Source organism: Pogonomyrmex barbatus, unplaced genomic scaffold (assembly GCF_055798465.1).
Source record: "Pogonomyrmex barbatus isolate J1 unplaced genomic scaffold, ASM5579846v1 scaffold3, whole genome shotgun sequence".
NCBI lineage: Eukaryota > Metazoa > Arthropoda > Insecta > Hymenoptera > Formicidae > Pogonomyrmex > Pogonomyrmex barbatus.
The window spans coordinates 8,996,578-9,068,666 of NW_028297127.1; the positions used below are offsets into that span (position 1 = coordinate 8,996,578).

General features: G+C 34.0%; 4 protein-coding genes, 4 long non-coding RNA genes and 2 pseudogenes across 12 annotated transcripts; 4 read left to right on the forward strand and 6 right to left on the reverse strand.

Moving 5' to 3' along the window:
- The first annotated feature begins 16,507 nt into the window (after positions 1-16,507).
- Positions 16,508-17,197, forward strand: LOC148935998 (uncharacterized). 2 transcript variants are annotated; one of them, XR_016139827.1, is made up of 2 exons: positions 16,508-16,731; positions 16,968-17,197. It is a non-coding gene; the product is annotated as an uncharacterized LOC148935998 (long non-coding RNA). The 2 variants fall into 2 exon arrangements; XR_016139828.1 differs by having other exon boundaries at positions 16,995-17,197.
- A 3,918-nt stretch (positions 17,198-21,115) lies between these two features.
- On the reverse strand, positions 21,116-22,729 carry LOC105426425 (ATP synthase subunit d, mitochondrial). The gene is made up of 3 exons (XM_011637648.3): positions 22,516-22,729; positions 21,594-21,762; positions 21,116-21,494 (listed from the first exon to the last, which is right to left on the reverse strand). Exons 1-3 carry the CDS (start codon positions 22,629-22,631, stop codon positions 21,270-21,272), a joined length of 510 nt encoding a protein of 169 aa, XP_011635950.2. The 5' UTR covers positions 22,632-22,729; the 3' UTR covers positions 21,116-21,269.
- Positions 22,730-22,921: 192 nt separating this feature from the next.
- Positions 22,922-24,285, reverse strand: LOC148935999 (uncharacterized). Its single transcript, XR_016139824.1, has 2 exons — positions 24,142-24,285; positions 22,922-23,558 (listed from the first exon to the last, which is right to left on the reverse strand). It is a non-coding gene; the product is annotated as an uncharacterized LOC148935999 (long non-coding RNA).
- A 99-nt stretch (positions 24,286-24,384) lies between these two features.
- LOC105426426 (uncharacterized) lies at positions 24,385-25,768 on the forward strand. Its single transcript, XR_967757.3, has 2 exons — positions 24,385-25,442; positions 25,546-25,768. It is a non-coding gene; the product is annotated as an uncharacterized LOC105426426 (long non-coding RNA).
- A 5,607-nt stretch (positions 25,769-31,375) lies between these two features.
- LOC148936000 (uncharacterized) lies at positions 31,376-31,895 on the reverse strand (annotated as a pseudogene).
- A 98-nt stretch (positions 31,896-31,993) lies between these two features.
- LOC112552555 (uncharacterized) lies at positions 31,994-33,206 on the reverse strand (annotated as a pseudogene).
- A 1,413-nt stretch (positions 33,207-34,619) lies between these two features.
- On the reverse strand, positions 34,620-35,172 carry LOC148936001 (uncharacterized). Its single transcript, XM_089079416.1, has one exon. It carries the CDS (start codon positions 35,141-35,143, stop codon positions 34,625-34,627), a length of 519 nt encoding a protein of 172 aa, XP_088935542.1. The 5' UTR covers positions 35,144-35,172; the 3' UTR covers positions 34,620-34,624.
- Positions 35,173-35,314: 142 nt separating this feature from the next.
- LOC148936002 (uncharacterized) lies at positions 35,315-39,117 on the forward strand. Its single transcript, XM_089079413.1, is given in 2 exon segments — positions 35,315-37,073; positions 37,076-39,117. Coding segments are annotated over 2 exon segments (1,107 nt in total). The 5' UTR covers positions 35,315-36,323; the 3' UTR covers positions 37,433-39,117.
- A 13,894-nt stretch (positions 39,118-53,011) lies between these two features.
- On the forward strand, positions 53,012-54,564 carry LOC148936003 (uncharacterized). The gene is made up of 4 exons (XR_016139823.1): positions 53,012-53,314; positions 53,667-53,791; positions 54,052-54,130; positions 54,230-54,564. It is a non-coding gene; the product is annotated as an uncharacterized LOC148936003 (long non-coding RNA).
- A 10,251-nt stretch (positions 54,565-64,815) lies between these two features.
- LOC105426424 (uncharacterized) lies at positions 64,816-68,210 on the reverse strand. 4 transcript variants are annotated; one of them, XM_089079421.1, is made up of 6 exons: positions 67,469-68,210; positions 67,098-67,289; positions 66,813-66,941; positions 66,493-66,679; positions 65,025-65,121; positions 64,816-64,945 (listed from the first exon to the last, which is right to left on the reverse strand). In XM_089079421.1, the coding sequence occupies exons 1-3, from the start codon at positions 67,524-67,526 to the stop codon at positions 66,814-66,816; spliced, it is 378 nt and encodes a 125-aa protein (XP_088935547.1). In that variant the 5' UTR covers positions 67,527-68,210; the 3' UTR covers positions 64,816-64,945; positions 65,025-65,121; positions 66,493-66,679; position 66,813. The 4 variants fall into 4 exon arrangements, with proteins under 4 accessions (XP_088935547.1, XP_088935546.1, XP_088935545.1 ...); XM_089079420.1 differs by having other exon boundaries at positions 66,803-66,941; XM_089079419.1 differs by lacking the exon at positions 66,813-66,941.
- Positions 68,211-72,089: the final 3,879 nt, after the last annotated feature.

Sequence of the window (72,089 nt, forward strand, 5' to 3'; positions counted from 1 at the left end):
TGTAGGATATTATCGACGTTTCATAAAAAATTTTAGTGCAATTACCCAATCTTTTACAGCATTTTTTAGAAAAAATATACCATTCAAATGGGAAATGCAACAACAAATAAATTTCGAAAAAATCAAAGAATTACTGTTGAACGAACCTATATTACAATACCCGGATTTTAATAAGGAATTCATATTAACTACAGACGCGAGCGACGAAGGAATTGGCGCGGTTCTATCACAGGGTAAAGTTGGATACGATCTTCCTATTGCTTATGCTTCCCGGATACTAAACAAAGCAGAACGTAATTACGATACCACAGAAAAAGAACTTTTAGCCATCGTGTGGGCTACAACACTTTCGACCATATTTGTACGGCAAAAAGTTTAAAATAATAACCGATCATAAACCATTGATTTGGCTTTTTAACGTTAAAGATTCATCGTCGCGTTTAATGCGGTGGAGATTAAAATTAGAAGAATATGACTACGAAATTTTATACAAAGAAAGAAAACAAAACTAATGCAGACGCTCTTTCTCGAATACCGCAAATATCAGCCTTACAAAGTAAAGCTTCGAGTAGCAATCACGTAAATCCTAGTTATAGTTTATTTCTACAATATGCATTAAATGATTCATTATGGAAGACAAATAATATAATTCCTCAGACTTCAGGCAACATAAAAGGATTATTAGTAAAAGAAGCGATCCCTTCCCCAAAAATTAAAATTACACTATCAAAAATTGACGGAAACAAAGCGAAAAATATAACACTAACACCAGGAGATATTAACGTAATAAAAAAGAAACTCTCAACCGAGATACATCTTATTACACGAGAAAATGAACAGGCACTTGTAATTCTAGAAACTATATTCGAGTGTTTAATTAAATTAAAAGAATATGCTATCTCGAATAATCAAACGATAATATCAATAGCTCCGATAGGAGATATTACAAATAAAGCAAGAATCACTCAAATGATTAAATATATATTTAAAGACACATCAATTAAAGCATTTTTATTAGAATCCGTACCTAAAGAAATTACTAATCCGAATACAAAACAAGATATACTCAAAGAATTACACAATTAAAAAATCGGTGGTCATAAAGGCGTCACGAAAACATTAAAACGAATTCAACAATATTACTCATGGGATGGTATGAAACAAGACGTGAAAAAATATATAAAAGCTTGTCACGATTGCCAAAAACGAAAATTAGTCCGCGAAAAGACGAAAGCTCCTATGTTAATTACAGACACGCCAAGCGAGGCATTTCAAAAAGTTGCGATAGATATTGTAGGAAACAGAAACTGGGAATAAATATATATTAACGACGCAGGATCAGTTGACAAAGTTTTGCACAGCCTATCCATTATCAGATACTAATAGTACAACGATAACTAATATAATAATTAATAAATTTATTTATACTTTTGGTTCACCTGCAGAATTGTTGTCCGATCAAGGTAGTAACATATCCGGAGAAATAATGAAAGAAGTTAGCAGAATTTTTAAAATAAAACAAATCAAAACTAGCGTTTATCATCCACAATCAAATGGATCATTGGAACGTTCTCATCATGTATTAGCCGAATACTTAAAACCTTATATTAATGAGCATCAGAATAATTGGGATTCGTTTCTAGACGCCGCAATGTTCTCATATAATACTTCGTATCATGAAAGTATAAAGATATCTCCTTATGAATTAATATTTGGTCGCAAACCACGGTTACCTTCGACTCTTGTTGAGCCACGACAAGGAATAACACATAGAGAATTTCTCGTAGATTTAGTTGAGAGACTAACTTATCTGAAAAAACACGCAGCGGAAAATCTCCAAAAAGCTAAAGAATCGGCTAAACAATATTATGACAAACGCATAAAACCTTTAATACTAGATCCTGGAGACTATGTACTCCACGAGACAGTTAGAACAGGCAGTAAAAAATTAACGGATCAGTACGATGGTCCATTCGAAGTTTTGCATCGAATAAACGATGTTAATTATGAAATTAAAAGAGGTAGACGTAATCAAATCTTACATGTCAATAAATTGAAACGCATATTTCTCTTTGCAGGATAATAAGGATGGTTAATTCGGAAACAAACCTCTTCGTTAATCAATTGCTAGAGAAATTAGCAGGGATTTATTTCGAAAATTTAGGAGAACTACATATTTTTAGAGACCATTGGAAATTTGTAAATTATGTAAACCTTGCGCCGTTAGAAGAAAAAGAAGAAATATTAAAATTTTATACTAATAAGATAGATCTTTTGTGTTACATTACATATAACTTCGGGCGTGGTACAACATGCTCGGGAGCGCAAGAATTACAGCGCTTAAAACGTAAGATAGCAAGTTTAAAAATTGATAGAGAAACCATTAACGATTTAATAGGACGAGCCGATGACGTAAACGAATTCAAGCGCAGATCCAAACGAGGAGTTTTTGATTTTGTTGGTCAAATAGCGAAAATTCTTTTTGGTACATTAGATTCATCCGATGCAGATTATTATAATGAACAAATAGATCTCGTATATAATAATAACTCACGACAACTAACAAATCTATATAAAAAACAAATAAGTATTATTCAGTCTACTATTGGTAATTTTTCAAATGCTTTTACAGCAAGCAAACAAAAATTTAAAGAAGTAGATTTTAACTTAAATATTCTTAATAAAGAAATTTTAAAGAACACGAAAACGTTATCTGATGTACAGATAAATACCAAAATTAATTCATATCTTATGGAGTGTTCGGAAATGATGCTTGAATACGAATTAGGAGTATTAACAGACGCCATATTACTAGCACGTCGAGGCTTGATTCATCCAAAAATACTCACACCAAAAGAATTGTTCAATAATTTAAAAGCGACCCGATATGCGTTAGATGATAAGCGATTGCCTGTAGCCTTGGAACCTAACGAATTTACTAATCTAATAGATGTTAGCGATGTAAACGTTTTTTATAAAAATTTTATAAAAATCATCGATTAATTTATGTAATAGAAATGCCGTTAATCGAACAAAAAGATTTCATTTTATATCACACAATCCCACTACCAATCAAGCAGGGCGAAAGGAGTATTTATGCGTTCATAAATCCAATTTATACTTACCTAGGTATTAGATCCGATAAACAACTGTATACTCATCTAACGGAGCATGATGTATCTAAATGTAAGAAAATTAATAACGTGATGATTTGCAAACAAACGGATTTATTATATCAAATTTCGGCGATTCATAACTGTGAATCTGAATTATTAAGATCAGCTAGATTAGAAAGCATACTAAAAGAATGCGATATCCGAGTAATGAGAATTCACAACACAGTTTGGTATCAATTAAAAACTACAAACTCATAGCTATACACTGCTCCTCGTAATGAAACTCTTCATATTTTGTGCGAAGATAACAAACCACGACAAACCCAATTATTCTCTACCGGACTTATTAAATTATCGGCGAATTGCGATGTCATTTCAGATAATGCTCTGTTACGGAGTCGAAAAACGGGAATTATTAATACCATTGAAAAAGACTTCATACCTAATGTTAAACTTAATACGAGCAAATTATGCGAAGACCTTAAGAAACATAATGTAAACATTTCAGATCTCCCTTTATTAAATATTGGTAAAACTCCTAATTTAGACGTCCATTTATTAAAGACAGCGAGCACTGCTTTAGACGAAATTTATAGAGAAGCGGAGGAATTAGGTAAACATCATCGAACAGAAACGTTTTATCGAAAGGTAACTAGTTGGTTTTATTATATATTATATACCATTGTCGGTCTAGTTATTTTGTATATAATAGGGAAATATTCATTAATAAGCAAAATCATTCACATTATTAAAGTCTGTTGCGTATCAAAAGAAGGTTGTACTCAATATTTCTACAAATGTTTCAATAATAATGTTAACACCCGCCATCCGCAAGATAATAATCGACAAGTAGTTACATTTACTGCGATTCCTACTGAATATAATGAACCCTCCCAAGATAATTTAATTTTTAAACCCAAAAGAAATACAGAGACACGCCGATCTCGTTCTCGAAATGATCGACTTTCAAATCTAACTTAACGCTAATTGTAAGTCACGTATATATATATAAGTAATATCTGCGTATAATTATACTAAACTATTAAGTAATTAACTTAGTGTGTGTGTCGATATGTTATAATTGTAATTTTAAACCACCATATTGTCACGTTCAGATTATTATTATTAAGCTACGCAAATTGATTATAATTATATCTACGAAACCCGAATGTATTTTGCGGTATATCAAGAAGGATCTTCAATTTAAGGGGGGAAGTGTTACGTGCCGAAACTCGGGATTTGAAAACTATTATTTTTTTGTTACCCTTTGTCGAACAAATTTTAAGTATCGCGTTATTTAAGTCAAGGACATTAATTCAGGACATCCCTTCCTTTTTTCCTCTTCCGACACACTTTCACTTTAATCCTGTCCAAACAACTCATAACACATCATCACGTTTTCCAAAATTCTCACGTAGTTTTCCCCTTTTAGAAAACCGTCCCAACCGTTATATTCTTGCATCAAAACGCGTCGCGTTATTGGTTATTACGTCAGCAAAATACCGCCTACCTCGTCTTGGACGAAGATCCTTCCTGAACACGAAAATAGTTCTCGTCAAAAACTCGAAGGAAAAACATTGCAATCTCGTCAAGTGTATCGTGTGCGAGAAATAAAATTCAACCTTACAACAATCCTATGAATTCTCTGAATTCTTAATTCCTCTACACATTACGTCGCGACTCGCACGTAACACACAGCAAAAGTAAGTCCATCCTTATCGTTCTTTTCCGCAGTTGACTGGCTGTTTGGTTCGCGATTTTGACTTAATTGTTTCTTTAAATCACTTCAACATTCCAAATTGGCAAGCCGCCGATTGACTCGGTGAAGCTGCCCAACTACGATTCCTCAATTCTTTCACCTCTCTCAACTCACTCACTCTCTCTCTCTCTCTCACCAACTCTTAAATTTATCATAGTGAACCAAACGAAAGCCATCCCGAACAAGCAAACGAAGCGGGCATTGCGACACCGTCGGGAGAAACTAAACAAACGGATTCGTCGCGAAACCGAATATGCCGAGGAACTCGCGGAGCTAATCGAGATAGAACTGAGACTCGCTAACATCTCTTTGCAAGAATACGCCACTGCCCTCCGCTCCGCGGCTGAATTTGAACAGCGATGTACTCCAGAGAACTTCGATGTGGAGAAATTCTATCATCTCGTCCGCCAATTCCTTCGCTCTCCCACTCATCCATCACCGGGAACCTTTTACATAAAGAGAAAATTTAAGCCCGACAACCAGTTTTGAGAGCAAATTTCAAAACATCAACTCCACGATACTATCCCCATGTACATTTTCCGCGATCCTCTTCCCTATCTCGTCCCCACGAAAGCTTTCCGCAACTCTCATTCTCCGCCACACCTTCAACCCGATCCCATCGACATGCTCGCAATAAGCAACTTTTTGCCCCAATTAGAGCAATTGGAAATTTAGAGACCGGATTTTTAATTATATAAGTTTTGTAAACAAAAGTTTAAGCCGGATTTTCAATTATATAAATTTTTTGTAAATAAAAGGTTGTACCGGATTTTCAATATACAAAGTTTTGTGTATGAACTTTTTGTAAACAATAATTATCCATATTCAAATGTAGAGAGCGGATTTTCAATTATATAAAGTTTTGTATATGAACCTTTTGCAAACAATAATTTTCCATATTCAAATGTAAAGAGCGGATGTTCAATTATATAAAGTTTGTGTATGAAAATTTGTAAATAATAATTATCCAAATGTAATAATTATTCAAATGTAGAGAGCGGATTTTCAATTATACAAAGTTTTGTGTAAGAAAGTTTGTAAACAATAATTTTCCATATTCAATTACACTCTAACATTTGTGTTACTTCGAGTGAGTTAAGATGTTGTATTTCCTTTTTTTTTTATTATTAAATCGTAGTTAACCCGAATTGCGTTTTTATTTATTTACATAAAGAAAAATCTTGACCCCAAACCATTCACGGCTCCCTGAAGATCGCACGAGGTCCATCCCTAGTTAAAGAGATTCGGTTCTCTGACCTAAAACGGATCACCGACCGCGCTAGCGCAGGTAAGGGTTATAGCGTCACCGACGTTGACTCGTTGCTCCTGTGCTCTTAGGGTGCGTTCGACTCGCGGATTGACCCCGCGACGTCGATCTGGGAGAACAACAACAGTGCGTCCACCCGAGTTCCCCTCTCCTGACCAACCTCTCCTCTCGAACCTCGGACGTAACAGTCTTATTAGTACATTATTGTATACCTATGAATAGATTTGGGTGTACCAGCGATCGTAGAACTAGCACCATCCTTTGTTGTCAAAAATAAGCTGCTAGTTGATATTCTGTTAGCATCGTTCTGTTTAATTTCTATTTGATCTTGTTATCTTCTACTGATTGTAATTGGTGCAAATTCTTCAATATAATACCAAGCCACGGTACATAAATTGATGCTATTCTACTCAGTTGACTCTCAAATAATTAAAATTTAAAACACTAAACACTTAGATAGATTATAGTCGTACAAATTATGAAAAGAAAAAATCTCCAATATTTTTTTCAATAATACATTTTCTTAGAAATTGTACTATAAATGAATATAGTAATTACGAACAAGACGGAAATTGCACTTTATTCTGATACTTATCATCTACTCGTGTTTTGCCATTAAAGCACCAATGGCAGTCTTACAAATTTGCACGATCTCAATGAGGGAGAAACCTAACTTCTTGCATCAGAAGACCAGCCAGGAAATGGTGTTTACAAAATGCTTCCGTGAGACAATATTCATTCGTTAAATCTGTTGTCAAATAAACATTTCATATTATATCTATTTCTTATCTTATACCCTAATAGCACATGATATCATTCGAATATTCTACACTCGTACTGAAAGTACGAGTACTGTGGTCACGTACTATTGTCTAATATACTAGAGAAGTCATATGACATCTTGATATATCATTTCTTAGTATATATTCTTAAGTTCATCTTCAGAATATATCGAATATACCCTATCAACACATGATCTCATATGAATATTCTGTATTTATACTGAATATACTCTGATCATATCAAAGATACTAAAATTATAAAATCTGTGTAGAATATCATTTGTCGTATCCCAAGTAGCAAGATGACATCATTATGATGATGATTTAAGATTATTTTTCGTCATTCGACGTCAGAGTACTAAATAATGACGTAAAATAAACGTAACATTCGTGACAAAATATTACCGTTATAAATATATCGTCATTTAATCGTCATTTTTAAAGAATAAAGAATGAAATAACATTATTAATTATTATCTTTCTTAATTAACTGTATAAATAAGAAAAATATTTCTATATATTTAATAAAATTATTGACAAATTCGTAAACAAATAAACAAAATATATTCAACAATTTATAAACAATTGTCACAATAAAAATAATTCTTAAACACAATATAGGTTCACGCATCTATATACTCAGACAGCACACATGTTTAAAAGATGTCTAAAAGACGTCTTATAACAGACGTCTAATAACATGACGTCTTTAAGACTTTACCAAAAGAAGTCATAAATACGTTTTTTGGATATGTCTTAAAGATGTCTTGAGAAAAACATCTTAAAGATGTCTTTTTAAAGACGTTTTTAAGACTGTATCAGAAAGACATCTTTCGTTATCAGAAAGATATCTTTTCTAAGACATATGTTCCATAACCTCAATCTGTCATCAATATAACCTCTAAAAGTTCTAAATAACAGTTCCAAATATAGTTATTTACATTATCAACTGTGACATTTATCGAGAAGCGACTACACATTTATTGATTGGAATAAATGACATGACCAATTTCAATATAATGTAAAACCTATAAAAATATTGGCAGTCAGTTTATATAGTACTCCAATATTTTATATTACTATAATATACAAAAACGCAATTAAGATGAAACTATTCGGAAACGTATTAACAAGAGGAAAAATACGAGACAGAAGCTGGAATTATTTGATAAGTCGGTATATCAATGATTTAATATCTACACAACATTTCTAATGATAAAATTGATTTCTGATTATAATAAATAAATAATAATAAATAAAGCAAAGTTGTGTAACTATTATATCAACGATGTACTAATTTATTTAGTAATTCCAAATTCTGCACCGTATTCTTCTTCTTGTCAATACTTTCCGTATAAATAATTTTTATGCCTTTATAGAATGTCCAAAAAATTCCAAATAAGATGTCTGAAAGATGTCTAAAAATGTCATTTATTGAAAAATAAGACGTCTTTAAGACATCCCAAAGATGTCATAACTCTGGTCATAAGACATCTTAAAGACATCCTAAAGATCTCATCTTTTTTCTAATTTAATGAGACGTCTCATAATATTTAAGACGTCTTTTATACGTCTTTTAGACGTCTTTAAGATGTCATAATGTTCTATGTAATTAAATTATCCACAAGAATTACATATGCAATATCGAAATTTTAAAATTAAGACTATTTATATGACAATATAGTAACATTCATTATCCGGATCTATCATATTTTATGTCAAAATTCCGTGTTCACTTATATCATCATTTCAGTTTCATCCCATTATAGAAGTTAAGCAACATCGAGCAGGATCCCAAGTTGGATGGGTGGTCGTTTTAGAAACATGCGATGGTGTACCCAGATAAAAGATGTTTCATCACTTTCTCTTTTTTTATTTTTTTCACTTATTTTCCGTAAGAGATGTCACGTATATTATAGATTTTCACGATCTATGCTGTCTATGGCTGTCTGGGATATCCTTATGCATGCCCTACATGATATACTGTTTTTAAACCATTTTCAGCCTATGCCCATACTGTGGGATATTCTCTAATACATACTAGGGATTAGATTAGCGATAGTAAATGAGCGGTAGTAACGAACTAACAAGAGGAAAGCGCGGACTTGGGAACATCGATTTTGAAAAGACTTATATATGTTAAAGTACTCTACTAGAAAAGTACTTTAGTAAAAGGATAAAACGCAATATTCATTTGTTTTCAAGAAAAATCGGTTTAAAGTTTATAGCGTTTCTTATATACCGGCCGCGTTAAGCTCATTGTCGCTCATTCTCGAGATCGGGTAGCTCGGGAACTCGGCCCTGTACTACCGGGCCGGTATCTGTCGACCCGGGTTCGATTCCTGCCTATTATAATTTTTTTTTTATTCAAAAAATATTTATTTATTATGTTAATATAATATGTATTATATTATTATATAAAATAAAATTAATTTAATTAAGAATTGTTTATATTAAAAACTTTTTATTTCTTTTTTTTATTTCTAACTTCAATTAATAATTTACTTGAACCTAATTTTTATTCAATTAACAATCTTATACTTGAATTGAGCAAAGATTTTAAAAAGTGATTTTTTGAAGTGTATTTGCGAAATTTATTGTGATAAAAAATGGAAAAAATGAAAAAAATGCCATTTGAAAACTTAATTAAAATTATTATTAAAAAGTTATTAATTATAAAATATACTATTAAAATGTATTAAATATATTATATTAAACTAAGCTACTGTTAAAAGTAGCATTTTATTAGTTTTATATCGGATAGAACATGTAAAATAATAAAATTGTTAATTGAATAAAAATTAAGTTCAAGTAAATTATTAATTGAAGTTAAAAGTAAAAATTTTTAATATAAACAATTGTTAATTAAATTAATTTTATCTTATATAATAATATAATACATATTTGACATAATAATATAATAAATAAATATTTTCTAGAAAAAAAAGCATAATAAGCAAGAATCGAACCCGGATCGACAGATTGTTAGTACAATGTCGAGCGCCCGAACTACCCGATCTCGATGATACCCGATGGCAATGAGCTTAACGCGGCTGGTATATAAGGAACGCTATAAGCTTTAAACCTGTTTTTCTCGAAAACTGAACATTGCATCCTATCCTTTTACTCAAGTACTTTTTAATAGAGTACTTTAATATATATAAGTCTTTTCAAAATCGGTGTTTCCAAGTCCTTCCCTTGTAAGTACATTCCACAGTATATCACAGTATTTCGAATGTTCGGAGAATATTTCGAATATACTTGTATGGTATCCCGTGGAACGTTCTCAGAATAGACGAGTGCTATTAGAGTATTTAACATACACTAATTACAAAATGTAATTAAAATAATACATAACGTTATAAATACAAAACAAATGTATACAAAACAAATAGAAAAATGAATATTGCATTTGCAGTGAATAATTCTAATGTGAATTATGTTATAACATAATAGTGTATTTGTCGATTAAAGGTGCAAAAGAAAAAAATAACAAATCATTATTTATGAAGTAACGATAACCATTTCAAGTTACTTATATAAAGATAAACAAGCAGAATAAGAATAAGATGAACAAGGATGAACTTCTAATTTTTACAGTGACAGTATATCGCTAACGTCAATGCAAGTTCTTAGCTGAGTACTCAAGCACTTTAAAAGTATTCCACGACATTTTATAAAGAACTTATAAAAAACATAATTTAAAATATTTAAATCATTTCACATATTTTCATCATATTATGAAAATAATGGATGAAGATGCCAGAAAGAAAAGAAACAAAATATGAGTAAAAATAAAAATAATCAACGGGCAATGAGAAACGCGCGGCAAGAAGTGCGCAATTAATTTTAATATCATATAATATTTTAATATCATATATATCATTAAAAACAAAATATATAAAATAAAAAATGAAAGTATATTGTTACCTTGATGAGTATTATCCAAAATTAAATAGCAAATATTTTTTTATATAGATATAAAAAGAACATGAAATTGTAATATTAATTTGTAGTATTAATATTAATATTGTAATATTAATTGTAATATTAATTTTATGAAAGGATTTATCTTTAAAGAAGACAGAAAAGGACAGAGCAGGCAGCAGAGAAGAAAATCACAATTGTTCTTTTGAATCTGTAAAAGCAGATTGAAAATTAAATAGCAAATATTTTTTACATAGATATAAAAAGAATATGAAATTGTAATATTAATTTATGACGTTCATCCAAGAGTAATAAAAAAAAATAATATTGCTTTATTAATTTTACAATTTTTACAACGTAATCTCAAATTTTGAGACACTAATTTTTGGAGAAATTAACAAATCCGAAAAAGTATTTTTAAAATATATTTTTAGTAACATCTTCTAAATTTATTTTATAGTTTCTATTAATAATATCAAGAAAAAAAGGCGAGAATTACCTTGAATTATATCGCTGGTCACATCAAGTCATGTTTTGCTAATATCGAGCGTTGCGTTGTTACATAACCTAATGTGGACGCCGAATAGAAATCGAATAAACTCAGAAAAAATTATACTAGCGCTTAATGGTGCATTCCACGTAACGCTCGCAATATTGACTTGGCGTCAAATTAAATATCAAATTAGAATTTTTATAATTTAATAATGCATCTGTATAATTAAAAATGAACATAAATTTGACAATATTATTCGACTAAAAGTCTAACATAAAAAGTCGACTTTAATATCCTCGGAAATAATTGACTTTTTAAGTCGACTTATTGTAAGATATGTAAAGTCGACAGAAATCATTACAGAAACAGTCAGCTAAACGTCGACTTTACAAGTCGACTTCAAGTCGATTAAAAAAAGTCGACAATTAGTCAGCAAACAGTCATTTGTGCTGTATGGGGACGTACATGTAGAAAATACGCCTCTCCCCCCCAATCCACAGAATACTCCAGTCTTCAAAAGTTTGTGAAAAATCTTTACATATAATTAAAAGCGTGTATTCACAAATCAGTAATGATTTCTTTCTTTTAGAAACTTTGGCTCAAACGATAAAGAACAAATTAACTTATCTTCTGTGGCTACTTCGATTGAATCTTCAATAAATATAAATAACAATGTATTGTCGCACTTCCACGGCGGTCACTCGCACAACTCGCACTCGCGCGTCACGCGGAAATAAACAGAGGCTGTTTACAAAACAACGAACTTTAATAAGCACAATTAAATATACAGGTTGTGATACAATCTCGCGCTCGTAATTCGCTCGCGCGTTTTCTTTCCCCTCACAATTCTCTCCGACGAATCTCTCTAATCATCAATCGATAAACATAAATAACGGTGCGTTAGCAAGGTACGATCTTTTTAATATTACTCGGGGGTCAAAAGCGAGCGGACCATCGTTCGGCTACAACAATATATTTAAGACAGTGTGCATTTAAAGCTTAGATTCGAATCTAGAAACAATGGAGAAGTAGTGTCACAAACTATATCATCTTCACAGTTATCACGTTTTAAAAACCCTTTGTTCCTATCTTCAGTATTTGATGAGCATTCAGAGTTTTTATAATTGAAAAATAAGCTCCCAGAGTTTGGCGGAGCTTGTATTTCCACATGCTTCCTTCGTCAAATGACTCAATGCAATGAGGGAAATTCCAGTTTTTCCAGACAACCAGCGCAAATATCTTTCCATTCTTCTTCTGTTGGTAAACAGAGATAAATCGGCTGCGATACTTGCACTATTATTGGGTAAGTCTGTAACAGTGCACTTTTTCCGACGTCCTAGATCAACTCGTCGGTGCCAGGATTTGGGAGAAGGGGGAGATCCGAGCTTACGAACAACACAGTAATTTAACCAAAATATAAGATTTATTGAGAGACTAATCACGTACAGAGGATAAGTGTGTGTGTGTGTGTGTGTGTGTGTGTGTGTGTGCGCGCGCGCGCGCGCACGTGTGGGTGTATGCGAGTGTGTATTCAGGCGCAGTATAATGTTCCGCACGATAGTATTTACAACGATAGGCAGAAATACAAAGCTCACGAAGCGGAGTAGCGATATCTACAGAGATTGCAGAAGGAATAGCAATAGTGGGGGATACAGAGCTCGCAGGAACGGAGTGACAGTATTTTACAGAAACAGAGTAGCGGTAGCGATAGATACGGAGTTAATAGAAGCGGAGTAGCGGTATCTACAAAGATCGCAGAAACGGAGTAGCGGTAGCGAGAGACTTACAAGATAACTATGTACATGGCGCAAGAGAGAGAACACAGGAGACTTACAAGCTAACTATGTACAATATGTACAAACCCAAGCGAAGGCAGTCACGCGCGCGCGTGCGAGCACGCTACCGACATCAGGAGTCCCTGGCTTCGGAGAGATAGCACCTTTCTCCGCGATAGCGTCAGGAAGTCGGGAAGACCAACGCCGGTAACACTCTGGCTTCGAAGAGGTAACACCCTTCTCCGTGGTCTAAGTAAAAAGTCAGGAAGACCAACGCCGGTAACATCTTTTCCTGTGGTCTAGGCAGCAAGTCAGGAAGGCAAGGAAATCTCGATCGAGGCTCGGGAACACCTCCAGTGTCTCGCTCGAGACGGGAACTGGTGCCGACTCGTCCGGCGAGCCGGCTTATATATTGCTCCGGCTGCCCCTATCTTTTTGATTTTTCTCCGTGGGGGGAGTTCCCCACGGTGAGGATTACACGGGTAGTGGCGCTCAAAGAGCACCGGGCTGATGGTCGGCCCTATAACTAGTGACGGCATGCGTGCCGTTACAAATCTCATGAATAATTTTCCGAACAGTAGACTCCCACATCTGAAAGCCAGCACGATGGATAATATTTGATCACCAGTTGCTATCTGTGAAAAATAATCTTTATGGATAGAAACAAATACTACTATAAAAGAATATTTGTTAAAATAATACCGTTTTACACATATTTCGTTCCTTAATGTAATAATACATAAAACAAGTAAATACTTTAGAGCAGCGCTCGGAATTAGTTGCACATTTCGGGCCGATTTCGAAAACGACGCCTACAGTTCCTTCACCACTGAGTCTCAACGCCGAACGATTGTGCCTCAGGAGCCGTATGGGAAACATGCCATTCGTACGTCTTTTGTCCCAAACTGCCCTAAATTGTCATTTAGATATTTGTTTGCTAAATTACTTTTATTTTTATAAATAAATAAAACGTTGGTGGTCAATCAAGACAGTGGTCAATCGGGACTGTAGTCAATCGGGACAGTGGTCAATCGGGACGGTGGTCAAATGGGATTATGACCAAACGGGATTGTGGTCAATCGGGACGATGGTCAATTGCAACATGGTCAATATCGTGGCCAATCAATTGGGACGGTGGTCAAACGGCTCCTCGTAATTAATCACGTAAGTATTCATTAAATTCAGTATTTTTTTATTGTCATATGCAATTGCGCAGTAATTAAAATAATAGAATGCTCAGTTCACACATATTATTTACATTTATTTTTATTTCCATATTATTTACATTTATTTTTATTTCCAGATTGAAAGATATTTATTAGACTCGGAAAAATAAACGGAGACCGATTAGATTTGGAACTCGGGATCCCTCGCTTATTACCAAGACACTTAATCTGCACGAGCGCGATAGTTCCTCTCTGTTAGCTGATTATATTCTAAATCTCTTTCATGACCACTTACGGTTGTATATTTCTTACAAGATAATGTTACAAAATGTTACAAAATCAGATAATTTTTTTATTGAATTGTTACGTAAAGGATGAAAACAATATTTATTTTGTTAACTTTTATCATATTTTAAACAATATAGTACATAAAGTCGTCAAAAATTAGGTACCCGGCCACGCCGGCTTGAAGAACGCGCGCCGGCCCTGATCACTATGTACATACGCGTGTCATTCATCACTTTTAATCTGATTCACTGTAAAAACTATTCGTCGCACGCAATTTTGCTAAAGGAAAAAGTTGTTTCTTTTAGCATAGAGAATCACGTAATGTACTCCAAATGCGGGAGTTTTGGGACACCCTGTATCCCTGTATATATATATATATATATATATATATATATATACGGCTACTGATTCTCTATGCTAAAAGAAACAACTTTTTCTTTTAGCAAAATTGCGTATATATATATATGTGTGTGTATCATGTATGTTTCATTATGTATTATATATATAACGAATCACCTCCTCCTTCGTAAACAAATTGTAAATCGGCGTTAATTACATCTGTAATTAAAGTCCTCAACCGAGGGATACCGACACGGTGATCTCTCCCCTGCGATCCCACTATCGGGTAATTCACGTCGACCACCAGACGCCGACCAACAGACGTCGACCAACACAAAAAAATCCAAACAGCACGGATTCGTAAATAGCACGTGAAAACACGATAGACCGCGCGCTGGGCCCCGCCGCTGGCCTCGCTACCGCGCCACTAAACATCTTCACGGAATCGCCGAGCGCATTCGACGAACTTCGCGGATCTTCCGGCGAGATCATCCCCGGAGTCGATCCCAGAATCCGAGCGCGGATTCCGAGCGCGAGCCGACGTATACCCGATTACAGCTCGGATATATTAACCGGCTCTGGCGGATGATCTTCGCCTTTTACCGGTGAGACAGCAACCCATTCCAGTGCGAGTCTTGATATTTCTCTCCTGATCCGAAAAGCGATTCTAGAGCACTTCTGGTGAAAGTCGCTCCTACCTCCAGAGCACACAAGCCTTTCACAAGCTAAAGAGCTTCTTAGCTTGGGCTTCGAAAAGCAAGCCCTTGCATGCAAAATCCACCACTATCGGTTTGGAACAGGGAACTTCCGAGTCACAGTAAAATCTAAATCCGAATTCCAGACCAAGATCCGCCCAGAAACTAACGACTGACAGACGAACAGCTGATTCGGCCACGCGAATAAACACCGCGCGTTCCGACACGCCACGTATCCTCGCGTCCCGTGCACCTATCTTCGTGGCACGCCGAATTGAAAGAAGCCATTCTCGGAATATACTCGCGTTTACGTAGAATTCACGGGCACTTGCTAGGAAAACCGATTCTAGAAATCAGAACGTTGTAAATATTGTATATAACCGAAAACCGAACCAATTAGTAGTCTGAATTAAAATCTGTAAATTGTGCATAGTAAATATAGTAAATTTAGAATAAATAAGCGTATATAATCAAATCCACGCGTTCGTTATTTTATTAACATTCGTCCTCTCACCCGGACAAACCCGACTGCAGCTATCCCGCGGACCGCGAGAGCGAGGAGGAACCGTTTTATATATATGTTTTATATATATGTTTTATATATATATATATATATATATATATATATATATATATATATATATGTTTATACAGGATGTCCCGTAGCACTATCTTCATCGCTCGTGAGAAAGTAGACGGAAAAGAGATAAATCAAAATGTCTTATATCAATTTGCGATATTCGTAATAATTTTTGAGTTATTAAATATTAAAATTGCACAAATAAGAGCGCGCGGAAAGAAAACGCTCGCCCGCCTGACCTGTAGATCGAATGCGAAGAGTGTGCGGCAGCTATCCCCTCGCCGCGTGCGCTCCGCCCATCGCCGAGCGCCGGGCGAGGCCATAACCATTGTTGTCACGCTGAGTCGTCCTACGGGTCAGGTAGACGAGCATTTTCTCCCCGCGCGCTCTTATTTGTGCAACTTTAATATTTAATAACTCGAAAATTATTGCGAATATCGAATAAATTGATATAAGATATTTTAATTTATCTCGCTCCCGTCTATCTTCTCATGAGCGATGATGACAGTGCTACGGGACATCCTGCATATTTATTACTATACATGTAATTAAGTTACAATATTTACATTTTATTTCTAAATATCTTAATTAAAAAAATAGTAATTTTCACATTTTTCTCTTTAGAAGTTATAATTAAAAGTTATGATTAAACTAAGTTATGATAACTAAGTTATGATAACTAAGTTATGATTAAAATTTTGTAATAGATCTATAGACACACCTTTAGAATTACAATTATGTATACAATTATGTATAAATACAATTATGTATAAATTACAGAATTTACAATGAACATTTCCTTAATAGCACTCATCTATTCTGAGAATGTTCCACGGGATACATATAAATACATTCGAGATATTCTCTGAACATTCGAAATACGTACTGCGATATACTATGGAATGTACTGAGATCTACCGCTCACTAACCTAATCCCTAGTATGTACTGGAGAATATCCCGCAGTATGGCCATAGGATGAAAATGGTTTAAAAACAGTATATCATGTAGGGCATGCATAAAGGTATATAGAGATAGCTATATAGATCGTGAAAATCTATAATATATAGATATATAATATATATATATCTATAATATACGTGACATATATGTATATCTATAATATACGTATAATATACGTGATACCTCTTACGGAAAATAAGTGAAAAAAATGAAAAAAAATGAAAGAAAATAATAAAACATTTTTTATCTTGTATCATTGGCATGTTTCTAAAACGGTCATCCATCCTTTTTGGGATCCTGCTCGATGCTGCTTAACTTCTATAATGGGATGAAACCTGCAACTGAAATGATGGTATAAGTGAACACGGAAAGTTGACATAAAATATAATAGATCCAGTTAATGAATGTTACTATATTGTCATATAAATGGTCTTAATAATAATGGTCGTAATTTTAAAATTTCGATTGCATATGTAATTCTTAAGTAGATAATTTAATTACATTTAGAGCCGTGACCGTATATTATGTTTAATGAGAATTTTTCTTACGAAAATTGTTTACAAATTGTTGTATATATTTTGTTTACTTTTTTATAAATTTGTTAATAATTGCATTAAATATGGGACATATTTTTCTTATTTATATATTATAGTTAATTAAAAAAGATAGTAATTAATAATATTATTTTATTATTTATTTATTTAAAATGATTTAAAAATTACGACGATTAAATGACGATATATTTATGACGATAATATTTCGCGACAAAGGTTATGTTTATTTTACGTCATTATTTAGTACACTAACGTCAAATGATGAAAAATGACTTCGAATCATAACATTCAGTATAAATACAAAATATTCGTATGATATCATATGCCGTTAAAGTATATTCGCTATATTCTGAAAATAAGCTTAAGAATATATGAGAAATGATATACCATTAGATGTCATATGAATGTTCTCTGGTATATTAGGCAATAGTACGTATGACTATAGTACTTTCAGTTACGAGTGTAGAATATTCGAATGATATTATGTGCTCTTAGGGTTCATCAATTTTTTAAACAATTTAAGAAATAGACTTCGACTGCATGCAATTCCAACACTAAATTTTTCAGTAAATGTAAAATCAAAAGGTAAAAATTATCTTCAGCTTTATTTAATTCTGTGCATTAATGAAATAAATTTTTATAATAATATTTCTATCTAACTATAGTACATATGTAAATCTTTATATTGTAATATATATTATATCTTATATTATATGTAAAATATAAAATATATATAATTTACTGAAATGTTACATTTTCTGAAATGTTTTATTATTTTTATTATTATATTTCATAAATAGTAAAATATAATAAAGAATGAATCACTGAAATATTTGTTATTTTATTATAATATTTATTTAATTTTAAAATATTAATATTTTACTTTTAATATGTCTAATTTTACGATGTTTATTTTTTGAAATTTAAACGCTTTTTCCAAGACTATGGCGACAGGTCACGTATTTCACAAACCTCAAAGTACGTATGCCGACGCTTACTGTCGTAATTGATTAAACTGTGTACTTTACTTTGTAATTGATTCGGCGTGATTCGGCATCAACATCATTTGAAACATCATCGATTTTTAGGTTAAAATATAAGGCTTCACGCACAAGCTTGTGTGTTGGCATTCGTTATATTATGCGCTATACCTTATGTGTTATGCGTCATGCAAAAGTCTGTGCTTCGACCTTTAACGATTAGGACCGCAGCACACACTTCTGTATAAGGCATAATGCATAAAAAGATTAACCAATCAGAATCTTTTATTTGCATTATGTACGGTAGAAATGGAGGATTGGTTCATTTTCTTATGCGTTATGCCTTATGCAAAAGTGTGTGCTGCGGCTCTTAGACGACAATTTCCCAAAAAATGGAGGGGATAATGTTGGTACGAAATCAACGAAATCCTTTAAACGAAATAATTTTAATTTCTATGGATTAGTAGCACTGTTCAAGTAGTAATCTGTTGGTTTGCACATCCTTTTTGACATGCATGTACATAATGCATGTACATAATAAGTATTATATATCAGAATGTAAATATAAAATACATTACAGAATTTTATTAAAATAAAATTAAATACAAAAATAAGTGAGAACATAAAATGAATAAGGTGAAAAACAATGATAAATATATACATTAATGTTATATAATAATAGTATATTATTATATACTGTAATACTATATAATAATGATTATATACTATTATATTATATATAATGTATTATATACTAATAATAGTATATTATTATATAACGTTAATGTATATAATATTTATCATTGTTTTTCATCTTATTCACTTTATGTTTTCACTTATTTGTCTTTATTTAATTTTATTTTAATAAAATACTATAATGTATTTTATATTTACATTCTAATATATAATACTTATTACGTACATGCCCGTGCATATATGTCAAAAAGGATATGCAAACCAACAGATTACTACTTGAACGTGTTACTAATCTATAGAAATTAAAATTATTTCGTTTAGAGGATTTCGTTGGTACCAGCATTATCCCCTCCATTTTTCGGAAAATTGTCGCCTAACCTCTTTAGCCATCGGAGATCACGAAACCACTAGATTTAGTTGTTTCTGATAGCTGAGCATTATTGACCATTATTTCAAGAATTTTTTACATTTTTACGATTTATGGACATATGATTTATTGGACAGATATCTTACTTTCTGGTATTTTTTACAAGTTTTAAGAATACGAAAATATCATGTTTTTAAGGAAAAAATACAAAATAAAGCTGTACGACGCAAGAAATTTTTTACATGTCACTTCTCGCCTCTGACGCCTCTGACACACAACCCATGTCGCACCACGAAAGAATCGAGCCTTAAATATCAAATTTTGAAAATAAGAATTTAAAATAAAAATTAAACGTAAGGGCAGGAGCACACACTTCTGCATAATGCATTACACATAAGAAAATGAACCAATCAGAATCTTTCATTTCCATTATAAGAGAGAGAAATGGAAGATTGTGATTGGTTCATTTTCTTATGCGTTATGCATTATGCAGAAATGTGTGTTCCTGCCCTAATGCATAAATAAATATAAAATATATGGTTAATTTTTATTCCGAGTTTCGCGCAGTGTAATTGCGAGTCCTACTTGCTGTATTTAGAACTGTTTATAAAAAAAATATCGTGTCTTGCTATTATATATAGGATGTTCGGTGACAATCATCGTCTCGTCATACTTCTCGTGGACAAGTAGAGCAGGTTATATTATAAATATAAGAAAATATAAGAAAATATAAGAAAATATAAGAAAATATAAGAAAATTTTATACTATTTTTGCAATATTCACAATAATTAAAACGTTATTAACTTATATAAATTCGTGAATGAGTGTGAGCATTCGTGTAAAGAGGATAGTTCAGTAAAGTTATTGTGCTCCAAATACAGCTTATAACGTCTGATCATTATTACAATGTCTGTTAATATTGGTCATATAGATCTATCTGAAGTCTTTTATCGATAAGGATGCCTCTAAAAACAGCTTATAGACAATCAAGAGATTTATAACTCACTTTTGAAGGAATTTTCAATAAAAGAAAGTTCAGACAAATGTCTAAAGTTTTCAAAGTCTAATGGATTGCGCTAGAGTCACCACCTTCATTCAACCCCTTCTCCCAAATAAATCTCAAATTTGTATCAAGTTAAATTCTCGATAGTTGGTACATCTAAGCCCATAAGCAAAATAAATAATTTGTAAGTAGAATTTTATGTTAATTTTGTTAGATTATTTGTATCTAATTATTTATATCTAATTCCCTCGATTATTGTTTTACTTTAATGACTTTATCAAGCCTTTTAAGGATGTATCTTTATCAAAATACATTTCCATCTTTTTGATAAACGTGCGCAAGCTGTGACACAAAAAGATCTACATCTGAAAGCAAGAAAATTTACTTTGAATATATGATAGTAACAGAAATACAAGAGAATGTTTCTTCTCAACTTGATACGCGCGCGTAGTTCAATCATCAAATATTAGAAGTAAATTATGACTACACTTCACTGTTTCGAACACAACATTACAGATTATTAATGATGCATAGGTCGTCCTTTTTCGTTTTCTGGCTGTACTTCATATGTATGCGGCCAAGCTGTTGGTTTATCAGGATTTATGGCTTGATCCGGATAGGCGTCTCGAAAATCTTCCATTGTCATTTCTGAGAATGGCAGTAAATTCCTTATTCTCTCAATTTCCTTAGTGGCAGTGGCAATGCGTTGGTTCGACTCGACAATAAATTGCCCAATTTTGGAATTCTGTATATAAATAAATATATGTGTATATATACATGTTTAGTTTAAAAATAAAATTAAATGCTAAAAGTATATTTGATATTTGGAATATAAACATATTACCACTTCTTTTTCTTGAGCCTCAACTTCTGAAGTATATTTATCTATAGGATATGGTACTTTGAAAGATTCATATTCCTTCTGAAATTTGTCAACTAATCCAGGCACTGAAATATTTTTCTTGTAGAATGCCCAATCAATTTTTGGAGGTGTTTCTGGATTTGAGTTCATTCTATAAAGTAGAAATATAAAAACATTTCAAATTTTTATTTTCAATAACATATAAAACATGATATATATTATAAACATGAAATATATTTTATAGCATAAATTCAATTATCTACCAGATTATTATACATTAAAAGTTATTATAGATATTGAATATCTAAATGCAATGACAAGATATTTCCTTCATGATGAAATAATTAATGCATATTCTACTAATATACAAAAAACTCATCGTTAACTATGTATAGTCATTTAAAATATTTATATACTTTTATATTTTAATAATTTTGTAGCAGCACTTTTGGTACACACTAGTCTAGTGTAATACAAGAGAGCAAATTTGTTATTGTATGTTTTATATTCCACAGAGTATTACCCTAATAATTCCACACACATCTTACAAAAAGTTAACGTACAATATATTTGAATGATATTCTAACAGATATGAAATCAAGATTATTCTGACAAGAATTACGTGTATATTTTTTACAGAAAAAATTTTATGTTTAATATTTCTTTTATAAAACTAGTATGCAATTATTACAAAAATTAAAATTCCATCGACACAATAAAAGGCGAGATTTTTAATTAATAAATCGCATTATGCACAAATACAACTTTGCTCTAAAAGCAGCATTTGCACATTATGCGATTAATCAATCGTTGAAGTAAAAAACTCGTCTAAAATTAATCGACAATATTATATAATAGCATACATGTATGTGCGTGCGATTAGCGAAAGGATATATTTATTTACCGTCGCAGATGTTGATCAGATTTGGCTTTAAAGGCGGCGAATGCAGTTTTTTCTGTCTCTGGAATTTTTTCGGCTAATGCCGACCAATTAATCACTTTAATTGCTCTGCGTGACATCTTCTCCACACTCTTTTACGTCTCTATTATAAACTGCCGTATTTTCTCGACAGAAGATAACTATAGCTATATATCTATGACTATATAACTATGGCTATATAACTATAGCAAGCGCAGGGGGATACCAAAATAAAAATATATCGATCTCGCACAACAAATTACTAGTGCTTTCCAACAGGTGACACTAGTCTAATTTCCACCGAAATTTTCAATTCGATTCTACATTCGCATACACTTGACCGGAAAAAAGATCCGGTTGAAGAATTTGAAAGATATCTATTAGATTCGGAAAAAATTAACGGAGACCGACTGGATTTGAACTCGGGATCCCTCGTCTACCAATCCGACACTTAGTCTGCACGACCACGACGGCTCCTCTCTGTTAGCTGTTTATATTCCGAATCTCTTTCATGACCGCTTACGGTCGTCTAATTCTTACAAATTACTGTGTTAAATCGTTTGTATTTCGTTTGAAGAATTTTGAAGTGCAATTGAAAAGATTTATGAGTTATTTAGTCAATTGTAATTAATTATTTTTTTTTTTCACTATGGATTTAGCCGGATTAATTAGTCGGAGGTGAATGGATGACACCCGTTTGACCACGTCCCGATTGACCACTAGCCACTCACAACGATTGAATAGTGGAAAAATTTTAGACGCTGGCCCCCTGAGAGCGTCAATCAGGAGCAGATGCGCACATTTTCAATCGGACACACCACTCACATCAGCCGATGCCTAGGAATTTTCTAATGAACCACCTATCAAAGTTTTTTATTTAATTGACCAATCGGCAATGTGTCCGATTGGACTTCACCCTCGTTTACTCTGTCTGTGAAAGTGACTGTAGTTCATCATTCGTTTACGCAAGGATGTATCTCATCTGCGCAGCTTTCGAAAGTCCTACTTTGGATGCTCTGCTTGCAGTACTGCGTAAACAAACACGAAAATGAATTTCATTAGAATAAAAAACAAAAAGGATCAGAAACAAATAATTAATTCAAGTAAAATTGCGTGCGGGCGTGCGAGCGGGCGGGCGTGCGTGGTGTGCGTGCGTGCGTGCGTGCGTGTGTGTGCGTGTGCGTGTGCGTGTGCGTGTGCGTGCGTGCGTGTGCGTGCGTGCGTGCGTGCGTGTGCGTGCGTGCGTGCGTGCGTGCGTGCGTGTGCGTGCGTGCGTGCGTGCGTGCGTGCGTGCGTGTGCGTGCGTGCGTGCGTGCGTGTGCGTGCGTGCGTGCGTGTGCGTGCGTGCGTGCGTGCACGCGCTAAGTAAGGCTGATGGCAGAGAACGAGACGTAAACGTTTACGTTTACCGTAAGCGTAGATGTAGGTTAAGGCAGAGAAAAACGTATTATTATCCATTTTATTATTTTTTATAAATATATTTGGTGATCTTAGTTTTATAAAAAGAGGATAAGAAGGGAAGGCGTGTGCTACGATGGAATCCGACCACGAACCAGTCGTAAAAATCCGCAACTATTTTGCGAAAAATATCATCTCAACCAGGAATCGAACCTGGATCTCCTGTTTACCGGGTAGGCATCTTATCCTTTCGAGGCATACTTGATGCAATTTCTCCTGTCGTGCTCCAGGATGATTATTTGTATATTTGCCAATGGCGTTGGAGGGTGTCGCCGCTGCAGTCCGACCTGCATCCATCGAGAGAATAGGACCATCATCTCTCTGGAGATGACCCTACCGGTGGTGGGGATTTGAGAGAATCATGTATATATATATATATATATATATATATTGTAATATACGTATATATATGTATCATTGAATTGTGACGTGTTATTCTAAACATGTTAGTTGCGATAAATATCATCACATGCTTTGGTAGTCGAAGGGATAAGATGCCTGCCCGGTAAGCAGGAGATCCAGTTTCGATTCCTGGCTGAGGTGGTATTTTTTCGCAAAAGAATTACGAGTTTTCATGACTGGTTCATGGTCGGGCTCCGCCGTGACGCACTCTCCCTTCTTATTTGACCGTGTGATGACATTTATTATAAATAACGTGTTTAGAATAACACGTCACGATTCAATGATACTCACACATATATACATACACTATATATACATATATACATATATATATATATATATATATGTATATATGTATATATATATATATATATATATATATATATATATATATAATAACGAGCTTAGTTTTATACAATCTGAGACATCTCTGCGAGATAGTTTACTACTGGTTTAATTGTCCTCTCGAGCTTTTTAAGTTTGAAATAAAGACGTTTCTCAGGTCATTGCGAATACAATATTTTTTTATGATCTTCTATTTTAAATAGAACACATAGATAAAAAATATTTTTAAAGAAATATATTTAAAATTATGATGACACGAAGTATAAAGCATGTTATAAACTAAATGATTTATTTACATTTAATGAAACAAAAATAATAAATCTTATATGATTACATCTTATGTTATTTTTTTAATGTACCTTTATACATAACTTGCAATATTTTAATGAAAATGAAAAATGAAGATGAATTTTTAATTTTGATAATATACTGGATAAATTTATACGTTCGATCTGCTAATATATAAAAGAAAACAAACTAGGTAATTAAATAGACAATGGCTTGTGAGGCCTATTAATAGAGATGAGAGATCAAAATGGGGATTATAATAATTTATTTCGAGAAATAAAAAATGATTCTAAATTATTTTATCGTTATACCAGAATGACTTTGATATATTTTCAGCAACTAGTACAAATAACAAAACCCTATTTAACAAAAAAAAGTTCTCGTGCTTTAAACCCAAAACTACTTTTAATAACTTTAAGGTATTGATATAATTATAACATATTTCATATTTAGATGCCTAGTAACTAATTCATACTATATAGTTAATATAAATATATTATAATTATTGTAATATTTTTTCAGATATCTTGCTACAGGTGACCGACCATTTAGTATAGCTTTGGCGTTTAGAGTTAGTGAAGCCACAGCAAGAGAAGTGATAAAAGAAGAAGTTTGTCTTGTTTTAATTAAAGTTTTAAACTCAATATATCTTTCTATACCTACAGAAGAAGATTGGAAAAAATGTACATATGGATATTGAAAGAAGTTGAACATTTCAAATTATCTGGGTTCTGTTGATGGCAAACATGTTATATGATTTAATTTCCTTAATAATTTCCTTATTTAATAGTTTTTTTATTTAATAGTTTCCTATTTTATTAAAAAGAATCAAATATATGACTTGATGACAAGGAATGAAAAATAAGAGCGTGACCGGTATAACTTTTTTTGTCTAGATGTTAGATGGAAAATTAATTTTATTTTCTACGTTGTATGCATGATTTTAGTTGAAATGATATATCAATAGAAATTTTGGAAGAACTAGTTTGCATCAGCAGAAATAGTAATGTAGTATCATTCAAAGAATATTTTTTTCTTTTCTTGTGCATCATTATTCTCGTTGATGCAAACTAATTCTTTTAAAATTTTTATTATTATATATCATCTCTAATAGAATCGTGTAAACGATTCGACGAACGATTCAAAAAATCAAATTAATATTTTTATAATTGTTCTTTCTTTTGTTTTTCTTATTTTTTATATATCATATTTTACAATATAGAATTTTATTTTTCTGCTAAGCCATATATTTGATTTCTTATTTTTTAATAGAATAGGTCTACTGGAAAAATCACTAAAAAAAAACGCATACATCAACAATAGTACCTTATGGGTAATACGGAAACCTATTGTTAAAACTTTAATTATTCTAAGTATTATGTAATAATTCTATTATAAACGTATTTATTATCATTAAATATTATAAAACACATAAAATATGTTAAAAAAATTTAATGTTTGTAAAAATAAAAATAATTTAATAAAGAAATTGATTTAATAATAGTTTGGAGGAAATGGTGCATTTTTAATATAAGACGTTTCTGAAGCATAAGGCTACGGCGGCTCGGGCGGTAGTGGGGAAACTGTAGACGTTATCTTTGAAATTGGGCAATTAATTCCGAGCATTGGTTTACTCTGTTAAGGCGTGTCAAAGAAAAAAAATAGAAGTTCAGTATTGAATGAATATTGAATATTGATTAGTGAATAGTTCAGTGTTCAATGAATAGTGATCAGTGAGGAAATAAAGTGAACTGAGAAAGAAGAATTATATAATAATCTTCTCTTTGGAGAATAGTTTGGAGAATAGTTAATCTGTATAAAGATTTATACAGATTTTTTATTGTTACATTTTTAATTATAAATTTAGAATATTGAAAATTTTAAAAAATGTTATTTCCTTTGAAAATTATTATTTGTTGTTATTCTAAAAATAAATAACCATTATATTTAACATAATTGTAATTGCATATATGTATAAATATATTTATAATACTTTTAAAATAAATTGTTTTATCTCTATACAAAAATATTTTTTTACTATTGTATATTTGCATTCCTATGTATTCGTTAAATTTTGTATTATTTCTAAATTTTATAAATATAATTAATATTTATATTAATATTTTTTAAATTTTATAAATTTAAGAAATATATATTTACATTTATCTTTTTATTTTAAAGTAATAATATTATTTAAATACGTTTATTTACGTACGTTTATATACTATTTTCTTTTGTTAAATATTTTTCTCATATTTTATGCAATATTTTTACCAAAATTAATAATATAATATAGTTTTTCTTTTTATTAATCAATATTTATATATTTTTACATGTATTTTTTAAATTATTTTTTTACTTTTATATTTCAAATTTGATATTTATATTTTATATTGTCTATAGAGTATTTTTTATTATTAGCTACGTATTTATATCATATTTATATTATTTTTATTTAATTTATCTCTTAAATATGATGCTAGCATATAAATAAGTTAGAAAAAGAGAGGAAGTAGTGTATATACATTCGATGTACTTGAAACTAATAAATAGATATATATTTAAAGTTTGGTGAAAGCGAGATAGAGAGTATAGAGAGTAGAGAAAGCATTTTAGTGCAGTCTAATACAGCATCGAAGAGCAGATCTATGATTAGTTACCTACTTAGCTCGCGCATGTGCAGTTCAATTTCGTACACGCTAACATCAAAGGTGCTGACAGGAAGTTTCGTTACTGTCTATTACTGAGGCGTCATTCACGCTCGGTATTACTCTCGTATCAGTCGAATCAAATCGGAGCGAACGGATCGGATAGTCGGACGGGACTGGATCTTTATCGAAATTCGCTGAGTTTATATACCCATTTTTGCGCTACGTCAACGCGTGATTTGTTAAAAATTATTTAGCAAAACAGTCGATCTGTCATGCCGTCGACGCGTAATAGATTAGCGTGTATCGCTTAATTGTGTTCGGGGATGTTCGGGCGACTCCGAATGGTGTAAGCCGCATAGCACGCGTTTAGTAACGAGCGTCAAAAACGCTCCGTTACAATTTTTTTATTTTAAAGTAATAATATTATTTAAATACATACATTTATTTTATATACTATTTTCTTATTAAATAAATATTTTTTTCATACTTTATGCAATTTTTTTTTATCAAAGATAATAATATAATATAGTTTTTTTTTATTAATCAATATATTATATTTTCATAAGTAGCTATATAAGGCCGGTTCTAACTCGGGAGCTCCGAGGGGGGTAGAGGGGCAGAAGGGTTCCGCGACGCGGGGCACTCCATAAGCGATGGATGCGGGATCCGCGGGGCAAGGGAGGGAGGAAGTGCGTCACTAGGCGCGGGGTCCGCAGGGCGAGGAGGTGGAATATGGTGCGGGATCCGCGAAGCGAGGGGTCAGCGGGGTCCGCCGCCGCCACCGCTGTCATCATGTTCTCTCTCTTACCATTTTTTCTTCTCTCTTCCTTCCTCTTTTCTTAAGTTCTCTCTTTTTCCACCAAGGTATCTCGTTTTGTCTTGATATCTTTTGTAATTTTAATTTTTTAAATTAATTATTTTATTTAAAATTAATTATTTTTTTAAAGGAGATTTTTTTAAATATTACTTAGTAATTTATTATTATTATTATGAGTGATATTATTATTCGCGACAAGATGCGTTGGCACGCGACTCGTTATCGCAGCGCAACCTGAAACAGCTGAATTGAAAGGAAGAATGGAGAATAAACCGAGTAATATTTATCATAATATATATTTATTGGTCATGTAATGCATAGTGTGCAATATTATCTATTGCGTACGCTAATAATTCACAATCTATAATTGAAGTTTTGTTCTTAATTTTGTGATTGATATTATTTATTTTTTTATCTACTTTATATATCATTTGATACACTCCGAAATTAGATATCACATGCGAAAATATTCCACATAGGTCGACGGTATGAAATATATATCTTTAAAACGGTAAGATCATTTTATCGGACACGTTAAAAAGAAGAAGGGAGGGTATGCGTCACGGCGGGGCCCGACCACGAACCAGTCGTGAAAACTCGTAATTATTTTTGCGAAAAAATACCACCTCAGCCAGGAATCGAACCTGGATCTCCTGCTTACCGGGCAGGCATCTTATCCTTTCGACTACCGAGGCATGTGATGATATGATTTATCGCAAATAACGTATTTAGAATAACACGTCAACAATACAATGATACATATATATATATATATATATTACAATATACATATATACATGTATTCTTTCGAATCCCCACGACCGGTACTCCAGAGAGATGATGGTCCTATTCTCTCGAATGCACTTCACTCCTTCGTGTCGAGACTGACTTTTCTTATGTGCACCATCTCGCAAGTAGGAGCGGTAGAATCTACTTCACTACTCCACTAAGAGCTACTTGGTACTCTAGAGAGATGATGGTCCTATTCTCTCGATGTTAAAAATTACAAACTTGCAATTTTACGTAGGTCAATGAAATATATTTTATTAAACATAAATAAGGAAATATAAAAAAACATTAATTTAAGAATGTAATATAGAATACAACATATACGATATGTTAGAAAATAAATTCTAAAATACTGAAATTTTAAAATATAACATATAAAATATAAAATGTAAAAAATATTGTAAAATATTATTTAGTAACTTAAATTTAATTTTCTTCGTCTTGTAATATATCTACCTCATCTAACCAATAATATTTTTCATTATTAATTATAAACTCTTTAATACACTCGCGACAATCTAAAGCTATATTATATTCCATTAAAAGTTTATGACAAATAAAACATTTTCTTTTTAATTCATAATTTTCTGGCACTACTTTACTGTGTAATGTGTGCCAGTTTGTTATTGCTACTCGAACACGATTAAAGTTTTGCACTTCTGCAAGCAGTCTTCATATATCTTTCGAAAAGGAGCGTCATCTTCTCTGTAGGTGATACTGGCAGAGTTTATAGCTTTTACGCATGTTCCCAGCAGAAGCGGCTTGTAAGTTTTCGGATACTCCTCCGGAATAACTCCGTCTACTGCTTTCACGCTTTCTTGGCTCGTTGGCGGTTTCATCTTTTGATTTTATTTCACAATTAATATTATATTTTATTTAACTCACTTAAATTTTTTTCTTTTATAATATTTACCTTATAAGTTACTCGCACGCACTTAGTATTCAGTCAGTAGAACTTGCACTTAATACTTGATGAATCGAGTCTGAATGTCTACTGACGGTTAAGGACTCCTTCGTCTTGCCGCTGATACATGATACGCTTTGCATCTTTCTTATTTTTTAGAAATACGGGTTGACATCGCGAGATTTATGTTAATGTCTTCTTTTTTCACTGACTATAACAAATAAAAACAAAGAAGTTATTTAAAATTTAAAAAATTATTGTAAATTTAAAATAAATATTCATACGTACCTTTATAATTTATATGTAGTATTTATGTGCTCTATAGTTTTAATATACACATATAGAACACATATCACACAACATTATTTGATATAGCGGAGTTCTACACTCGGTACAAAATAGTCCTTCCATTGTGCCAAAAGAGTCAATTTCGTGTATACGAAGAACATTAATATGCGAATACAAGTCTCTAATTCTCACAAAACATTCTGTACAAAATCTCGAACTAGAATTTCCTACTGAATAGTAAAATGTAACGCGGCACATTCTTCTTAGTTCATTTACTGCATTAATTTCACGTTGATTCAAGAGTTTATGTTTGAAACTCATATTAAAGTCAGTATCATCATTGTCATAATCAGAGTCTTCGAGCACTTCTTCATCAATATTCATTGCATCATCGTCGTCATCACTATCATCATCATCAATGTCATCAACAACATTATCATCATCACCGTTATTTTCATCTTCAATAACTTCATCTTCAACATTATCTTCATCTACCAAATCAATCACTTCAATTTCTTCTTGATTTGCTACTATCACTTCTTCATTCACTAAATCTATCACTTCGATTTCGTTTTGATTATTTGCCATTACTTCTTCATCGTTAATTAATATAACATTATTATCAGCCATAATATCTTTAATTTCTAACAATAGATTCAGAAGTCTCGTTCTCTCTTCCGTTTATATATCTCAATTACTGACAAAAGTCTCGGTCTCTTTCGTTTATATATCTCAATTTCATATGTTATATATCTCAATTTCATATGTTATATATGTGTATGTACTATCATTTGTGTCAAGCTAGCAGTTTTTGCATATACTTATATTTAGCATCTAAACTACAATATATACATGGATAGAGTAAAAGAATACAACACATTAATGTTTAAATATTTTTTATTTTTAAAATTTTTCTTTCTGGCGTTGTAACCACCAGTTAAATATTTTAAATACATTTTGTATCGCGCAATGTTTCGAATGTTTTACACATCGAAAAGTATTGTTAACATCTAGATTATTCAATGATTCTAAATCTTTATAATCAATATCCAAGGTTTCGATGATGACATCATTCCTCGCATCGCTATCGAGCATATTTGTCAACCATTCTTTCTTCTGATATCCTTTAATGTATATGAGAGCTTCATCTTCTGTGTCAATCACAGCTGTTGTAATCAAACGTTCCGCCATGCTATATGGAATCATTCCGTCTTCCTATCGCAAGCCATGATGATTTGCAATCAACCAGAAAGCGCAAGATTTGTCGGATTTTGTAAGGAGATGCCATGGTATAGAACTTGCAAAAATATAATGAGAGAATTGTCCCATTTCTCAACACAGCCACTTCCTTCACGACAAATCTCCTTCCGACGACGAATCCTTGCAGATCCGCAAACGTTGAAACGATCATCATGACGATCATGACGAAAAAACAATTCCTTTGAGACTACGCTCCATCGACAAATACATCGGATTTTTATTCCTTTCTTATATTAAAAAAGAAGGGATATTTGCAAACGTTGCAGTTTACATAATCTTGCGCACTACATTGGATAATGGGCAATACTCAATAACGCGATCGTGCAAGATGAGACAATAAGCGGTAGTATTCGGCGGTACATTTTCTTTACAATCAAATTCTATTCGTACATCTACAGTAGCGCTCTCGATGGATTCGTTTTGTTGCGAGCAGTCAATGACTATAATAGGTATTTTTGTCAAAAATGTTCCTACGGTGAAAAGCGTTTCGTAACAATCGTATTCGTAATATGATTTACGAAAACGTGCATACATGTCAAAGAGGATGGCGTATCTATTTTTGTTAAAAATCTAGATTTAAGTCGTCGTACGGATAAAATTCGGAATTTAAATAAAGTTTCACATTGGTCAATTTACAGTCATCGAATATCGTAACATCTTCAGACATGTTATTCTTTCGGCTCGCCTGCAGAGCAAAGATAACATACCGCGGTTTCTCTAGCTGAGTCGACGTTTTTACAGCCCACGAATGTTTAGTTGTACTTTGTAATAAAGGATACTCGTATAAATCCCACGAGCGAAAACTCATGCTCAGATATCGCCCACTTTCCAAAGCTCGCAACAAAGATAGTTTATTGATTTCATTCAACATTACATGAGGCATTCGCCACTGTACTTTGAATAATTCTATTTCCGGTTCCATCGTCGAAACTCCCACCATACAGTTGTTGTCGCTGCGCGCTCGTATCAGTATCAATTCGTGACGAGCGTTAACAACCACACGTTTGTAATCTTCGCAAAAGCCAAACAACAGATTGAGTGGCACGCAAAAATTAAAGTATCCTTCCGGTATGATCGATGAAATGTCCCATCCTGCGTTTCGCAAAATAGCGCCTTGTCATACGTCAGCGATACATAATTCTTGATTGTACTGGTTATTCCGACGTTTCTGTTGCGATCAATCTCCACATCATTGAGTTCGTATCGAATTTCATCAATTTCAAACATAAATGCTACACAATTGTTTCCAAGAATTGTCACTGATTCATTATTTTTCTTCTTTATCGTCAATTTTCCTTCGACATAGAGAAAGCTTTCGCATGGCAAGATGTATAAATCTTGCTGTTGTATAGGTATTCTTATTTCATCGTATTGTCCAAAGGTCGTGTTTGCGTACGGATTGTACGTGTGAGTCTCAATCTTGACGCGATCGTCAAAGACCGGCTCACTTCCAATATTTAAGATATCAATCATTTCGAACGATGAATCCTAATGATCTTAAAAATTTAACGTTGGATATGTTGAGTTTCTTTTTACCGTATGATTTAGTATTCTTAGTCGTCGCTTCAAAAATTGTGTCCTTTATTTGTTTCACCTGCTCGTTCAACACTAGCATTTCATTCAACACCCTTGTTATCGCTGTCGTCTGCGTATATGCAATCTAACGGTGATTTCCTCTCCGCGAAAATCGAGCAATTGGCCGTCTTGATCCACAATACGTATCGTTAAATCAGTAATGCTCCGTGCGATGATCGGAAGGTAAATGATTTGCATCGGCGTTTCCGATATTTTATATCCTGGTGGCACGCTCGGTGAAAACTCATGTATCGTATGTACGCACTTGTCGTTGCTGTACGCACCAGCGGTCATATTGCATTCTATGCGAATAATATTTACGTTGACGATATTTATCGGTACGTCTGATTCGTGCCATTGTTGCGACTCCAGCATACGATTCGACGAAAATCCAAGCAGCAGTCCAATGTTATCAGGTTTGACGAAATTTATTCGATAAGCGCTTGATCTCGCTCTTCATCGTATTGTTATTAGCTCGAATAATCAATGGATACTCGTTCCCTTCATCTTCTTTTTCGAGCATCTTCTTTTTTACAACATCGTTGAGACGAGGATATTGTTGTAATATTGCACGTTTTAAATATCTGCTTATGTCATGCAGTTCGTGCGATCCTTCGGGAATGACAATTTTTTTGTCGTCTTGGTCAAAGTAAAATTTGTTATTAGACAATGTTACATTCGGTATCGCGTGGTACGTTTCAAAATCTGCCAGACCGAGTTCGTAATCACCATCGCTCAAATCTATGGCTGGAAAATAGCTTACCGATAGCAGACTACTCTTACCGGTCAACGTAAACGTTAATGACATGTTTGATCGAATACTGACTTTATACAACGCAATGTCGGTTCTTAAATTGATTGTCAACTCCCTTCAGAAACTGGCATAGTTGTCCACAATTGCTTTGATCATACCGTTGATATGCTGTGCGATTATATTCGATGTATGTCTTTTCTAGATATCGTACCAATTCCTTCGGTGGTCGAAGATTGCCAAAACTATCAAAATAAATAGCTCGATCCTCCCTCTTTGCATACGCTACCCAATGAGTATCCCTCAGCATTATCTAAATTCAAGATACCGCTCTCGTTTCGATGTATTCCTGTAGATAAGGTAGTACGCATAAAAACACCTCTAAAATACGGAATGCGCATACGCGTTGCCAATTGTTGTAGTTGTACATTGGTAGTTATACCTTTAGGAATTTTTAACGTCTCTTTGACGTTTTTTTTTTCTTGAAGAGGCACCTCGTCCACGCTTGTACGGAGCGAGATAAAGTCCATGACCTTCCATAGCACGATTATGACGTTTCAATTCTTCTAGTTGATGTTGTGCATGTTGCGTTTGTTATCGTTCACTGCCTTGGCCGCTCCACCAACCAATGAACCGAGAACTCCCAACAATGGCAGGATAGGTAGGATACCACCGCGTTTCGCTACTGGAAGTATTCTTTTATTCATTGCTTTCTTCATCGGCTTTTTCTTCAATTTCTTCTTCATTTTCAAATCTATGCCGATTTTTGTCTTAGCCTTCATGGCCGCCCAGACAGCTGCGGCGGTAGCTCTTTCCAGAGTCGAATCTCTCGCGGTGATGCGTTTTCGCGCTTTTGCGGCGAATATATTGTCGGCTACGTGTCGTTTAGCGAGATCGTTGCTTTGTGAGTAAGCTATATCGTGTTCGCGACATGCAGCATCCAATATATTAATTCCTCGATCGCCTCTAGCCAACCGCTTTTCTAAATGCGTTCTAGGACTGCAAAATTGATATCCGGGGATATGCAATTCGAAAGGAAGCGCATTTATCGCTCGATTTAACAGACCTCTGCTTCTCGCTGACATTCGTCACAATTCTTTATCAACATCGGATCGTCGATGTGTGTGCGTTGCCACGGTTGGTTATAATGTTCGACGCAGCGACGATAGGTTCGAACCTCCAAATCCGTCTTTATATGCTCGGGCAGCTTGTCCCACAAGAGATCTATGCAGTTTTGAAATTCTCGTAGTAAAACAACTTTCGATATATATTGTAACTGTTCGGATGTTATATTGTAAATATCGCAGCTATCTGACACGATAAGAAACATTTTGATTACTGAGCGGTTTCGCTCCGTACTCCTCTATAAATAGATCCGCTTTTTCTACACTGTTTTCAGTTATTGTCGTTGTAGGGAGACAAAATGCAATTCGTGCAACAATCACAGACGATCAGAGTGATTAATTTAGACGACAAAGTACAACTTGAAAGGAAAACACGCAAACGTGGAAACATGCTTCCTATTTCTATACGTGGTATCATATGTGGACCGTCAAATTGTGGCAAAACAAACGTGTTGATAAGTTTGCTGGAGAGTCCACACGGTGTGCGCTTTAAAAACGTGTACATATATTCTAAATCGCTGCAGCAATCGAAATATCGATACTTGGAAAATTTATTAACATCGATAGAAGAAATTAGTTTTTTACATTCTCCAATAATAGCGACGTCATTCCACCGAGCGAAGCGCTTCCGAATTCCATCTTTATCTTTGATGACGTAGCGTGCGACAAGCAAGATAGTAAGAGAGTACTTTGCAATGGGCCGTCACGCTGATGTCGATTGCTTCTATCTCTGTCAGACGTATGCAAAGATACCCAACCATCTTATACGCGACAACGCAAATCTGTTGATTCTATTTAAACAAGATGATACCAATCTAAAACATGTATATAATGATCACGTAAACACTGACATGTCCTACGAGGATTTCTGTGAATTGTGTCGCAGTTGTTGGCAACAAAAATATGGTTTCGTAGTGATAGACAAAGACAGCACGCTTGCTAATGGACGATACAGAAAAGAATTTAACGATTTTGCGATACTATAATGTTGTTAGTTGTTATTGATACGTCGACTAGACAACGTTTACGAACATGGATAATAACGAGGAGATTAGAGATTGCGAGAAGATAGTAAAGCAGATTGCGAAAACGAGCGATTCAATTTGCAAGAAATATCGCGCCTTAAAAACGTAAGGGTAAGATGGAAGAGAATATTGCTTTGGAAAGACAGTTCAAACCGATTGTCGAACCTTTGATTCAAATTGTTGAAAATACCGGCGCTGAAGAACCTAACTATAAAATGGAGTCTAACGTGACAAGGGAGACAAAACGAAAACGGTCGCAAAATTTAGATAATTCACTGATAACTTCTACTCCACAAAAACGATCAAACGCTTTATTGGACGTATCAGTGATGACCTCTATTCCGAAGCCTAACGTGACAAGGGAGACAAAACGAAAACGATCGCAAAATTTAGATGATTCACTGATAACTTCTACTCCACGAAAACGATCAAACACTTTATCGGACGTATCAGTGATGACCTCTGTTCCGATTAATGTCACACATCATGCAACACCATATGAACAGCCTTCGAACAATATTTTACCTGTCGAAGATGTTTTCGAAATTACCAACGAGTCACTGGTGATGTCTGTTCGACTTCAGTTACAAACCTCGAAAGGTCCTCGAAACGCTGCAAAATCATTTCGGTCTACTAGGAAACAAAAATACATGGAAGCTGTTTTAACCGGAAACAAGGATATAGATAACGTTTATAGTGTTTATTTCACCAACGATGGATTGATGCTTGGTGATAAGCGTTTCAATGTAAGCAAAGATGACAATATATTTATAAACGGAATAAGATATTTGGGAACGGAAGGTCTTTACGAGTTAATTTTTAAAAAAGTACCTGACAATGAATTGTACACTGAAAAAGAAGAAAAAAGAAATAGAAATACAAAGATATTTTGCTACTGACAAACGCGCATAGACGTAATCATAATATGCTTAATCCAATTATTGGTAATAAAGGATATAAATACAAGTATGTAATCGCACCCCTTCTACCCCAAAAAGTCGGAAGACGTATACCACGTGTCATGACACTAAACGATAATGCCATCGATTACGTGCATTGGGATGATCCAAATGAACTTGTAGATCGTCTCCGATTACTCGAGGCTTCGCGCCAAGTTGGACACAACGCTCACGACAACGAGATACAGTCAATTATCGAGGAACTTGTTGAAGCTCATTATAAATTGAACTCTCATTATAAATTGAACCGCGTGTCAAGGAAATGAGTCATTTAACAAGTGTCGAAATGCCAATCAACAAGTTTGGGACATCACTTGGAAGAAGCGGAGCGGAACCATACTACCAATGGAGTGGATTAGTCAGAAATTACGTGCGCGATAATGCTCTTTGCGTGGTCGCAACCGACTTTGATGCAAAGTCACGCAAAATTCGACGTGTAGCGTTACCGGTAGATGATGGCGACGTAAACAAACAGTACGTGGAACATAGTGTACAAATTTTGAAGGATCGACAGAACGAAATCGAGAAGAAATTGATTACGTTCCAAAAGGACGTACAGATTATTTTAAACGAGCTTCGACAAATGATTACTCATCGCACCGAGAGTAATCATTAGTAGATAAGAATATACACTAAATTTTGTATTATTTGCGTGTCGTGATATTCGAGAAGAAGAAAAATTCTGAGAAGCAGTGGCTAGTGGAGAAACTGTACGCTCCGGCGAGAAGAAATTTTCCACGAAGACGTGTCATAGTACGCGGGTACGATGACCTATGGCAGGCAGATGTAGTCGAAATGCGACTTATACGCGATTCAACAAAGGTTACCACTATATCCTCACTATTATCGATGTGCTGAGCAAGCACGCATGGGCCGTACCACTCAAGACCAAGAGTGGAGACGAAGTTGCAAGAGCGATCGAAAAGATAATTCGAGACGATGGAAGATGTCCGAAAAATTTGCAGATCGACAAAGAAAAGGAATTTTATAATGCAAATGTACAAAAAGTCATAAAGAGACACGATATTAATCACTATTCGACATATCGTCGAACGGTTCAATCACACGTTGAAAAATGACATATGGAAGATGTTTACTCATAATGGCAATTATAGATGGCTCGACTTGTTATCACGTCTCGTCTTGGCGTATAATACGCATCGAACTATCGGTATGCGACCCATAAATGTTACCCCCGCAATCGCAGACAAACTCTTGACCACAGTGTATAATCACATAAAAATTGCTGCACCCGCACGATTCAAAGTAGGCGATTCGGTACGTGTGAGTAAATTCAAGACAATATTTGAAAAAGGTTATACACCAAATTGGACCACGGAGGTGTTTAAGATCATCAAAGTTTAGAAAATTAATCCCGTGACGTATTTATTGCAAGATTCATGTGGAAAATCAATCGCTGGAGGATTCTACGAATACGAATTGCATCGCGTTGTAAACCCCAACGTATATCTCGTTGAAAAAGTATTAGGCAAAAGGGGGAATGAGGTTTATGTTAAATGGTTGGGATTTGATAATTCGCACAATTCATGGATACACAAAAGTAATGTGTTATAAAATAAATTTAATACAAGTTTCTTTATATAATACATGTATTACAATTATTATTATAGAAGTAAATGAATTTTTATTTACAATATATAAATATATATTATACAAAATAAATGAGTTTTTATTTATAAGATATGTATTATAACGATATTTTATAATGTCCCCATGGCAGTGTGTCGGTAGAGTCGGGTACAATGTATCGCTTATCATCGTACGGACTTAGAGCAATTTTTATTTCGGATATCGTATATACTTTATGCATTTTTGATCTTATACAAGACTGCTGTCGTGTTATTTCAGTCTCATATCGCAAACACTGTGTGTAATCATCAAATGTTATCGATTTTGTTACTACGTTACTCTTGATGCCTTTCACTTTTTTCGTATCATTTTTTCCATCAACACGCAAGGCGTACATTTTTGCTCTAAGCCCTATGAATTCAGTCATAATTGCACCATTGTTTTCGTCCTTCATCAAATTTGGTATCTTTTTATTAGCAAGTGGAATACCGTATACATTATCAACCGCATAATCATTCGTATCGAATCTTTCAATATTACGTTTCATGATATCGTAGACGTCGTCGCACTCGATGTGAATCGATGTAAATTAAACTATCGGTATCCGTGTACATTACTTTACATTTCTCGCCATATAATGGTGACATGTAATCATAATGAAATTCATACAAACATGTCTTTGATATCAAGGATGCACATACCTACATAGATTGGTTTGTTGAACTTCACCTCGAGTTTACGCAATTCGATTGCGATCAAGTTCTCTGAAAAAACGCTTCGGCTGTGGAAATTTGGTTTCGCGATCATTGCCTCCGCGCCATATCTTCCCTCCCATTTTGTTAAAAGTTTAACGTCGACGTGATTGCGCACATTCTTCCATGGTTTTGCCAAAGATCTCGTTGTTCATCAATTTATATAAATTTTTCTCGAAATCATTTTTAGCGAGTGTTCTAAATTTCGTATTGAGTTCGATATACTCCCGGAGCCATGAAGATTGCGAAAATTGCAATACGCGATGTATTTTTGTAACGCGAAGACCGTGACGAATACATTGCTGTAGGTTGTGATAATGTATGACATAACGTTTCTTATCGTACAAGGTTGCGAGGAGTTTGTCCTGTCGCTTACCGGGTGATTTATTGCGCGTTGGACAAAACGATAGGTTAATGTGCGCGTCGTGAAGATGTTCCGGGTATTCTAAATCTACCTTGAGAATGTAACCGATAGGCGAATCCAGTGGTGTTGCGTTTAAAATTGAACACGTCGACGATCCATCGAAAATTTGCGTAAGGCAATGGTTGACACATTGCCCAACCGTACAAGTTGTTAACGTCAAAGTACATAAGATACGACGATGGTTTCAATGAATCGTATGACTGCGTGTACTTGTTGTTGGCTCGCGCGTATCGGTTGGAACATTGAGTTAGACCACCGCGTATACCGCGTTCGATGAACATGATCATGTCGATGTCGGTGAGCAGTTCGAAATTGACGCGAATATGTTTCAACATTGCGTCCCGTAAAACTCGGTATAATAGTACGCAGGATCGAGTCCATAACTCGCGATGCAACTATCACGAAAATTTTCAAAGATATCAGCCAACAACAAGACCTCAGTCTTGAGATATAAATCACTGTATTCGCCGAGCGTTCGGATAGAGAACCGCTGCCATACATTGCCGGCGTGCGCGTAATCGCTCTCAGACACAGTGTCACCTGTCAATGAACTGTAAAATGATTCGCGTGATGATAAACATAACTCCTCCAACTTTTCGACGCAGTCAATATACTCGTACGGAAAGATACCTTTTCGCGTCAGTAAATTAAAATCTTGTGTCGATAAATTTTGAAACTCGCATTGCAATACTCGTAGCTTATCTTTACTCAAGAAGGATACCAGTTTGTCGAGACTGGTATTGAGAAATTTGAATGAATCAATAAATCGTAATTTAACACAATTTTTTTGATCATTTTTGTCTTCCGTATCTTTGACATTTTTTGTAAACGAAATATATTTTTCTTTTATTATCGGAAATAATTCTATTCGTCCTTCATATGCCGTAGCTATTTCCGTAATGATAAAATGCACGTCATAGCCGGATAAATTGTGAAAAACTATGGGAATGCAATGCGAGTCTTTGTAATTTAAATTACAATTTAAATGCGCGGGACCTCTAAATCGACCAGTTAGATGGCAATGATCGCGTACCCGCATGTCATCTGGAGCGAACGGTTTTTCGCACACGTGACAGTACGTAGCGTTATTAAATTTTTCCCAATCTTCTCGCATAAAATTTTCCATAGGGACATTAGCGGACAAAATAGTTTTTATGCGATGCGCTAAACTTCTGAGTTCCTCGGCAAACCACACGACGCAATCCTTATCGCGACGAAACCGATATGTGGATAGTGAGTTATCGCTATAAGAAATGAACGAATCATAGTCGAAGAATAAAAGAATAATCGACTATGATTGGTCAATTTCTTATGGTTTAAGGCTTAAATCACCTATTGTAAACCTAACCTAACCTACGTCTGTTACGATAAACGTAAGCGCTTATATATTCTGAAAAATACGTTCTGAAAAAATAAAATATAAAAAATTATAACACAAGATTCGTCGATTAAAATAAATTTATAAATTTATAAATTTGATTACTCTTTGCTCGTATTTGCAGACACACGTTCTGTTCAATAATCTAATATTACTGGATCAGCGAAATAATCTAAAATAAAATTTATATTAATATAGCTTTTCTTCTTTTAAACTCTGTTTAAAATTATTAATTTCTTTTATTTCGACGATTATAAAGAATAAAAAATGCAAATTTACGTTGAAGCTATATTCCCACAAAGATTTGAAAATTTGAATACAAATTAATAGTAATATTAATATATAATAAATATAATAAATTAGATCAGCTTGTTGTACCTCTTATTTCTTAAATTAATTAATTATTGTGTTATTACCGGTTGACCAACTATTTAATTTTACATAAAATACTTATAAAAGTTGCTGGAACAATCGGAACTTCTGCAGTGGAAATCATGTTAGTGTCATAACGTTTTCTAATTGGTTACGTCATCACAACTTTCAAGTGTCCCCGTTTTTCTAGTGTTGCAGGAAATCATGATACTAGTTCCACTTAGTACGTTTATACGGGCTTTTAACTTCGATTTATACATCGATGTTATAACTCCTACCTAAGTGAATCGTTTACACGTTCAGGCTTATCTTACTCCCATCAAGCTGAAATGACTTAACAATTTTCGAATGAAATGAGTCAAGGATTTCCATTAATATCAACATAAAATAACAAAAAATTAGATACTTGCTTATGGTATGATTATAGTCTAAAAGAACGTGACTTCAACAAAGCGAACTTTTAGGTAACATTATGAATGTGGAAATTATTAAATATTTATTTGTTAAGTAAGAAATGTAATATATAACTAAAAGTGAAATTAAAATTTTAGATTATTATAAGTTTTAGAATTGTATAATCAGAGAACATGGAAAGCGTTTCCTCATTTATTGCTATATATTTGACAAATGTTGAAACCCAGATCATGCAATCTACATTATTATTATTAATATTCGGAATATTTTGATTAAACGGCGACAACGTCTGAAAGAAAGAATATTGCTACACTCGTTAAACTGAATAACCAAATCTGAAAACAATGAAGAGTTAAGGCATTTAATTTTTATGGTTGGCATTATTGCCATCCTTACACTGCAGCCGTTTACACGTCCTTTTTACAACGATGTAGTAACTCTAAGCCTCTTCACCAAACAACTTTGAGTTGCTACATCGATGTAGTAACTTCGTCATAAAATAACGTTTACACGACATCTAACGTCAGTAGTTATAACATCGATGCTAACTTCGGCGTAAATCGAACCGTGTAAACGCAGTAATTCCCGTGCAGTACAGTATTAAGCTGCTTCTCGCCCTAATGAAGTGAACTGCAATATTCACGAAATGTTGGTATTTAACAATATATATAATGACACGGATAATAAATAAATATATTAACTTTTTTGAAAATTGCTTTTGAAAAATGTAAATCAATCAAGGATTTGTATCTTTATATTCCCGTTGAAATCATCTTATTCTAAAATCCAAGTGATAGGAGTTATAATTCTTTTTCAAAATTATGATGTCATAAAATTGCGTTTAACCTAATTTAACTCAAATGATATCTAACACAAGTGGTAGTAACTGTCTTGTATCTTAATATATGTATATATATTTCGACATCCCAGATAGCAAAATGCTTCAAATTTGCTGTCATATAGCCGAAAGTCGTTGCAACAACTAATTTAAACAAACTCGGGATAAGATGAAACAGCATTATGTCTGTCGCATTGAACTCAATAGGATGATAATTTTAATAATGACAAATCGATGACAATATGTCAGCATCAATCTACTATTCACAATTTAACGACAACTCCTGTTGTCAATTTGTCATCCGCAATTACCAATATGTTGATAGCAAATTGGCGACAACTTGAAAACAATTCGTCATCATCGGTATGCTATCCACACAACAGCATGTTAACAACGACATGACGGCAACAAATAACGAATGCTGCATATGTTGATAATATGCCATAACTAAATGTTCTGTGCCAGTTTCCCTGGTAAAAATGACAGATAGAATCGGACAGAAACAGACAAGATTTCTATCGGTTTCTGTTAGCTGTTTGTATACAAACAAAATCAACAATTTACAGTTTAGGCGATAGAAATCATATCCATTTCTATCGGCTCCGATTTTGTCCATAATTTTTATCAGAATTGTGCATTGTAAATATTTTGAAACAACACCGACAATGTTCAAGAAGTAATAGAGAATATATAAACTTATTATTTTTGAAACAACAACGTGTGTCCAGAAATCGCATTTTTTAACAAAATGACAATAAAATTATATCAGAAGAAATTTTTAAACAGATTTCAAAACAAACTGTTTCAAAAACGCTTCTAATATAATTATATTACCATTTAATCAAAATTGTATTAATTAATCAGGGAATGTTGTTAATTTTTATTCATATTTCTATTTTATTTTATTTTACTTATTTTATTTTACTATATTATGTGCAATATAATTAATATAAAGTTGCAATGTACATACATCAGTTGCTTAGGATAATATATGAATATTTGTAAATGTAATTAGAAATGAATATTTACAACTTATATATAAATCTCGAAAACTATATGTCTTTTTGCTAAAAAGTTGCCGTAAACGTGTGACATTTCATATTATCAACACTTTATTAGCATTGAACTACTAATCTAAAAAAATCTTCATGTTTGAAGACATATATGTGACAACGGATGGAAATCATTATATATGTTTTGTTGCTGTCATGTTTCATGATGCTCAAGATAAAACGATTAATCATTTGTTAGTGACATGTTGTTGATATATTGCTGATAATATAACATACTACTATTGCTGACTGTTTACTCTTAAAATTTCGTCAACTAATTGCATCCATAAGCAGATATATTGTTGTATTCGTTACGTGTCCTATTTGGGTGACACCCGTTTGATCACGTCCCGACCACTAGCCACTTACAGGGGCCAGCGTCTAGAATTTTTCCACTGTTCAAGCGCTGTGAGGGACGTGGTCAAACGGGTATCACCCGTCCTATTTCGATGTCAGCAAATATATGACAAATATATAGCAACATACAATGCATTAATTCAATATGCTTTATCATACTTGGCTATCTGAGATGGGAACGTTCCAGATGCGCACATTTTTAATCGAACTAATATTACTCATCAGCCGATACCTAGAAATTTTCTAGTGAGCCACTTATCAACAATTTTTTTATTTAATCGACCAATCAGCAATGTGTCCGACCTCACCCTCTGGGATCCTTCTGTAAAGAATTTTTAAATACATGTATATTTAAAATCGAATGAAAGATTTAATTACAAATAATTAAAGAGCTAATAGTACATAATGAAAAAAAATTAATATGAATAAAAAAATTTTTATATAAAAAAACTTGCACTGCTGGATCACATAAAGAAAATAAAACAATTTAAAGTAATAATATATTTAATCTAAATAACATTCTGAATTACATTAAATGAAAACAATTTCTATTATCTCTTTAATTTTTTGTAATTAAATCTTTCATTCGATTCAAATATATATGTATTTAAAAATTCTTTACAGAAGGATACGTCGGAATATTATATATATATTGAAATAGAATGAAAGCTACTACCACTTGTGTTAGATACATATCATTTGAGTTAAATTAGATAAACGCAATTTTATGACATCATAATTTTGAAAAAGAATTAAAGCTACCCTAACAGCACATGATATCATACAAATATTCTGTATTTATACTTGTTACGTCCAGCCCGAGGTAATTATTTTTTTTTTGAAAATGGATAGGCTAGGAAGGACGCTCTAAATACCCTCTTGCAGGTGAACGCGCTGAGGCGTTCTTACGAGTCGGACGCACTGTGCAGATCCACGAGTGCGAATCAACATCTTGAAAAAGATGCTATGACTTCGACTGCGTGACGTGCGTCCGTTGGTCCGTAATTTAGGCAAGAGAATTTAATCTCTTTTGCCAGGGACAGGACCATGTGCGAATCTTGGGATAACGCGGAATGAAAGAGGGAGGAAATAACTAAAACGATAAATAATTTGAATTTTACATATAATTAATAATTTTAAAAACGATTACAAGTAACTAACTACAAGATCCGCGTCATTATTTCTTGTGTTGAAGTACATTTGCTTAAGGTATATTTATATTTGATAAAATAAAAAAAGGTGTTACATACGGAAATTCATATAATATAAATGTTCTAGAAAATTTACGGATGTATTATTTAATTTTCGTGTACAAATTCGATTATATTTGTATGTTTATCTATATTCTAATTATTCTTATCTTACATTGTTTAATATATTTAATCTATATTTTGATATTCTTATCCTACGTTGTTTAATATATTTAAATCTATATTTATTCGTGTGTGGTTGTTTCGGAGAGGAGGTCGGATTTCTGATAGTGAGGTCTAGGGGAGGAGGGGAAGAAGTCCGGAGTTCGCAGAACTCATCCAAGGATTCCTACGGAAATCTGGATATTGGAAATTTGTGTCATGGTGCTCTAGGAAGAGCGCTGAAATCTGGGTGACCCAGATTCGAACGGTCTAATTGGGGAATAGGACGGAGGAGACATGCACAATGAATAGAGTCTTGTGCTAGAACAATTCGTGGTTTCTTCAGCACGTGTAAAAATACTCGGATATCCTAGACGAGAGGTAGTTGGCTGATCGACGAGCTCGCTTATTGCGATGATAACGGAGCCTCTTCAGGGCTCGCCTCCGTCTCTGAGCATCGGAAAGAGAGGATGATGTAGATCTCACTAGAAGAAATGAATTAGTTGGAATATGAAGGAAATGTCATTGGTCGTAAACCTTAAGGCTATCTCTGAAATATTTCAGGAAACCGAGAGATCCGACGGAGAAGAGAAATGAAGAAGAGAAAGAGAAAATTGTAAAAGAGGAGAGAAAAAAAAGAATAGATTTCCCGAATTATTCGGTGGCCATGAACCTGCTGAGTGCTCCGCAACGCATAGGGAGCCCGAGAGGTTCGACGACTGAAGCCAACAGAGAAGAAGCAGATTTTGCCGAATTATTCGGCGGCCATGAACCTGCTGAGTGCTCCGCAACGCATAGGGAGCCCGAGAGGTTCGACGGCTGAAGCCAACAGAGAAGAAGCAGATTTTGCCGAATTATTCGGTGGCCATGAACCTGCTGAGTGCTCCGCAACGCATAGGGAGCCCGAGAGGTCCGACGGCCCAAGCAAAGAAAGAAAGAGAAAAGAAAAAGAAAAAGGGAGTAGAAATGTAAGGAGAACGGCAGAGGATAGAAAGGATGTAAGGGAGAAATGAGAAAATATAAGGAGAAGAGACCCAAAAACTATTATTAGAGAATTTTACTATGTGTAGTCAAACTTACTGTTATTCTGAAATGCCGGAGACTTGGAACCCGAGATGATGAAGGTGGAAGCGGTGTCGCCAGGAAACTTGGTCACTTGTACTTGGTGAAAAAATATATTTCGACTGACACCGACTGATTAAATTACTGACAAACTGACAGACTGAAACTGTTTTGACCGCATGAAAAAAAGAAGTAGCAGTGCGCGTTCCGTGCCTTTAAGGGCACTATATATATGATTTCGTTGAGGAAAACATCTGTACACATGTTGTTCTTCCGCGATTAGAATAGGGATTATCCGCTTAGCCAAATTCTAGTAACCGACCCCCGGAAGAGATCAGTTGCGTAACCGTCGCGATCTAACAGCGTAACAGAACATGTGTCATCCGTTTATCTGCTTAACTAAATTCTAATAACTGATATCCAAAAAAGAAGAATCGTGCAGTCATCAAGATGTAACATCATTGTACTTCCGTGATTAGGATAATAGGGATTATCCGCTTAACCGAATTCTAGAAACCGACCCCCGGAAGAGATCAGTTGCGTAACCGTCGCGATCTAACAGAGTAACAGAACATGTGTCACTCGTTTATCCGCTTAATTAAATTTTAATAACTGATACCCAAAAGAGAAGAATCGTGCAGTCGTCACGACGTACTGAACGTACTGTGATCATACCAAATATACTAAGATTATTGGTATAAAATCTGTGTAGAATATCATTTGTATATTTTTAGGATATACTCAGACTATAGCAAATAAACTTTGCTATATATATATATATATATATTGAATTACTGAGATAATACTGAATGAATTATTCATGTACTCCTCTACAATGCGAATATACTGAAGACATCTTGAAATATACTGGTAAAGATATCTCAAGTAGCAAGATGATATCATCATGATGATGATTTAAGATCATTTTTCGTTATTCGACGTCAGTGTATTAAAAACGACAGTAAAATAAGATATTAATGTAAATAATATTATGCATAAATAATATTATGCATTATGCTTTAAATGATAAATAAATGTGTGTATTGAAAAATATATATCATTCTTTCAAATTTAAATTAAAATTATTTTTTCCCTTCTCCACCATTCCTTATGATATTAGAATAATAATTACTATATTTAAAATCGTAAGAATAAGAAATAGATTCGTAATAAGAGAGAGATAGTAGGTATACAATAGAGAGAGCCGCAACAGGGGAGAGAGATAGTAGGTAAAGAAAAAGAGAAGATAATATGAGAACATAGCAGTGGCGAAGCGGCGGTGACGGATCTGGGCGCTTCCGCGCGCGTCCTTGACGGTTCTCTTAACATGTCGCGTACAATCATCAGTGTTTTTTTCCTTGTTCCTTGTCTAAATCGGAAGCGTCATCATGTATCGACGCTTCACTTAATTTGTTTATTATTATTATCTAAATTCTATTATCTTGTCTTCTTTACTGGGCAACACATTTTAAAGGACCATCGACGAAGTATTCTCCCTTCTCTTCTCTTCCGCACACTCGCACCCCCTCGGAACTCCTGGGTTAGAACACGCCTAGTATACCTACTCAGTTCAGGTTAAATGCCGTGCACTATTAGACACGTGCGCTACCGCTAATTTCATCTCAGAAAATGTGATGAAATGTTTAAACATACCTGTGGTCTCACATTCGATGCTGATAAGTGCGATTAATAGTATGAATACCGAGTTGAGGGCCATAGCGAATTATCATACGGTCAAGACTCGACGAATTTTATAAAGAACTTATATGTTTGATAATACTCGCGATTGCGGACTTAATACCATCGGAAGTTTTCCCGTGAAGTCATTCGATCAAACTGCCTTCAAATATCCGGTTGGCGAATTCGGAGTTTCATCTGCTGCGATCTGTTGATCGGATCGGGAGCAACACTATCATTGTTCGCTGTTGGTCAGATTAATTTATCGCGCGAAGGACACGATCTATATTTACAGAAAACACGTTTAAGTTGGATAGTTGCTGGCCGCACAATATCACAAAATTCATTGAAATTCGCATCGTGTTATTTAACGGATCTAGAGAATTTACTGCTTAGATTTTGGACGATAAAAGAAGTCGCGAAAAACAAACCGATATCATAGGAAGAGATAGAATGTGAGGCGCATTTCGCAAAAATGATGTCTCGCGATAGCAGCGGTACACTGTCCGTTTGTCATTTCGTAGCACGATTGAGCGTCTTGGTGAATCGCGAACTATCGCAATCAAACGTAGCATCACTAGAACGCAAACTTCACATAAATTCAACGTTAAAGGCGAAATATGCTCGCGTAATAAAAGAACATTTGAGATTAGGACATATGAGTGAAGTATTTTGAGTGGAGGATCTCGGTGATGATGGCTATTATATATCTCATCACGCTGTAATTAAAAAATCCAACAACACCACCAAGGTTCGATGTATCCGCCAAGACTAGTAACGGTATGTCTTTAAATGACGTGTCAGACTCACGCTTCAACATACCTTATTTGCACATCTAATTCGATGCCGTTTTTATAATTATCATTATGTCATGACAGCGGACATTGAAAAAAATGTTCCGTCTAGTATGATTGTATAAGTATAGTTATATAAAGACGACAGGCGTTATCAGCGTATTCTCTGGTGTAGAGAACGGTGAAATAAAAATGTTAGAGCTCAACACTCTCACATTCGGTCTCTCCTTCTCGCCGTTTCTTACAATCCGGACTATTCAAAAACTGGCAGATGAATCTCCCACATATCCCACGACAGCCAAAATTCTTAAAACATTTGTATGTCGACGATTTATTAACTGGGGCGGAGACAATCGACGAGGCGCGTACAATCAGAAATCAGATAATTGCTTTACTCGCGCGGGACTATTTTACTATTAGGCAATAGACATCCAATGATATCCGAATAATTAATGACTTAGAACCGGAGCGTTACACACGAAATTCGTACTGAACGCAGATCGTACCCTGAAAACGTTGGGCATAACGTGGGATGCACGTGAAAAGAATATGCTATTCGGTCCATCTATTCGGTTCAAGAATATAAAGAAATTGACGGAAACGGAATATTCTATCGGGGATCGCAAAGATTTTTGATCCGATGAAATTATTAGGTCCGGTAATTCTATACGCCAAAAAATTAATACAGAAAGTATGGCGATGCGGGTTGCAAACGAATCTGTCCCTCAGAGTATATGTATATATATATATATATATATATATATATATATGGGAATTATTAAATCACATCGCCTTTGATCGTAAATTATTAATTAAAGAAAATTAGGAAATTCAGTTCCACGGGTTTTGCGACGCTAGTAGTAGTGATTACGGCGCGTGTCTTTACGTACATTCGCGTAGAAATCAAGGGAAATCGTAGTCAAGCTGTTATGCGCTAAATCGCGAGTTGCGCTGCTAAAGATTGTCATAATCCCATGTCTTAAGCTTTGGCGCGTTATTGTTGGCACAGCTTTATTGCGAAACATTCGATACATTAGAAATTACTCCGAAGAAAACTTCTGGTGTGACTCAACCATTGTTCTGCATTAATTGAAAACGTCTCCACACCTGCTAAAAACTTATGTATCAAATCGCGTTGTGTCGATACAGGAAATCACTGGCTCGAACGAATAGCGGCATGTTAAGTCGGAAGATAATTCTGCTAACGCGTTATCAAAGAGTCAATTATCTAATGATTTTCTGCGAAATCGAATGTGATTCCTTCGTAGTTAGCCAGGCACGAGTCGGATTGGCCTAACGAAATTACACGAGTGATCGAGATTCTGGAATTAAAGAAAAACACTTGTTTGACGACTATGTATGATCTTGGAATTCTCGAAAGATATTCTTCTTATTCTAAGTTATTAAGAATCGTGGCATACTGCCTTCGTGTGCGGCCGATTAATAGTTTTGTGGGATTGTTATGCGCGGAAGAAATTAATAAAGCGAAGATTCAAGTACTAAAAATTTTGCTACTCGTTTCTTGGATAAAATCAATAATCTAAAGAACAAGGTTCCGTTAAACAAGAGCAAAATAATAAATTTGAGTCCGTTTCTTGGACGAAGACTGATTCGCGTTGGAGGACGTATCCAGATGTTGAATTTGACGTTTTCACAAAAACATCCGATTTTGTTACCTAGTCAACATCATTTGACAGATCATATCATTCGTGAGATTCACGAGAAGCATCATCACGCGAACATCTAACACACGCTATATTTCTTTCGCCGAAAATTCTGGTTAACGGATGGGCCTAATTAAGTGCGTAAGATCGTGCGCGCGTGCATACGCTGTTTTTGTTTTGGTACTAATAGTACCGATACTAATAGATACGGTCGAATACAAAATGGGGAATCTTCCTCTGGCTCGCGTTCGCGAAGCGACCCTTCGCTCATACGGGTGCGATTTTTGCGAACTATTTTATACAAAAGAAAAAAAATTCCGTAACCGAACACGAATAAAAACATATATATGCGTATATGTATGTAAAAGCGGTACATTTGGAACTCGTGAACGATCTATCATCTGAGGGATTTCTCGCGGCGCTGCGCAGATTTATATCGAAGAGAGGAATGCCGGAACACGTCTACTGAAATAATGGGACTAACTTCATAGATGGGAATAATCAGTTGAAGGAGATGCGTTACTCAATTCGGAGGAACATAAAACTCTCGTAAATAGATTTGCGAGCGAGCGTCGTATTGTTTGGCACTTTATACCGCCATCGCAGCTTATTTCGGAGGATCATGGGATTTATGGTAAAACTTTTCAAACATCACTTCAAACATGTAATAGGTGACTCCTTGTTCACCTTTGAGAAATTGAATACCTTCACCGTCGAGGGTATCCTAAATTCTAGGCCAATAAGATGTATTTCGTCTGATTCGAATGAGATACTAACACTATTCCCCGCTCACTATTTAATGGTAAATCTATAACAGCCTTCCCTGAGGGCGACTTGTCTGTTTCAGCCAATCGTCTATCCGTCTGAAAGAAAAAATGTTCGAGAATGAGCTTATATCCTCATTGAAAGTTGCGCGCAGATGTCTCTTTCTTAAATGGCAGCATCTCACAGACGCATGCATTATGCATGATCGTTCGAAATTGGCCACCTGGGAGCCCTCGCGGCCTTCTCCTTTGCGCGCTTTCTCTAGCCCTCTCGTGTTTCAGCTATCATATATTGGTCGAGGTGTCGTGCTTGGCTATCGTGACTCGTGCAATGATGAGATTATAAAAGGACAGCTCTGCTCTCAAAACTCGCTCATCCAAAGTCAGTGAAAGTAACATGATCGGGAGTGCTGTCGGACTATTGCGAAAGATCATCACGCCGCGCTCGTGCTCACCACGTGATGTTCATGTGCGGCGAATGCATCCGTGATCTCGTCTCTCCTTTTGGGTCAGCTCACTTGGAGAGCAGTAACTCAACCTCTCTAGATCTCTGATACACAGATCTCTGATACACAGATCAGCTCAGACTGTCTCTTGTGTCGGCTCGATAAGCGTTCCGCGTGTGACGTGTGTAAACTCTTATAGTGCAGAGACACTCAAGATTATTTTTTTAGTGACCACTGTGATATAGACTATACGACTCACGACATCGTATCGGGACATCACTCACAGTCCCAGCATTTTATAGCAATATAGCCAATTCTCAAACATTTGCAACATCAAAGATGAAACAAGACTTGGGCCTTGAATACTTGAATGAGTTCCAAATACGCATTAAGTGGAGTATAAGGACGGATCGAAGCTCGACGTAGGAACTATCGTGTTCATAAAGAAAAAAAACCTGCCGTAATTCTACCCAGTGGGCGCTGGGTAGAATTGCGGAATTACACCTAGGCAAGGACGGAGTAGCCAGAGCCATCGTTAAAACTACGGCCGGAGAACTAAAACGAGCTACGAAGTTTCTGTGTCTGCTCTCGTTAGAGCAATAATGTATCAACGTTACACGTCATACAAAGGTGTATATATCAGAAAGCATATCCATATCTATGCGAAATTTAATTTTATAACAATTTACTGTACGGTAACTATTTACAAATAATCAAATATGTTAAAGATGAATAGTTGATCGGTACTCCTCTCAACGGGGGGAGTATGTTATGTAGAAGAACTCTTCTCAATACGCGCAGATATGTATATGTACTATACATGCGGAAACTGGTCGGTGGAAACGATGCGAAGACACACACACGTATATATATATATATATATATATATATATATATATATATATATATACACATATATATGTACATATATGTGTGTGTGTGTGTGTGTGTGTGTGTGTGTGTGTGTGTGTGTGTGTGTGTATAAATGTGTATATGAAAAGTTATACCTTTTAATCTCGAATATATTCTTCAATATTAAAAAGTCAAGCTGTATAGGACACGATACACGATGTGATCGAAAGACGGTACCGGAGTCACCGAAAGACAAATAAAATCGTCGCGCATCGTGAGATAAACAATGGAAAATCGAGATCGTTGTTTCTTTCTTATTTGGCGACATAGCGAGTAGCATACTTGAAGACGCAATGACAGGTTAGTTAGTTACAATTTATTATTATTTAAGAAATATAAATCACATTTTCAATCTAATTTAATATGCTTCATTATCATATGCGTGTGCGTGTGCCAGCGTGTGCGTGTGCTTGCGTGTGCCTGTGTGTACGTGTGCCTGCGTGTGCGTGTGCCTGCTTGTACGTGTGCCTGTGTGTACGTGTGCCTGCGTGTGCGTGTGCCTGCGTGTGCGTGTGCCTGCGTGCGTGGGTGCGTGCGTGTGTGTGCGTGTATACGTACGTATGTATGTATTAAAATTTTATCATTATCTGATATCAATAGTATAATCAGTAGTATAATAATGTTACTATTATATAGTTTATGTATTTTACAGAGCAAAAGAAAAAGTTTGCTGATATGCTGCAACAGCAGCAGAAACAGCATGAGCTGCAAATGCAGCAATTAAGAGAGCAGCATGAGCTGCAATTGCAACAGCTGCGAGAGCAAGTAAACTTGCTGGTAAGAAAAAGAACGCTTTTGCTGACAAATATAAAAATTTGGACAGATACTGATATGTAAATAATTTTATTGGATCTTTAAAATGATTATCTGTGAAATCTGTTATTCAAATCGGTTGCTAGATCAGAAATTTCTGAACATTATTATTGTATTTAAGTGTCTTACATAATAATATTGATGGTCCACTAAAATTATTTCCAAATCTGTATCTGGTTAATTTGTAATTTTTAGATTTTTCAACAAAAGTTTTTTTTATACAGAAACAACAACCGCAGCAGCAGCAGCAGCAACAACAGCAGCAGCAGCAGCAGCAGCAACGGCAGCAGCAGCAAGATAGTGGTATTATTTATTGAAATAATTATAAATACACATATATATATCATGTATGATACATATATATGTAAACATATTAATATTTTGACATTTAATTATTTTCAGTGCTTTATAGACGAAATGGTGGTGGGTGCTCCTGTGCAAGGTGGACCTTGCAATGAGGGGGATTTATGAGGTATATTTGGAGGAACGGCCGAAGAGAAGAAAGAGGCCCGGAAGGAAATGGAGGAGAAAGAGGCCGGCGAAGAAATATAGAAAAAAATGTAATTATAAAAAAATATTATTTTAAATATAAAAAATAATATTTTAAATAAAAAAATATAAAAATACAAACATTTTATTATTTAAAATAATTTAAAACAATTCATTAAACAGTTCATTAAAATCGTAAAAACTTAATAAAATAAATTAATTAAAATTTATTTTATTCCACAACACAATTAAAATTTATTGTCCCATACAACCAAATTTCATACAACCAAATAAAAATTAAATTTATTCAAAAAGAACTAGATATCTTTAAAATTGACTAAAATCTTTTCTCTAAAAAGTTATTAATAATAATTATTTTATTAATTATTATATCCTTTCTAGCTCTTCTAAATTCGAGAATATTTTTATAAATCTTATAATAAAAACATAATTTATTAATCCTTGAAACAAAAGATAAAATAAATAAAATTATCTTCCTTACATTAAAACTTTTTCATTTACATTACTTAACTTTATATTACAAAAAAATTATTTCTTCATTTATTACTATAACTAATTCCCAAACAAATATAATTTTATTTATCAATAAATAATTTACATTATCCTCAAAATAATTAATTTTTAAATTTAGAATTAAAACTAACTAAACTTTTTCTTAAATCTCTTTCCGAAATTCACCGGGCCGTTAACGGTACAAAAGATTATATTACCCGTCATCTTCGATCTGCGCCACGAGCGAGAAAAGTGATACCGGCACGTGCATGTAGGATTTTAAGCCCGCGCCAATCGAAAACAACGCCGAAAGCGTTTGCGAACCCGAAATTAAAAACATCGCCGAAAATAATGCCGAATTGTCCGATGACGATACTACCCGCGACTAAGTCGTCTGAGAAGGGTAAATCACCGAGGACAATAATAATGGCAATAATAATGGCAATAACGATGGCAATAAGACAATAACAACAATGACGACAATCAAAAACGAATAACGAACAATTCGGAAGATAATAGATCGAAACAAAGAAACAATTCGGGTATAAATGCCGCCGCGCTCGAGACAAAATTTTCAGATAGTAGCCAAACGCGAAATCTAACACGTACGAACAATAGATATCGACTTGGAAGTGATTCGTTGAAACCGAACTCCGGGAGATACGATCCAGAGTTCGAGATCTTGTGGGAGCGGTTACTCCACGGCAGCTCCGTCCGCACGAGACCGCCCGGCCCGACCAAACCGACCGTCACTCCGGCAAGTAAGAAGCCCGGCACATCCGTGGAGCGGTCGACAGCAGGCCCGAAAGTGACAGGCGTTACTACAGCCGTCCACTACCACCGTCACGTCGCCCGAAGCCGGCATCTGGAGCCAGCCGCTGTGTCACCAAATTGGTGGAGCTCTTCTAAGACATCTCCGACCTTGACTTGGTCGATGATCCGCCAACCAATATGCCAACGAAGCATCGCCGCCATCGGAACAGACCAAGGCGTCCGGGCATGAAATCGCGAGGCCCACGAGGAAGACCCGGCGCCCGCACGTCCATCGTCCGACCGATACTCTGAGACGATGCGACCGCCAGCCAATCTGCGGCGCCGATTCCGACGACCACCAGCCAGACCGCAGCACCTGCGAATACGCTAACGAGCAATCGACCGGACGACCCACGAGTGCTGATATACCGATACCGTCATCCCACCGTCTCATCATAGAGACACGGCCCCCGAGGACCAACCAGGCCGCACCAAGAGTCATCGCCGTTCGTCCCGTATATGGCCCCTCCGCACCACCACAACCGATCAACATCAACGTGGACGGTGGAAGAATCGTGGAGGTGCCCTACTTTGCCGCACACGTATCACGCGTATATAAGGCATCGGAGGTAAGCAATTCACGTTGACCGTGATGGCAGATGTAAATATATGCGTGAATTTGTTTGAAATATATGTTATAATACTACATCGTCGTTTAGTTATTTGTCGTTCCTCCTGAAAGCGAGGGGAAGATGTAACGATACGCCTCCCGCGCACCGTTACTTGTAATTCCGACTGGGCTCCGCGCCCGCTATCGAACACACCGACCGCGCGTCAAGATATCGAACGCACTGACCAAGACATTGCGCGCGCAACCGAACACGCATTCATCACATGCATGTCAAACACCGCGGACGACCCGCGCTATTTGTTAGTGTAAAATAACAGACGCGGCCGGATATATAAACACGACCGAGCGATAAAACAACCAGACCGATCCGATCCTCCGATCCGTTCACATCTCCGACCGATACAGAAAAACCGAGACCAGGCATTCCTGATCTCCGCCGAGCATACTCAACATCAGGTATCATCCATCCGCAAAAGTGAGAAAATCGGGACAGAGTATTCTTAGTCCCTGTCAAGCATACTGGTTCTCGCTTTTCTCGAGACAGAGCATTCTCAGTTTCAACGCTTCCTTGCTAACAATACGAGCAAACCGGGACGGAGCATTCTCAGTCCCCGACAAGCATACTTGTCGCTCGTTCCTTCTATCTTCCACTCTGAGACGGAGCATTCTCATCAATCTCGTTAGTACACGAACACACGGGACGGAGTATTCTCAGTAGTCTCGGACAAGCATACTTGTCCCTCGTGTACAATCCACGAGCAGGAGCGAGCATTTTCACTCCTGGCATTTGAACGCACATCGACTGCGCGAAAATACCGAATAACGCGGCACGCAAGCGCTAGTCGACGAACCCGTTCAACCAATCACTCCGCGCACTCCGAGTACACCGCGCACCAAGAACCTCACGGCGAACAGCACATAACACCTGCCAACAAGCGAGCTAGGCGAATCAACACCGCTGTGTATCCAGCTAAATTATTTTGAACAAATATAGCTTCTTTTACCAAAACATCCGAGTTAAATAGCTTTATTAATTACTGAACCCGGCAACCGACGAGTACATTCGCGCATCCGAACTCGCATGACACGCCCGGTAAGGACGGACCATTATACAAGAAAGAAAAATCTCTGTTTGCTTACAACAAGGTCCGAATTCGCATACGCTATACGACGGTCCGACAGCTCGATATGATGGTAGAGGGGGGAGCTCGCGGGACGGGACGCGAGAGAGAAGGAATCAAAATAATGCGACAAGAATTAATTAGAACAACACTAATAATATCTTTAATTTCGGCTCGAATCTCTACATGCTCTTATCTCGATCGTTTTTTCGTGATGGGATATATGACGAGGAGTTTGGAATCGCGCAACGACAAAAGTTACAGAAATCTTCACGTTAAATGAGTAAGGCAGCAATGCGATATAGTACTCGGGAATACACACGGCAACAGTGTATCCGAACTACGCTTGCGCCGGGTGGTTCGAGCTCACACAAGACGCACATTTAATTCGCAACACGTGATTTTATATACTCCACGAACGACACAACTATCTCACTGTACAACAGTAAATTCTATGCGCGGAAACTATATAAACGAGAGTCGTACAAAAACTACAATTATCTGGACTTTCCATAAGTGACGAGGACGAGAGAAAATTACTGCAACGACTCAACAATTATCACGAGGGAGGCACGTGGCCGGATGAATAATGGCGATGACGCAATATTGTTATGACCGCGGGGAACTTTTCCCCGCGAAAATCTCTTCAGGCCAGCCCCGCGCGATACCTCGAATCCGCGGGCGAAAGTGACAACCTTACAGTAGTAATGTTCGTCTCATCAGGCGGCAATCCTTTTCTTGATCCTCCTTTTCGATAGCTTTCCTCGTGGCTCCGACAACTGATTCCTGTGTTCACTTATAATAAATTCCGCACGGAAAATGTCTCGTTTTCGCGAACCCTCGCGACACCGTAGTGGTCGTCATCCTCTCTCTGCGTATCGATCAGCGCCGTGGCGCGATCAGCTGCTAGATCCTTTATTTTTCGGCGCGGATCCTAGATGGCGCTCCGCTAACCTCGCGGGAGATTCGAAGGCGGCGATCCTTTACTCGGCCGAGCCTGCGACTTTCGAGGAGCCTTTTCCGATACATCGATCCTTCCGGTGAGAGGTGGCTGTCTCTCCTGATTCGAGTACTCGTCCTCGTGCTCTTCGGTTCGCCTTCCTCTGTGTGAGGTCTCCTCGCTATTTCGCGAGAAGTGACGCTTCCCCTTTTGCTTGCCCTTCGATCCCCGCGTTGTATGGGTCAGCCTCTCGACTCCTGAAAATGTCGCGCTACAATACGGGAACTAATATGCAGAGAGAGAGAAATTCGGTAACTATTTAGGACGATACGATCTGATAATTCCTTGCACCTGGTGGCGGCATCCTCTGCGTACTAGTCATTGGCCGTCGTGGCAGGCGGAGATACACAAATCTCGTGGCAGCCGTCAATCTCGCCGCTTTAATCTAGTATCGCGGAAGCTAGACTCGAAACGACAGTGAAAAAAACAACAAAAGACAAGGAAATTCGCGCAATTACGCACGCAGTTCGTAATTGCGTGAAGTTCGTTTTATTCGTAATTCGCTTGCACTCTCGCCTTTCAATCGAGTGAACGGACCCAGAAGTGCAGGAACCAGAAGTGCTCCGGATTGGAAGCTAAATCTTGTGACGGGCGGCCTCAGAGCCGATATATATATATATATATATATATATACACATACATACAGAGTGTCCCAAAAGTCCCGAATTTGGAGTACACTACGCGATTCTCTGTGCTAAAAGAAACAACTTTTTCCTTTAGCAAAATTGCGTGCGATGAGTATTTTTTACAGTAGATCAGATTAAAAGTGACGAATGAGCGTATATACGTAGCAATCAGGACCGGCGCGCATTCCTCAGGCCGGCGCGGCCTGGTACTTAATCTTTGATGACTTCGTACTATATTGTTTGAAATATGATAAAAGTTAACAAAATAAATATTGTTTTCATCCTTTACGTAACAATTCAATAAAAAAATTATTTTATTTATTTATTTTATTTATTTATTTATTTTTATTTACTTATTTTCTTTTTATTTATTTTTCATTCTTTACGTAAAAATTTAATAAAAAAATATTACATAATCTCATAAAATTTCAATAACAGTTGTACCGATATCTTGAAACTTTTTCACATATTTAGTAAATGTGTAAAATTATTTCTAATATCTTGTATCAGAGAAGTTAAAAAAATGATAAAAGATTAAAATTATTTACATAAAAAAAGTACAAAAAATTATATTTATTAAAATAAATAATTTTGATAATTATGATTTAGATGTTATGTAAATAGTTGTTTTAAAAATATGTCAAAAATATTATAAAAATATATTTTAAATATTTTGAAATAACCGTATTTAACGTATTATACATATTGCGTATATGCTCTGCAAAAAATTTTCCTTCATAAAAAACAATTTGATTAAATTATTTATTATTATGAAAGATATCTATTAGATTCGAAAAAAATTAACGGAGACCGACTGGATTTGAACTCGGGATCCCTCATCTACCAATCCGACACTTAGTCTGCACGACCACGACGACTCCTCTCTGTTAGCTGTTTATATTCCGAATCTCCTCTTTCATGACCGCTTACGGTCGTCTAATTCTTACAGTTCGGCCATTCTGGTATTACATTCGTCCCGAATGTACCGAGTCTTCCTCTATCGGATTTTTATCCGAAACTTGGAGCTTCTGCTCCCGACTTCCGATCACTTTCTTGAACGACCGACACGACTCCTTTGGAGTACTACTCCGCGACTTTTTTCCCGTTCATTTCTCTTGAACGACCGGCACGACTTTGGAGTACTACCCCCGACTTTTTCCGTTCACTCCTGAACGATCGACTTGTCAGGTAACATAGGCTGAATCTTCTCTGAGGTAACATAGGCTGAATCCCACTTCTGAGATTGAAAGATATCTATTAGATTCGGAAAAAATTAACGGAGACCGACTGGATTTGAACTCGGAATCCCTCGTCTACCAATCTGACACTTAGTCTGCACGACCACGACGGCTCCTCTCTGTTAGCTGTTTATATTCCGAATCTCCTCTTTCATGACCGCTTACGGTCGTCTAATTCTTACAATTATTAAAAAGTTCAAAAGTTCAATTTTTCGTTATTAAGCGTTACATATTTCGTTAAAAGAAAACATTCTGTTGATTACACGATTAAAACAATACAGTAGAAAACACGATTCATAAGCATTTGTGATTGTGTGTAGAGAGATATTCGTAAGTTTTAATAATTGTAGCCCTGAAAAGGGCTGATTAAAAGTTTAAATTTATAAAAGATGTCCGAACTGCAATCCTCCCATTTGTATGCAGGCATTGACTCTGCAAATAAAATTATCTTGCGTAAGCTGGAGCATTTCTGGTGTAATACTTCCTACTGCACAGTGAAGTTTTTCTTCTAATTCTTCTAAAGTATTTACAGAATCTTGATAAATCAAAGTTTTTAAATAACCCCATAAAAAAAAAGGCGAGCGGGTTCAGATCAGGAGTTCTTGCTGGCCATGCGACAGGTCCACCTCTACTCCAAGAATTTGGAAAGTGTATATTCAAATAATGTTGAAATATAGTTCGACGTATATTTAATGGCAAATCTTCCAAAAGATCAGGCAAATCATTTTGTAAAAAATCGGCATAATCGCCGCCTTTTACGTTATTTGGAAGAATACATGGCCCAATTATTTGATTTCCTATAATTCCGACCCAAATATTCAATTTCCATCAAACTTGAAAATTTCTTTCTCTAATTATAAAGGGATTTTCCTCTGCCCAGTAATGCATATTATGTGCATTAAATAGTCCCTCTCGAGTAAATAATGACTCGTCGGAAAATAAAATTCGACTATAGAATGTATCGTCTCTATTATTTTCATGTATCAACCATTGACAAAATTCGAGACGATGTACAACGTCGCCTTCTCGAAGATGTTGTCAATGAAAAATGGTATGGATGCATACATTCATTTCTTAAAGTACGATGAATTCTTGAACGTGGCACATTTATTTCACTTGAAATGGAACGGCTTCTTCTTGGTTCCTGTTCGATTCTTCGTATAATTTCTTCTTCTACACGAACCATTCGCATATTTCGTCTACGTCCAGTATCTTGGCGATAAATAATTACGCTGCCTGTTTCGCGTAATCAAGTCTCTTTTAATAACGTTTACATCTGGATGACATCTATGCGGATAAATTTCCGCATACTTTCTAGCAGTAATGATAGCTTGATTATTACATTGGCCAAGAATGAGTAACATGTTACAATATTCGCCGTTTGTATATTCCATATTAACAATTATTTTAATAATTGTCTTCTTCAAGTAATACAAGGAATGCATGAATATAGCGTTACTGCAAGTAACATGCATGAATATAGCGCTATTAGTATATAGTGCTATTAGTATATAGTGTATATTAACACACGTATATATATATATATATATATAGGGTGTCCTAAAACTCCCGCATTTGGAGTATACTACGTGATTCTCTGTACTAAAAGAAACAACTTTTTCTTTTAACAAAATTGCGATGAGTAGTTTTTACAGTAGATCAGATTAAAAGTGACGAATGAGCGCGCGTATGTTTACGCGTTGTCTGATTAATTGATTACATTAATCATGATTAGGTATATATACTACTGTGATCAAATATAAACGAGATTTTTATTATAGAGTGAAAAATCTTTATTTATTCTTCAAAATCAAATTCGTCGTCTTCAAAATAATCTCCTCCCGATGCAATACACTTATGCCAACTTTTTCCAATCCTCGAAACACTCTGAAAACTCTTCTTCCGGAATGGCCTTCAATACCTTCTTCGTTTCGGCTTGTATCTCCTCAATCGATTCAAAACGGTGTCCCCGGAGAGGTCTTTTGAGTTTACTGAATAGCCAGAAGTCACATGGTGCTAAATCAGGCGAATATAGATTGTAGAACGATATGGGTCGAGTTTTTGGCGAAATGGTCACGAAGAACCAGTGCAGTGTGAGATGGCGCATTATCGTGGTGCAAAAACCATGAGTTGTCTGCTCATAAATCTGGCTTCTTGAGGCGAATAGCTTCACGCAAACGACACATAACATTCAAATAATATTCCTTGTTGACAGTTTGGCCCGGCGGAAGGAATTCATAATGCACCACGATAATCGAAGAAAACTGTTAACAAAACCTCGATTTTTGAGCGACTTTGGCGCGATCTTTTTGGTCTTGCCTCATCTTTTGCACGATATTCGCTCGATTGGTCGGTTGTTTCCGGGTCGTACACATAGATCCAAGTCTCATCTCCAGTTATCATGCGTTTCATTTTGTCCTGGTAGTCAGAAATCATTATTTCACACACTTCAACGCGACGCTGTTTTTCCAAAAAATTGAGTGTTTTCGGAACCAAACGAGATTTGACTCTTCTCAAGCACAAATGGTCTTTCAAAATGGTCTGGACTGATCCAAATGTTTACAGTATCGGCAAGTTCTCTAATTGTCAATCGATGATTTTGGAGCACCAAATCTTTGATTTGCTTCACGTGTTGTTCATCAGTTAATGTTTTTGGTCGTCTTTGATGTGGTTCATTTTCTACGCTTTCTCGACCATCTTTCAACATTTTATACCAAATACTCTTGATCTTGATAGAGTCTGGTCACCAAAAACCTTCTGCAACATTCTGAACGTTTCAATAGCAGAAATTTCATTCCGCAAACAAAATAAAATACAATTTCTTTGCCCAACAGAATCACACATCGTAAAAATCGAAAAAAATACTTTTGGATATTCACAAAAACGAGCATTCACTATTAAACAAATGAAAAGAATGACATGAAATTTCACACAGATGTCAAAGACAGTATTACCAACTTAATAAAAAAAAATATTTGTCAGAATCGATGAACTCGTGCAGTTTAAATTTAAAAATCTCGTTTATATTTGATCACAGTAGTATATATATATATATATATATATATATATACCTAATCATGATTAATGTAATCATGATTAATGTAATTAATGACATTAATTGTGATTAAATGATTTTGCATGATTAACCGATAAGTATTCGCTTAACTAAAGTAATCGACTAAAAATTTAGGATAAGCATAATTATAATTGATTCAATAAATTATTGAATTAAATAAAAAGCCGTTGATTAAGGATGTTTTGAATATACGATATTAGCTACATGTTATTGAAATTTAAAAATTGCAGGTTTATTCTTTTCTTTTCCTAATCAATGATACAAAATTTTAGTCATCAATACCCAAATTCTGAAACTTTGAAATCAGTGGCATAGAACAAAACAAAGATTAATGTGACTTATGGTTTATATAAAATTATGTGACTTAATGATTTATATAAAATACATCACTATATTTTGTAACTATATTTGTTGTTGTTTTAGATAAATAAACGAATAAATGAATTCAAATTCAAAATTTTTACGAAAATTATAGAATTCTATTAGTATATGTAAAAAATTTGATTCAATTTGTAATGCTATTTCTTCATCAAATTTGCAAATAAGTACTACAAAACGCAATTTTTATATAAATATCAAGAACAAATAAAAAATTAAATAACTTTTAAACCAATAAAAAATTATACTCAATCTTACACAGATACAAAAACGTAATAATAACAATCTATGAAATTTTTATATTTTTAATAATGTTTTGAGATGTAATATATACATTTCTTAAATATAATAATATAATAATTAATCGTTAAATATTAATTTTCAATCATATTTCAAAAATTATATTTATAATTTTTACAAACAATTATGAATTTAAAGAATATGTTTGTTCATATCGAAAAGATATACAAATCGATATACTCGATAAATTATTTTTTTTATTATAATCAATGTTACTAATCAATACTATAAAGTACAATGATTAAAACTAATGATTATTAATTAACAATTAATTTTTTAATCAGATGTCGTTAATTAATTTCAATCAATTAACTGAATTAATCAGAATTACATGCAACTATTTATTTTAATTGATTTTATTTTACTAATTATAAATTTAATTGATTAATGTCTAAGATTTATTTCAAGATAATTAAAAAGTTTTAATTATTTATTATAATTAAGAAATTTTTAATTAATTATTTCCAACTTACATATTATTAAATAACTTAATTATTACAACTAAAAATTTGTAAAGTAATTGATAAATTTTACTTAAAAGCATTTGCTTAAATTTTGCTTAAAAGCATTAACTGAATATACACTAATCAAATCCTTACTCCCTGATCTGCGTTTTTTTCGTACTGCTTTCATTTCAATTGTTGTACGTTTTTTATATGCTGGGAAAAATAACGAGCCTACATTAAAAATATGTTAAAGTTAGAAAAAAAGCAATCTATATTTTGGAAACAAAAAAAATTTCTACTCACTATCATTCGATTGATGCGAATAACTAATTTCTTGAAACGTTTCATTATTTTCTGTTATTTCTGAGCTATCATGCTCAGCCTCACTGTCGGTTTCCTCAATTAAATTATTTGTTGCATCTCTTACGCCTTGTGTAGCTTCTAAAAGTTGTGAGACTTCTATGATATCTTTAATTATTAACGGATTTCTGTACATTTCTTTGTGTATCCTTTCATGATAGCCCATAAAATTAGCCAAATCTGTAATCTGATTATCCGTTAAATTGTAATTATAATAATAAGTGTAATTCCCATAGTGGCTATATGTTTCCTGAGTTTAGTATTACTTATTGTTTCAGGAAATTCGATTCCGCTCTTTTTGACAAAACTAGGATTTGATATGCGCATAAATACTTCTCAATAACTTCTCAATAACGTCATGTCCTAGAATACCAAATAAATAAGGATTTGTCAAATGTACTTTGGCTTTAGTTCTTAACTGTAAAAATATTTGTGCAAACATTTCAAATTTATTTCATCTAATATTATAGGAACAGTTCTTCCTAACTTTCCGTGAATACGAAATCGTACATGTTTTTGAGCCTGTTCTTTTTTATCTTTAGATAATCCACGTTTCGATATTTTTACTGATTTTTTTCGTAATTTTCAAAATTAGAAATTAATATTCGTTTCTCCTGGCTGGCGGCGGTTAAATAATTGATGACAAAGCTTCTCCAAGAGAAATCCATGCAGATAATGAAAATTTATTTTGCAAACTATTGTACGATATTTTTTGTATTTTTAATAGATGATTACGCAATTTTTTAATATCATCCATTGTAGGAAGTTTTGTAACTTTTCGTCTTCTAAATTGACTTTGAGATTCAACTACAGTTTTGTTAACACTTGATCCGTAATCAACGGGTAAGAGTTTTAAAAAATTTTTCGAATTTATTTTTATATTGTCATTATGTTCTTTTATACATTTTGTTATTAAGAGTTCGTCAATATACTTCACGTAAGAATCAAGGTTAGATGCAGCGGGTTTTTCATAAATATCGTTTTCTTCATTATATTGTACAATAATATTTACGGCATTTAAAAAAATATCGTAATATTTTGGATTATAAGTAGAAATGAAAGACATTATACCATTATTAATATTTCTCATCACTATCAATAGCCGACTCATAAGTCGCAATCGAGCCCGAATCATTTATAAATGATGTGTTGAATGCTTATATTTTTGCATTGAGAATTTGCATATAATATCAATAAGCTGTATCAATATAGCTATCAGCTCATAACGAATATTACGCGTTACTTTATCATTTCTCATTGCTGGTAATACTAATCGCCATACTCTCTCATCAGCTTTTTTGAGACATTTGCCCTATATCCTTCGACTCATTACTTTAACAATGCAACTTTTCTCGCCTGTTTGACCAGTACATTTTTTAAAATGATGTCTTATTGTTGATTTTAAATAATGACAATTCCTTGCAATTCCCACACGCCAAATAATTTGTAAGAATCTTAGGATGATTTACTCTTGCCCGCCTACATGGAATAAAACCTTGCTCTTTGTATTATTTTTCAATGTTAAATTTAAAATTTTCTTTTTTTCTTAATGTATCGATGATGTTTCTTCTTTCACTACAACCTTTAGATAAATATTTGAACTTTTGAACAGGTTCTTTAAAATGAGCTGATTCCAAATGTCGAACAATCTTTGTTTGCATTTTGTAATAGAAGACACACATATATTTTTTTGTGCCAGCAAGTTTTGTAGATATTACTGTTTGCTCATCTTACCGAGTTTCACATTCCTTAATATTACTGACATCCACGTCTGTAGATACAGTCGAATCATTATTTTGTGTATTAGAAGAATGCTTATTACATTTGTCATCTTCATGTTCTGATGTCTCTATTTCTTCACAATCACTTACAACTGATGAATATTCACTTTGTACATCAGAATCACTTTCATTATCTTTCTCTATTTATAAAAAAAAAGAAAAATATCATTAATTAAAAATATCAAAATATAATAATATATAAGTATAAGTACACCAGAAAATAATTATGAAAATTAAAAAAATAACATATAATATGGCTCTACTATCTTATACTTCAGTCATCATTCTTTGCTGCAAAGCACAAGTTATTTATATCGTTTGTTTGAATTTCTTCTAATTTACAGGAAGTTGAAGAAAATTGTTTTTCAGCATTATTATTCAACATTGAATTAAAAGATACATCTGTAATATGAATAATCAAATAACTTATAATTATAAAATTACTAAATAATAACGATAAATAAATAATATGTAACGTATAGGAAAGTAACAACAGAGACAAAAATATTTTTAATTACATTTATAATTACAATTTGTACAAAATAAAACGACTATTACCTGCATTTAATAAGTTAAAAAATGCGCTAGTATTCATGAAATTACAATCAATTATTTCCTTATCAAGAATGTCGTTTACTGTTGGCGAAATACTTATATCAGTGATATTATTTGCATTTTTTATATCATTTTTATCAAAATCATTATTATTAGGCATAATGTTAGTATTTGCATATAAATAGCAATCATTGTCTGAAACATGGAAAAAAATATTATACATATTTTTTATTATTATAAACTTTATTATAAACAAAGTTTATAATAAAAAAATATACATATTTTTTATTTATTTAATATATTAGTTAACATTGTAATTAAATATTGTAGACAATATTGTAAACAATAATAACAATGTAGATTAGTGTTTTTACACATTAATAAAACCAAAGTTATAATATCAGCCAAGTTAGTCAACAAATTTATCCGCATTTATTAACCCAAAAGACACGATTTCGACATCTAACTTTAAATTGTCGACATGTAATGAATTCAAGTAGCAAAAATTCGGAAACCACTGTCTCCTATGTTTTGAAGGGTGCTCTTTCCAATGATGATAGTTAAAAATCTCCATAAAAAAGTTTTATCATGGAAAAATCAAAAATAAAAAAGAATCGTTTTTCAATCAAATTTTTTTTAAAATTATTTTTCGTTCCTTTTACATTTTTCTATATGCTTAAAACCTATCTAGATCGTGGCCTCGATGTCTAAACTTAAAATGGAGCTATTTTATTGTCTAAAGTTTTTTAATTTCAGAATTTTTCGAGATAATTTTTGATTTTTCGAAAAATCACAAATCGAATTTTTCAAAAACGTCATAAAAAATTCTGAAAAAATTCAAGAGTATTTTTTGATTAATTCTAAGACATTTTTGTTCCTAGGAAATTTTTATTTAAGTTCATAGTTTTCGAGAAAAAAATTCTTAAACTTTAACTAAGATAAACTTTCATCACATTTTTCTACGAAATAAAAAAATCAAGAATTATTCAAAGAGTGTCCGCAAACATTTTCAAAATTTCTTACGATTTTTCTATTAATAATTATTAATAAAACTCATTTGCCTTTTGTGTATAACAAATAAAAATTTTATCAAATTATTGAAAATATCAGAGTAAATATATAATAAAAAAAAAAAATAAAAAAAAATAAAAAAAAAATGATAAAAAAATTTTTAAAAATAAAAAACAAAAAAAGAAATGAAAAAAAACAAAAAAAAACGAGATTCTCGTCTATCTCCTTGCGATGAGAATCGGGCAACATTTATATAATATAAATGACTGAAAACGTTTCTGTCCAAAAATTGGATAAGGCATAGACTTTCAATTTTCAAAAAAATTAATATAGTAAAAATTAGAAAAATCGTGAGAAATTTTGAAAACAAGTTTGCAGACACTCTTTGAATAATTCTTGATTTTTTTATTTCGTAGAAAAATGTGATGAAAGTTTATCTTAGTAAAGTTTAAGAATTTTTTTTCTCGAAAACTATAAACTTAAATAAAAATTTCCTAGGAACAAAAATGTCTTAGAATTAGTCAAAGAATACTCTTGAATTTTTTCAGAATTTTTTATGACGTTTTTGGAAATTTCGATTTCGTGATTTTTCGAAAAATCAAAAATTATCTCGAAAAATTCTGAAAAAAATTAAGAATATACTCTAACTAATTTTAAGACATTTTTGTTCTGAGAAAATTTTTATCAAAGTCTATAGTTTTCGAGAAAAAAATTTTTAAAGTTTAAAAGAAAAATATTTCATTTCGGTCGCCATTTTGTTTCACCAAAAACTTTAGACAATAAAATAGCTCCATTTATTTTAAGTTTAGACCGAGGCCACGATCTAGATAGGTTTTAAGCATATAGAAAAATGTAAAAGAAACGAAAAATAATTTTAAACAAAAAATTTGATTGAAAAATCACGATTTTTTTTTATTTTTGATTTTTTCATGATAAAACTTTTTTGTGGAGATTTTTAACTATCATCATTGGAAAGAGCACCCTTCAAAACATAGGAGACAGTGGTTCCCGAATTTTTGCTACTTGAATTCATTACATATCGACAATTTAAACTTAGATGTCGAAATCGTGTCTTTTGGGCGTTATTGGGCGTTAAGACTTTAAATTTAAACATGAAATACTTTAGATAAATACATTTATCTAAACATTAGTAATATATACATTAGTAATATATTAATTGTATGTAACAAACCTTTAATTTCATCAATGGATGATTGTCTTTGTATAATAAATTTAGTTTTTACTGTCTTGATATTAGTAATCTTACAACTGAAAGTAAAAATGTTCCATGTTTTCATACAATAATACAAAAATTATTATTTAAAAAATATATATTTATTTGTTGCAACTGCAGTTACTGAATCTAGTTCCTTTTTTTTATTATTTATAATAAATGATACATTTCGTTATATAAATTAAATTATCAGTATCTTTGTAAATTAAATTATGTACACTTTGTATAAGATACTATTAAAAAAAAATTACATAAAAGATTAAGAATGTATCATTTGGATTTCCTGTAAAAAGGAAATGCATCAATAATTCTGAAAATAGAAATGTGTTAATATTAAAAAAAATTACATTTTCCAGTATTATTCTTGTTATGATACATATGTTAAATGCCAATGTTTCGTAAACATTGCAATTTATTTCATCAGATCGAGGAGCAATCTTTCGAAAGCATACGTTCATAAATTCGCTCATGAAATGTTGACATTTAATAATGTATCATGATAATCACGGATAATGTATTATTTTTTTGAAGAAAATAACTGTCTCAAAAGCATGTGTTAATATTTATATTTTCCATATATAACTGAATAATGATGTTATTCACACAATTATCTTTGGAGATGCTTACTATTATCTGTATCTATATGTTATATCTATTTGTTGCGTTGGTTTAGTATTTTTCTTCTTATTGTAAACTTTGTAACGCCTTAATACAACTCGTGGGATCATACCTTGAAATAATGAAAACACAAAAACAGTTTTTTACATTTTTATGTAATATACAAAATCTTATTACGTATTTTACAAAGAAAGTACTTTAAATAAAAATATATATGCAAAATACAACATGATGTAATATTCGAAATATATACTTACTGGTTGATGTCAATATATCTTGTTTTTCTTTCTCTTTTTGGGCATTATGTTTTCTTAATGAATACATTTTAATTATCAAAAGATTTATTTATATTACTGGACAATCACGGACTATCACTGACACTAGTCTATCAACTATAAATATTATATATTATTAAATAAAGTATAAAATTATAGTATATTAAACATATTCTGCAGTAGTATCGGAAAAACGGCTCGAGAACATGTGAATAACGCGCGTTTTTATTTCTGATTGTTACCAACAAAAGTTGACACGGAAGAAATTCATAAACTATATAAAACTAGATTGCTATCTCTTAATTGTTATTAGGCCTTTTCGTATTATTTGCACTTCTTATACTTAGTATTTTCGTTTTCTCTCTCTTCAATGTCTGAACATATATTTATCTCCTTTTAAGTACAAAAATTTTTGGAAATTTTAGCTACATAAACAAATCTATTGTAAGATAGACATCATTAGGTTTGTTCGCGCTATTTGAAATTCTTAAAATGTTTTGTATTTGAAATGTTGTTGTGCCGCTCCGAGCGCAACCAAGGGGAGAGTGACGGAAGAAGGGGAAGGGGCGCCATAAATTCACTGCGAATTTGAATAAAACTTTATTAATCTGATTTGGGTGTTCGTTATTTCAGAATCACCCGCGACTTATCATACTTCCTTAGTATTCCTATGCGTCGATACGTCCATGCCTCTGATTCTGAGCCTCTGAGTTTGATTACTCTCGTCACTATTTATCAGTCCGCTGCTACGCAGCCTCGGCGCGTCCTCGTGTCGAAACGTTGTTTGGTATGTCAGCATTTCGACACGATGTTATTGGAGTCAGCGTCCTTGCCGAATTGCATATCAGTTCGTTGCAATCGGCAAGGACGCGCATTATTTTATTTTAATTATTTATTTTAATTTCTTATTTAATGTTCTTAGGTCTAGTTAGTCAGAATCTTTGGGATTCTAACTAATCAGCGATGTTAGAAATCGGGTTGCATTATTTAAGTTGCCTCACAACATCCCTCCCCCCCTTGAAAAAAGAAAACGAGGGGAATTTTCTTTTAGCTTATACTAGCAGTACAATGATACTAGTATTTCAAGTCGCAGTACACAATGCTTACGCTGATCTTATAGGTTTTACATAGGTTATTATTTTATTTTTACATTTTTTACATCTATTTTTATATTTATTTTTGCTCTTAGTACATCATTGCTTCATCGCAAACCTTTGGTGTTACGACGGGGGATTTTTTATTACGGTTTTTCTTTTTCCTCACAATTACAATCATTGTAACAATAATAATTACAATTATTATTAATCCGCTAAAGCTAATCGGATATATAAAATGGCTATTTCTGAATAAATACATATCTTCGTTTACCTGTTTGTCTATTTCGTCTTCTAGTATGTTTAGTCTAGCGAGTTCAAGATGGATTCTTTATTATGGATTGCAACTTGATACTTTTTATTGGTTATTTTCGCTATTGCGCAGCGGTAGTGTTAAATTGAAATCTGGTAATTGTGCTTGTATATATATTTCATCGGCAGCTGCGTTACCTCGGGCGTTATTAGTTTACATTTTCCATTAATTTTTATTTTTCCCGTGCCGCTTAACTTTAATTGTTGTTCCGGCGACTTATTGCACTGGCTATTTATTTTTTGATTTGTTATCATTGAATATATGCTTGTTCAGTTAATGTTATCCATAAGGATGTATTAGATGCTTTGCATCGCTGTTCGTAGTTTTTGAGTTGGCCCGGCGCGTTTACATAGACTTGCACCTCGCATGGTGCGTTCGTGTTGATGTGGTAAACAGGAAAATCTCGTTCGCATGTGTACAGTTGTTCGTCATGTATACATGTTTAGTTCG

Excerpts from the sequence above, each read along its gene's own strand:
- LOC105426425 (XM_011637648.3), bottom strand. The coding sequence starts at position 22,631 with ATGTCACGCAGAGCAATTAAAGTGATTAATTGGTCGGCATTAGCCGAA. Across the intron at positions 21,763-22,515 it reads TCTGATCAACATCTGCGACG|AATGAACTCAAATCCAGAAA; the intron begins GTAAATAAATAT and ends TCTACTTTATAG. Across the intron at positions 21,495-21,593 it reads AGGCTCAAGAAAAAGAAGTG|AATTCCAAAATTGGGCAATT; the intron begins GTAATATGTTTA and ends ATTTATATACAG.
- LOC148936001 (XM_089079416.1), bottom strand. The coding sequence starts at position 35,143 with ATGTCAGCGAGAAGCAGAGGTCTGTTAAATCGAGCGATAAATGCGCTT.
- LOC105426424 (XM_089079419.1), bottom strand. The coding sequence starts at position 67,526 with ATGCGGATAAATTTGTTGACTAACTTGGCTGATATTATAACTTTGGTT. Across the intron at positions 67,290-67,468 it reads AACTTTGGTTTTATTAATGT|ACAATGATTGCTATTTATAT; the intron begins GTAAAAACACTA and ends TCCATGTTTCAG. Across the intron at positions 66,680-67,097 it reads TTTTAACTTATTAAATGCAG|AGAAAGATAATGAAAGTGAT; the intron begins GTAATAGTCGTT and ends TTTTATAAATAG.